The sequence below is a fragment of the Emys orbicularis genome, chromosome 5 (genome assembly GCF_028017835.1).
Source record: "Emys orbicularis isolate rEmyOrb1 chromosome 5, rEmyOrb1.hap1, whole genome shotgun sequence".
Taxonomy (NCBI): Eukaryota; Metazoa; Chordata; order Testudines; family Emydidae; genus Emys; species Emys orbicularis.
This window is the reverse complement of record NC_088687.1, coordinates 33725613-33797701: the sequence shown is the minus strand read 5'-3', so window position 1 is coordinate 33797701 and position 72089 is coordinate 33725613. Positions and strand designations below refer to the sequence as shown.

At 41.3% G+C, this 72089-nt stretch overlaps 1 protein-coding gene across 1 annotated transcript; it reads left to right on the top strand.

The window, feature by feature from the left end:
* Positions 1-27637: 27637 nt before the first annotated feature.
* Positions 27638-57801, top strand: TET2 (tet methylcytosine dioxygenase 2). The gene is made up of 9 exons (XM_065405386.1): positions 27638-31037; positions 32965-33055; positions 41918-42011; positions 43247-43455; positions 44781-44931; positions 47182-47271; positions 48682-48819; positions 50831-51191; positions 56399-57801. The coding sequence occupies exons 1-9, from the start codon at positions 27677-27679 to the stop codon at positions 57799-57801; spliced, it is 5898 nt and encodes a 1965-aa protein (XP_065261458.1). The 5' UTR covers positions 27638-27676.
* The last annotated feature ends 14288 nt before the right edge of the window (positions 57802-72089 follow it).

The window sequence follows — 72089 nt, the reverse complement described above, 5'->3', positions numbered from 1 at the left end:
GATTTGGGGAAGGGATCCAATAGGGGCAGGGAGAGGGCGGCGTTGGGGCGGGAATTTGGGGAAGGGGTTGGAATGGGGGCGGGAAAAGGGTGGAGTCAGGGCGGGGCGGCAATTATTTCAGGGCCTAGGGGTGGCAAAATCATTAATCCGCCACTGCACACAATCTGGGGGTTACTTTCTCCTAGGACAGAAATGCAGTCACTTCTGAGTTGGAACATGACCATGGTTTTGTGCAGAGTGGAAATGAATAGTAATTCATTATGTTGACCTGACCTTACTGTGGGCCCAGTACTGGCACCAAGGGAAGATAACCACACCTTGAACAAAATATTAGATCCACTTCCTGCAGCACCTGGCTTTTTTCCTCCTGAATTAGTCTGACCGTGCTCAGCCTGTGATAGGGTGACCAGGTGTCCCGATTTTATAGGGACAGTCCCGATTTTTGGGTCTTTCTCTTATATAGGTTCTATTACCCCCCCCCCCCCCCGTCCTGATTTTTCACGTTTGCTGTCGGTCACCCTAGCCTGCGAAAACTGATCTCATAGCTCAAAGTTTGATCTGAGTTTAGAGCTGGTTGTCATTTTTCATCCGAAATATTTTTTCACTGGAAAATGCAGATTTGGGCTGACTGAAACATTTTGTGAATTCATGTCTATTTAGGTTAATTGTTTCGGTTAAAGAAAAAATAATGAAACTGTTGAAATAATTTCATTGTGGCTGTCCTAAATGAGTGTTTGAAGGGAGAAAAAAAAAAATCTACCTGCAGTCCAGGGGCAAGTCATGGGAGTGTGGCACAGCCCTATTACAGCTACTATTCCAGATCATAGGCTGGAATAAAGGCGGCTGCCTCTACATACCCCACATGCAGGGGTTCTTGACTACAGGGTTGGCATAAGAGTGGGTCCAATGGTCCCTTTCTCAGCATATTCCTCTCTGGTGACCTGTTCAGACCACCTCTCTGGCATGTGGAAGTGCACAGGCCTTCCTCTGAAAAGTGCATCTGCCTGTGCTCCTCTCCAACCCTGCCGATTGAGGCTTCCACAATGAGCAAATTCATCTTCTGGGCACACCATGCTAGTTAGTGTGTACTTGTTAAAAGATTTCAATTTAATGGGATACAGAGCAGGCACAGGGCCTGATCTCACTTATAACAGTTCTACATCCCATGTGACTATGGCGTTACTCCTGATTTACACCAGAGTGAAATCATAATCAGTTCTGTAGCTCTTTATTGTACAGGACAAAAATACCCACTATTGTATGCATGTATATATCTGAAGAGCCTCTCTGTTGCCCCATGATCTCAGATTAATGAGGAAATCTTTGTTTTTCCTCATTAATCAGTGGCCATTTCAGTGTTGCTTTCTTCTGCATGTGATGGTTTTCCCCATTACACAATCTAGTTATTTTTCATGAATTAAAATTCCCATTCTTTACATGTTTCTGTGATTGCAGTATGATTCTCTACGATGTAATTAAGAAGTATGTCCATTTGGCACTATTCATGCTTCTCAGGGGAATCATAATATGCAGTATACTTTCCACTCCCCTTCTGCAATGCATTCTAATTTCTAAAAACAGTGATCTGAGGGCACAAACCCTTACTATGTTGAACAAGAGAGTTCTAGGTGGCGTTGGGGTAAATTCTCAGAATTCTCTTGACAACTCCCCTGTGACTTACTTCTAACACTGAAAAAGGAAGTTTTTATTATTCTAATTAACAGTTATTATCCTGGATTTCCTTTGTTTTTCTCACCTTCTGGGTAAGGCTTCTGTCTAGAACCCACCCAAATTCCCTTGTTGCCTGGCTTCCTGTCCCAGTTTTAAAGAACCAGAACAAATCTTCACAGCAATGTTAGCTAAAACGACTACAGTTGGGAAGTAATGTTTTATTTTTTCTTTAGATGCAACTGCCTCTTAAAGGGTCCCTTCTTCAACCCCGTTCTTTCCTTTTGTTCACAAAGTAAACAAAGGAAAAATCTCTGTGTTCACAGCGTTACCTTTCCTGAAGAGAGGAAGAGGGGTTGAAAGATATTTGCTTTTTACCCTGCTATATACTGTTTGTCCTTGCACAAATGCTCACGAAATGACCAGTCTCTGCTGGCAAGCAGCATTCTCAATTAACATTTCCCTGTGGGCAGACCTAGGTCAGCCAGGATCTCTGGCTTGCAAAGGGATTTTTTTTTTTCCTTGCTAGGGAGGGAGGGGAGGGGTTATGTGCTGTGGGTGTATCTAAGCGAGGCCAGTGACCAGCCTGTTCAGTAAACTCTGGCTTGGCTTCTTTAGGACTGGAGTGGGATATCACCGTAGCTGTATGGAACAGGAGCAGTGGCAGCCTGGGAACATTGGCTAGAAGGCGCTTCCTGCTCAGAGCTCATGTTGTTGAAACAGGATGAGTTATGGACAAATAGGAGGGAGGAAGGAAGGATTCAAGCCAAAACAGTGTGAATGTATCCCAGCACAATGAGCTGAAATACTTGGGTAGCTTTTGTCAGTGACTGATGCTTCTTTGCAAAAGCTAATGCACCCACCAAGCCTCGGAGGGTTTCTCTCTCTCTCTTTTTAAAGGTTTATTGAAAATGATGTTACTGCTTCTCACAACGGAGTCGATGCTTCCAGGCTTCAAAACACAGGTTACTTTACTGTTAACACGTTCCAGCTTTGTGTCTCACAATGAAATGATGTTTTGCGTCACTGAAACTCCCAGAAGACACCAGTGGCATTTTTTTCAGCATGTAAATTGTAAAATTAATGCAGAAGGTAGATTCTCTGTGTGGAGAGCTGTTAGTTTTTTAAACAAAAAAGGAAAAGAAGCGTGATGATGATTCAATCAGGGACACAGGGAAGTCTGCCTGGTGACCAACTTTCCAAAGAATCGAACTTTCTGAGATGATTATGCTGGAAGGGCTTTAACTAATATTAACAGGGCAGAGGAGGCACCTCAATGTGCAGTTTTCATTGTTTTTCAATTCTTTGAACACACCCTCCTCCTCTCAGTTATGGCTCAGGTTTGTACCAGCATCATTTCCTGCCTCAACTCCATCATCCAAAAAAAAAAAAATCATCCCCGAAATCATCTGTGTGATAGTGGGACATAATCATAGTCTACTTTGAAAACTTTTATAGAAATGCAAGTTATCTCAAAGTAACTAATAAACATGATTTTCCCAGCACCCCGATGACTTACTTTGTATCCCAATTTTACAGATGGTAAAACTGAGGACCAGACAGATTAATTTGTGATCTACGCTATGAGGGCTATCCGTTGCCGTGTGTCAGTAACTGGTGCCGCATACAGTTTAACTGCAAATTTTGAAAATGTGAACAGACAAATCATGTTCAGCACCATTTCCAACTCCCCCCATTGCTGACAGCTGTGGTCAACAATGGGTAATTTTCCTAGTATAGGCAAGTTTTATTGTGTGACCTGCACAAGTCACTTAGGTTAGTGGAAGAAGCAGGAATAGAGAGAACCCAGGAGGATCTCGTTCTAGCCTGACTTTGAGAGCCTTGTTCTAGCCAAAAGCCTATCTTTGTTTTCACTTCAGGAGCCAACAGACCTGCCACAATTTCAAAAGTCCAAGTTTTCTACCAACTCCACTGCACAGGATAGCCCTTGGTTGTGTGACTTCATTCGGTGCTACAGGTGGTCTGAAGGCAGCGGGTCTGGGCCTCCAGCTGGTCTTGGGACATGTGAGCTTTTGGATCTAATCCACTGCCAGTCCTACAGGGGTGGAAGCAAGCTTTTGCCTTCTCCAGTGGAACAGTCTGGAAAAATTCTGCCAGGGGACTATCAAAGGGTCCCTCTCTCCCCTCACTTGGCACAGGGGGAAAATGTTTCCATATACAGCTCTTCACATAGCAACACGGCCACCACTCTGATCACCTGCTCTCATTGCCGCCTTCTTCTTCCCCTCAATTTAATTGACCCTGAGGTAGGAGATAGGCTTGGCACAAAGCCATCTGCAAGAGGGAGTTTGAGAAAACAGTGCAGAACGGTGAAATAGATGGCAAGTTAAGGGTGTACACCTTGAGGAAGTACAGTGTGTTAGTGAAAAGAGAACAGCAGCCTGGGGACTACTCTACACCAAAGACTGAAACTGTCATTACTGTGCAGATCACAAAGCAAAAATAAATAAAACTTTGACTGTCCTGTCCACTTTCCTATTTATGCAACTTCCCGATGTTAATGACTAATGTACTGTTACAAGTACATAGGCTTGGAAGGATTAGATTTTTATCAGTAAATGTAAATTTTACTGTATAGGCGCCAACTGACAAAAAATATTTCCATCAATAATAAAAAATTTCCAGGCAATTTGGAAAAAAGTGGAAAAAATGCTGCTAGAGAACTTAGTGTTTGATTTAAGGATATTTACTCTGTATGTTTTGACATCTGATGTTAACAATTAGTATTTTAACAGTTATAAAGCTTTAACTTTTTGAATCTGTCTGTCATTAAATAATTAGTGTCTGACCCCCCCATCCATAATTTCCCACAACTATGAACATTTTAATAGATAAAAATCCAAAAATGCATATAAAAAGTAAAAATTAAATTCTGCAAACCCTACACATAATGTACATGTTATAGACCAAATTAATCCCTAATGTAACTATTGATGTCAAAGGAGTTAGTCAAGAGTTTAATTTGTGCCCGTCTTTCTATGGTAAACTGAACAGCAGAGGACCTAAACTGTCCACTTAAGTGGAAGTATCTTTAAGATAGTCATTTGATCTGAGAAATTAGGTATATTCTTGACTACAATGACAAAACTGACCTGATGGAGGAGAAGGAGGGTAAAAATATATATAGATAGATAGACCTATATCTCATAGAGCTGGAAGAGACCCCAAAAGGTCATTGAGTCCAGCCCCCTGCCTTCACTAGCAGGACCAAGTACTGATTTTTGCCCCAGATCCCTAAGTGGCCTCCCTCAAGGAATGAGCTCACAACCCTGGGTTTAACAGGCCAATGCTCAAACCACTGAGCTATCCCTCCCACCCATATTGATGGCGAAGGTGATGAAGTTTAAAAAAACATGTTAGGCAGAAAATTAATTGTATCATGTTATCATCCTGATACACCAATGGGGTTACACAGGGCATACCTCAAAGTAGATTTGAATGTTCATTACATTCCTTGATTTCAAAGCCATCCTGACACCAGTGACTTGCCGTACACATACCTGGCAAGGCATTCCTTGCCATTTTGCTTCATTTCTTATTAATAGTTGGAGCTATAATGCAGATTCAAAGCAAATGAGATGTTTCTATAGTAAACAACAGGAAATGCACAGCAACTGAGAAGGCTTCACCAAAAATGGAAATAACATAATACTTAACTTTTGTGGTCTATTTAAGAGAACAGATTTTAACTATTGGGTGAAGACCTGAATTAATCTATCATCAGAGCTCTTGGGAAATGCTGAAAAAGCCCTCAGGGTGACAGCAGGGTTGAGTGTGGTGCTGCCATTATAAAAGAAGCAAGATGACCTCAATTCAGAAATCCCCTGATTTTATTTTACATCTGAATAGGAGAAAACAAAAGCCAGTGAAACAGAAAACATCTTAAATGGTTGATAGCGCAATAGCAGTGCAGTCTAACCTGTCTTTTAGGGAGGCAATGCAATGACATGGTCCTCTTAGATTAGAGATTTGAAAGTGCAGACAGCTGCTCTTGCTCTGAACATCTCTCCTAAACTGACCTTGTGCAGAGAATCCCTCCCCTTTTATCCTCAGATAAACTCCCATCATCTGTAGTTTTGGAGAAACTGGACCATTTCACAGTCACATTGTAGGATCTGTCATGCATCAGTGTAAATCAGCTTTGTTTTTAGCAGGGAATTGCAAGTCATTCCTGCCTTTAACAGGTAGAGGCTTATAAGGATTACTTAGTTCCTGTAGCCAGCAAACAGGAAACTTTTCCTTCCATTTTACCTTCCGCTCCCTCCTCCAAAGAAACATTACATCAGATGATAAACCCACCTCCAGGAGGGGTGCAGCTACAACCACTGGGAGCGCGGCTTCCAGCGCTGGTATACTGTCTATACTGGCACGTTACAGCGCTGAAACTTGCAGTGCTCAGGGGGGAGGGGGGGTTTCACACCCCTGAGCGAGAAAGTTGCAGCGCTGTAAAGTGCCAGTGTAGACAAGCCCTAAGTTACTCCTGAGGGCATTCTGTGCCAAAATTTTAAAAATTCTGTGACAAAAAATTAAAAATTCTGTGCACAATATTTTAAAATTCAGCAAATTTTATTTGTCAAATAAATGTGAAGGCTCCAGCATTGCATTGGGAGCACAGGCCACTGTCTGCACAGAGGTGGGAGATCACTGTGCAGCTTCCCCCGGGACATGGACTCAGCAGTGAGGCTGCACCCAACACAGCGCAAGGACCGTGCCTGCCCCAGAAACACCCCAGGGCCCTGCCCTTCTGTGCCAGGTGCATCAGGTGTGGGCAGGCAGGCTCAGCAAGGCAGGATCCAAGTGTGGCGGGGCTTAGTGGGGGGATCCAGGTGTGGGTTGAGAGGGTTCTGTGTGGGTCAATCTGGGTGTGGGCAGCTCAGAGGGGGATCTGGATGCACAGGGGCTTGTTGGGGGGTTCTGAGTGCAATAGTAATGGGACTCTGCAACGGGGTCCAGGTGAAGGTATTTGGGGCTCAGCGTGGGGGTCTGGGTGTTGGGGGATGCAGGGGGAGTGGGGCTTAGTGGGATGGGGATCCAGGTGCCACTGGTTGGGGCTTGGTGGGGTGGGGATCCAGGTGCGGGTGGCTTGTCGGGGTGGTCCAGGTGCAGGAAGAGTGGGGCTCATCAGGGGTTCTGAGTACGGAGGGGTGAAGCTTGGTGGGAGCGTCTGGGGGGTTCTGGATGCATGGGGGTTGGACGGCTGGGGGAGCAGCTCCCTCTACAGGGATCCCTTGCCCTGCAACTGAGGAGCAATGGGTGCAGGAAGCCGGGGGTGGGAGGAGGGAGGAGAAGAGTTTGCAGAGTTTCCTGCAGCTGGGGGAGAAATCTGGGGATGGGTCTGACCCAGCCCCGGATGCTATGCAGGGGAAGAGGAAGTCCCATCCTCCCCATCTGGGACTAGCGGCTGAGCCCAGCACAAGGTAGGAGCCACCAGCCGGGTCTTCCACAGTCCCGCCTCCTGCCTCACAGTGAGTTACCTCTCTGCCAGCTGCCCTGGGCACCCGAACCATACTGCTAGGGAGGGTCGCATTACCGTTCTTGTGGCTTCCCTTTGCTTCCCCATCAGAAAGTCATTTTTCTGCAGGGAAGCAAAGAAATCTGTGCGGGACATAAATTCTGCACATGCGCAGTTGTGCAGAAACCCCAGGAGTATTAAATGCTTTGCTGGAGTAGGACCAGCTTTTTCAGTACCTTGCAGGATAGAGTCCCAACTCAACATTTCATGTAAAATTCCAACTGAAAATATCTTTTCACCCTTCCCTTTTGCCTTTTGTTATGAACGCTAATTGTGTTTAAACTGTAAAGCGTTTTGGGATTCTGTTGGAATAAAGATGTTATATGAAAATAAAGTTGTACATACACTAGAAATGGCTGGCCCGTGGATATTGCTCTTAAGTGGCATTACAGCTGTTCGCTTTATTATCTTTTCTTTGATTTCATTGGGCTTTGGATTAAGCTCTTGATCTTAAATTGAATATGCGCATGTGATGCAATAAGACAGTAATGAAGACTGATGGGATTTTGAGATTTATGTTCCGAAGTACCAGGTCAGGGAGCATGGGACTGTGACTGGAACACTGCACGTATACTAAGCCATCAAGGTTCTTCAAGAAGAAAATTACAGTCTTATATCAAATACATCTTATGATTTAATTTTTATTCTAAATTGTATCAAACCTGAAAGTTAATTATGAATGATAGACAGAATGTTGTATTAAATTTTCTAATATGTGATCTATTTGATAGCTTAAGTCTATCAAACTTATTTTCTAGATATCATGCAAAGGTCTTCACAAGGAAGGAGATCCATCTTTACTCTTAGTAAACGTCTGTCCTTTTTCAATTTGATGGTCATTTTTTCTTTATTCATGTCTGGTGGATCCAGTCTACATTTTACTTTCTACTCTGTCTAGATCAGAAAAGTACAGTATAACCCTAACATTATATTTTTTTTAAAAAGAAACCTCACAAATTTATATTCTTACTAGGAAGGGAAATTTTTGTGCAAAGAATGCAAATAAAAATGGCCAAACAATGAAAAGACTCAGTGTTGCTAAATTATAACCACATGACAGTTAGAGACACCACAGATATAAAACAATGATACTTTTGCCTGTTTGGGGGGGGGGGGGGAGTGTTAACCTGCTATTGTTACAGCTGACACCTCAGGTAACTATAATGATAAAGTCTCTGAGTGAAACCCTGGCTCTGTTGAAGTCAATGGGAGTTTTGCTAATGATTTCAACGGGGCCAGAATTTCACCCTCTATCTTTCCAGTTTGTTCAATTAGCATATTTGATAGCACTTTGTTTATAGTCAGTTTCACTGTGCAGGGTTTTCATACTACACCCAGACATTAAAACAAGACAGAAAAATGTAGTTGTGAACCACAAATGAGTAGGGAGTTTCAGGAAGAGATATAGCACCTGAAACTATTTTCAATCCACTTCTAAAAATTAAATAGTTTTCAAGTTAATAGCTTTCATTTAAGATTTTCCTACACATAGATAAGTTGCCATTCCGTTCACCAGGCCCATTATAATTGCTCTGTTGCATCTCTGAAATTCTGGACATAGATGACTGTGGTTAGAACCACTGTCTTTAGTTTTGCCCCTACCAAAATATGCATGTTTGTGTGAGCGGAACATGCCGTTTCACACACATGACAAATAGAGTATTTAGATGTACAGTTATCAATGTTTCATGCTAACACAATTCAATGTGCATGTTCAAATGCAGATATTGTGCATATAAATGATTGTACATGCAAAATGTGTGGGCGCTAGCCTACAAGCTGGCTGATTGCAAAATGCCACATCCTGCTTTAAGTTTTCTAACTGGACTGTAAACAGGGATGGTGATATGGTTTCCTAGCCTTATGCTGGTTAGACCGCTCCCAGACCTACGAGTCCTTGAAACAGACTCTTACTATTTAGCATCCAGTAGTCACAATCCCCGTTTCCTGGTGTGAAATGCAAACGTTTGTCAAAGGAATTGGCTAAATTTGGCATTATGCTTTGCAGATTATCAACAATATCCAATTTTTATATATATATAAATTCTAATCCTAAAGGGACAACAGTTCGTAATGAACACTTCCAAAACTAGTATTACCTGAACTTACACTATATTATCCTGTAAACTAAAAATATCAATTTGTATTAACTTCTGTAACCTATAAGAAAAATAATTCTCCAAAGTTGACTATTCGATGTCCTGTTTTAGTTGGAACGTGACATGCTGACCATGTGCCGGGGCATGCTGTTAATCCACAGAGCCATTCAGTAACCCCAGCATACTGCAGGATGGAGGAAGGTTTTCCAGATACAGTTAGACCCAGTGTTATGGCCTTATACACCCTGCAGTTGGTGATTCCGGAAAGTAGTAATTCAAGTTAGGCCATCTTCAAAAGTAATGAAGTAGATTAGATGGGAGGAAAGTATTCTGGTGCAAGTACGAAAGATAAGGGTTATCAATACTGAGATGTGTAATGCTACTCTGATATAGGCCTTGTCTACACAGGCAGCTGTGTGTAAGGTATGTGTAACTACACGCCGTGGTGAAAAGCAGACTGTATCCACACTGTGGCTACATGTGGCAGTGAAAGGCTCTGGCCCGGGGGAGGTAGTGGGGAAAAGGTTCCAGCTGGTCCCCCGCCTCTGGAGCCTTTCCCCAGTGCAAGGTGCTGAGGGAGCCTTTCCCCATTGTGTTTCCTTCCAGAGAGCACCTTTCCCTGCTGCTGGAGCAAGGCTCCGGCTGCAAGGAGGCAGTGGGACCCTACATTGCTAAAAACAGCAGTGTAGATTAGAGTAGGAATAATGTTCGTTGTTAGTGCAATGCTCTATGCCTGACTCTGTCATAGAGTATAGTATTTCCTCAGTAAGTGCAAATATTTCTTGTGCACTCAGTACTTCCTCCTCCCCAACCTTCTGCATTTCCCAGAGTTACACAAGTGGCTCTGAATGATACAGCAGCAGTGCTTCCCAGGCTATGGTAGAAGCATTGTGCAATAGTTAGAGAAGAATACTGAGATAGGGCTGTTGGGTTCTCATCTCAGCACTGTGTAACTCTGAGAAAGATACAATCTTTTTCTGTGCCTTAGTTTACCAAATTAATAAAAGGACATAATGGCCACCACACAAGAGGGTTGAGGTTAAGTTAATGTTTGTAAAGTGCTCTGAGGTCTTTGGCTAAGAGGTGCTGTATACATATAACATATTCTTTTCATAAATGAGTAAAACCACTCAAAATACAAACTAAACCATCACTGCAATCTTCATGAACTCAAGCATCTGTCTGTTTACAGCATCAGTATAACTACAAAAACACATTTGGACATAATTTATCATTGTCCTACAGCCCCTTTACTCTGACTGAAAGGGGCCATAATGCCAAACAATCTGGCCACTGAAGAGTTCTCTTACATACCTGCATGTGCTAGAACTGTCACAATGGCTACATGCCACTGACTTTTTTTCCCTCTATGAATCTCAGGATGCACAGATTATCCCTTTGAGTCTGGCTTGAAGTGGTTTCCATCATATACAGGGTTTACAGTTTGGTTCAATGGCTCTCAGCATCCCCACTATAAAAATTGTTCCAGCACCACTGCTTTGATTTCTCCATTAACTTATGTGAATGTCAAAATAACTAGCAATATGATCGCATTAACTGTGCATCAATGCAAAGGGATATCTACTGTTCATTTAAAAAATAAATAAATAAATAAAAAGGCAAGCATTGCTCCTTGTCTTCCCTTGCAGAGTACTAGATTAACTTGTGTGGATGCTGTAGGAGCATCTCTCTTGTGAAACTTTAAAGTCCAGGTCATTTGATGATCAGTATTTTCAGCTCTGAAGGTTTATTGTCAGGGTTTATAATCTTCTTATCTCAGTTTGATATCCCTTGTTGTTTCTTACTATTGTGCCCTGTCTTGCTTAGCTTCAACAAAATAGAACACTCTCCCCCCACCCCACTTCCTTCCCCTCACCCCCATTTTTGTCATTTTAAATGTCCTTTCCCACCCTGTCTCTCTTCTTCTTTCCTAGTGCTACCTACAGTACTCTAATACACTGATCTTCCTTCTCATTATGTTTGTAGCCCTCCATTGGCTTTGTATTGGAGGGGCTACTACTGATCAGATCGTCTCATCTTTTCTAACGGTTTCCTTTCTAACCCTGACGTAGCATTTCAGTATTCGTTCGGGTGCAAGCTCTTCCATGCAAGGACTGTGTTTGTAGAATGCCTAGTAAAATGAGACTCTATTCCTGATCTGGCCTTTTATTTGCACATGTGAAATCAAAATAACGCAGCATCATACCAGTATCAGGGCCTCGCCTGATTTCCTGCATACTAGAGCTTAATAAATGAACACAGAGGAGCATCTCTTTTTATCATGAGAATTTTTTTACGAAGCTGCATAACACTTTGCTCACAGTGGGGAATCCATCAATAAAGCAGTTCATCAGCACGTACTAATAGAGAAAATAGATTAATTTCTAGCATAGCATGGGTGATCGTGATCTTTACATTAACCCACTGATCGCGGTGATGCTGGAGCTAGAGCTGCTGTATTTGAATGTTGTTGGTTTCTAGTATCAGGGGGTAGCCGTGTTAGTCTGTATCTACAAAAACAACAAGGAGTCTGGTGGCACCTTAAAGACTAACAGATTTATTTGGGCATAAGCTTTCGTGGGTAAAAACCTCACTTCTTCAGATGCAACACAGATGCATCTGAAGAAGTGAGCTTTTTACCCACGAAAGCTTATGCCCAAATAAATCTGTTAGTCTTTAAGGTGCCACCAGACTCCTTGTTGGTTTCTGTCTACCCCCAAGTAAGGTCTATGCCATTTTATCTCAACTGCTGCACAATCATTCAGGCAATGGGAGCAGGGGTAAAATTTGATCAGAAGAAAGTCATTGGCTGGGCTCGCAAAGGCCTTACACTCAAATTGATGGCACTTTTGTGTTTGTCTGTACATAACACCATAACTTTTGAATGCCACATCCAAGCAATTCCAAAATTTCCAGGTGTGTTAGGTACTGATGGCCAAAATCCTTTTGTTGGGGGAAAGTCAGAAAACTGAAAGGAGGAAAATGGGGGACAGATGGTGCCCCTGTGTAGCACAACCACAGCTTCAGTCACCTCTGCAATTATCTGTATCCAGCAACTGGTTGATGACCCCCACTACCACCCTCTGGCATAACAATACTCTGATTTCTATCCATCCTCCCAACAGAGTTTAATATGTAGACACTGTGAATGTCTTTTCTTCCAGACAAATAATGATGATGGGGGGGATGTGGGCATGCCCCTAATAGCGGGAAGGGGGTACACACATAGCCCTGGATTTGGGGGAGGAGAATAGGGATATTGGTAAAGAGGGAGAGGAGAGGGCACACATAGTCCTAGCCACGGGGGAGCGGAGGGGGGGGGGTTGGAGGAAGAGGGAATGGGAGACTCTGGAATAGTGAGGGAGGAAATGTGGGGTACACAGAATCCGGAAGACTGGAGAATCCTGATATGTTGGGAGGAAGGGTACACAGATCCCCCCGCTATGGGGAGGCACAGAGTCCCTAGCATGGGGAGAAGGAGGATCACTCAGAACTGCTGGCATTGAGGGGGGAGGAAATATGGATCCTGGTATGGCAGGCGGGGAGTGAGAGAGACACAGAACCTCTGGAAGGGGTGATATTGGGGGGAGTTGCAGGGAGTCCATGAAATAGAGGGGGATGTGAGGGTCACACACAGGAGGCTTGTGGGTTGGAATTGAGGCATGCAAGAATCTACAATGTGAGCGACCTCTTATTGCTTAGTTACCCAAAGTTCATTAAACACTAGCTCAAAGACACTAATGTTTTTTTAATATAAAGCCAAGAAATCAAAGGCATAGAACACAAGGTCCCGTTTTGCCTGGTTATCTTGGTGTAATATAAGATGGAAAAGGAGATTGTTGAAAAAAGTGGATGTAGCTCTGTTTGAATTGGCTAGTAAATGTGTGTTAATTAAAAAAGAAAAGGCTAGAAACAAAATGTATCATATTGGATCAGACAGAAACCAAGGCCCTAAACCTGCATTCTGATCCACAGAGGCAGACCCTTCCACCTGTGCAAATCCCCATTGATATCAGTTGGGTTTTGTATGAGCACAGGGGCCTAGTTTAATGCTTCCTACAACTTTGGAAAAGTTTTCATGTGGAGGCAGGGAGGGACACACTTCTTAGTGGTTTTACTACTCTTTCTCCATTCCCTACTCCCTTTTTGGTTTGGCTTATTTATGATAGCACCTGGAGGCCTCCACTAGGATCAGAGCCCCCTTGTGCTAAGCACTGTATATACACATGGTGAGAGCTATTCATACAAGCCACAGGGGATGGTCCCAGTGCGCTGGCTCCAGCCTGAGCCCAAATGTCTACACTGCAATTTCACAGCCCTGCAGCCTGAACCCCATGAGCCCAGGCCAGCCCCAGGTGTTTAATTGCAGTGTAGACAGACCCTATGTGACTCTCAGGGTCACCCAGAAAGTCATTGAACTAATCTATCCCAGTCCAGTGCTTTCAGCCACAAGACTCTCTCTCCAATGAGAAATGAGAGGAAAAGACCATTCTTTTTTTCTTCCTATTCCATGTGTGTGTCTAACATGGCTACCGTTAAGCCAAGTCATAGCTGTAGACAAAGTTAACATTTTCAAGAATGTTTTATAGAGACCTATTCAAGGCAATCTTTTCCCATGCAGTTGATCAAAAACAAAAAACAAACAAAAAAGACTACAAATGGAACTTAAATTGTTCCCTTTGTGTGGGACTTCTCTGTGGTATTTTCTCTCTTTTACTCAAAAGTAAGGAAATTGAACAAAAAAACAAAACCAACCCCGTTTGAATCAGAAGCTTATTCAGCACAGTAAACTTTTGAATTCTCCAACCCAAGTAGTCATGGAACATTTCAGTGTTTATGTTTTTTTCAAATAGTTAGCTATTCCTGTTAGTCTGCCTTTGCAAATGTGGTGCTCTGCCATGAGAAACAGCAGCTAGGAGACAAGGCACTACACTGCACCAATTAAAATAAAAAATATCTTTCTCCTCAGAAAGAGCAACAGTCAGCAAATGAGGTTCCATGGGTCAGAGTAAGATGAGCAGTTTTGGGGAACGGGCTGTGGCAAGGGCTAAACATAGCAGAATTTAAAGACTAGGGCCCTGATTAGTAAAACATTTAAGCAAGTTTAACTTGAAGTAAATGAGATTTAAGACCATGTTTAAGTGCTTTGCTGAAGAGGGGCCCAAATCCAGGTATCCTTAATGATAATTTCACCTATATGAAGTCAGTTGGTATCCTATGTGAGTACTACAGTATTTGGCCTTAAATGTGACTGCTGAATAGCACACAACTCAGGAACCAGTCTAGTGAAGTTTGGTATTTTAATTAGTTACAGTACATTCAGCAGAGAAACAGGTATTCAGCACACATGTGATATGCAGCCCACATAGTATTTATCAGTGAAATTCATGTATTTTGCATATCTGTATTCTTGATAAGGGTAAGGAGAAAAATGAGGTCATTATTGTAAAAACCTGAATCATCTCAGTACTTTTTTTTTTTTAATGTTTCTTGAGATAGAATACACGTGCTAAAGGATATGAGACTCATGCCACTAACTGTTATATAGTCAAGACACACCTTTGGACTCTAACAAATTGCCATGAAAGAAAGTCGGACGACCACATTGGTTTAAAATCAACAGTGCAAGTTTTTTTCCCTGCTATCCTCAATCCTGCTATGCACAATCAGTATAGCTTCTTTTTTAAAATACAAGTGGACTTCATTATGTAAAATAACTTTTATGATAAGTTTATAAACAAACACAGTTAACCAAACCAATAAATGCAGGACCATCATGATTCATACACCACAAACCAAAGCAAGAACATGATCTTTTTGCAGGATAGATTTACACTTGTTTGGGCAGGAGTGGGACTGTGTCGTTGATCTCTCTGTGAAGTGCCATACACACCTGTAGGGATGCGTTAAATAGACATTCCCTTATAAATATACTAATGTGCTCAACAGTAATGGTTCCAAGCAGTGTAACTTACAGCTGCGCTGCTGCAGTGTTTCTGATCATTTCCTGTATTTTTGTATGGGTCAAGAAAACCTGACCCTGAATACTGCTTATACTTTAATGCAAATACATGATTATTTTGTACAACTGGTCTACAGAAATCTGCTGCACACATATCCATTTCTGTGAAAAAGTATTTCTCTTATTTTGAGCCTAGTAAACAACTATTGGGCTACCACTATGTAAATATTCATTAAGACCCCAAATCATTTGAGCATGTCCTTAAAAGTTAAAAAGAAGCTCTGGATGATGGACTAAGAAGTTCTGAAGAGAAATAATTGACAATGGCACATATATATTTGCTTTTCATTGTAACATGTCCCTTCTTTTTCATTGTCTTTTTGAATGGCATTGTCTTTTAGATATCCTCCATGAATGTATGTCCATCAATAGCTATTAACCAAGATGGTCAGGAACACAATGCAATACTCTGGGTGTCCATAAACCTTTGATTTCCAGAAGCTGGGACTGGACGACAGGATGGATCACTCTGAAGCATCCAGCTGTGGCCACTGTCAGAAGACAGGATACTGGGCTAGATGAACCAGTATGGTTCATTCTTATGTTCTTAAGCACCCTCCATTTAAGGCCAGAAAATAGAGATCTCAGAGTCAGATCTAATCTTAAACCCCTCCATTTAGAGCTTTAGCCCGCAGGTTGCTAAGCACTCCAAAAAGCAGCTCACCATTCTCACGCCTATTGACTTTAATAGGAGTTGAGGAGATTCCGCACTTTTTAGGGCCACTCTCTCCCATTAATGTAGTGCCTAGCTCAACAGGCCCCTGAGCTGGTCTAGGCCTCCAAGAACTACCACGAGTAATAACTTCTACGAAGCATTCAGCACTTTGCAGAATTGTGCCCTTTAAAGTGCACAGTGAACCAGATTATTTTTCCCATTAAAATTTTGATGCTGGTCTGATTTGCTTTGGTTCCCCATATACTACTTTATTGCAAGTTAATTGCATGTAGCCCAGGGCAGATCTCTCTCATTTTTAGTCTTCCACATTTAAGCATAGCCAGCTTTCCAGAACATTTTCTTAGTCATCCATACCTATCATGAATTTTTAAGATATTGGTTGAAATATGTTTTGGATTTATTACATATCAATTTAACACAAACATTTGTGAGCTAGATGAGGTTTTTATGATAGGTGGTCTGCTGGATTGTATAATGAGCAGATCAGCTCTTGTTGGCAATTTCCCCTCCCCCCACAGTGAAATTATTAGCTCATTTTGTCATAATCAACCTGGCTAGCCATCATATTTTTAGGAAACCCAAAATCTAATGTCCCTTTAGGCATTTGACAGCAGTATGCATTTCAATTTAAATGGCTACACTGAACATTTAGTATCCTGATGACTGTCTCTCCCCTCCCCTGTCTTTCCATTTTTTAAGAAAAAGCAGCTGTTCATTTTCCCAAAGGCTCTATAGAAGTTATATTACCAAATGCAGATTTTTTTTCTTTTGAGCTAAACCAGTTGTAAGTGTTGGAGCTTAAAGCCTTTCTACTCTCCTCCCTGTCCTTACCTGCCTTTAAAAAAAAACAAGAAAAAAAAAAAAAAAACCCCACAAACCTAAGATTGCTGCTGGCGTGATAAGGAACAGCTGTGGTATGAAACTGCATACAATTACAGTTCTTTCAGGACTGGAACACAACAGTGTTTAAGCACACACATGCACACACACACACTTCTCTCTGGAATTTCACTAATACACGCAAGACGTTCGTTAAACTTCTTACTTTAGCCGAAGACCGTATTTATCAGACTTCAAGCTGGAAGCCCAGTCCTGCAAACACTTATGATAGTGCTTACAACCATGAGGAGTTCCACTAGGCCTTGCTGGTGGTATTTGTATATTTAAATAAGAAAAAACAAAGTTCATCTGCTGCCCTTTCATGGAAGAGCAAAGAGGGATGGATGGATGAAGTAATTTAATTATTATTTAGTTGCTTTTTTCTTTTGACTTATAATTACTTGATAAACTCAAGATATTTCTCCAAGCTCAGACTTTTCAGCTAGAAGAATCATCAGAGTTTAATTCAAACCCAGCACAACACTCAAGTCTTTGCCAAAGATATATATATATAAATAAAATTTGACCTCAGTGTCCTGAAACAAGTAGCACTACTGCTTAAAAATGATGAACTTTGTAATTCACACTGCTTCTTTGTGCACCAGAAGTATGTCCACGTCCCAGACAGAGAATAATCAATTAGGGAAATAGCATTTTGTGACTCCTGGACAGAATATGAAGCAAACTTTGTAGAAAACTGACAAAAGTTTGTGTAGCTGTGTTTTGTTTTAATTTAAAATTTGATATATGCTTTTTTTAATATCCCAAAATGTCTTAAGTCCTTCACTAGTACTTCAGCCATTTAAAATTCTCTTAAATCCATGTGGGCTATTGGAGGCCTTGGAAGATTATGAGCTGAATTGAGTTGGCAGTGAATGGCAGCCTGCCAGAATGAAGAAAGGCTGACTGTTTTCAAAGCTTTGAAAACATTTTAAAAGGAGTGCCAGAGAGGAGTACTGAAGTTCCCTATAGAACTGTATAAATATCACCGTTACGAGGATCTACTGTTGGAGCCTAAAAGCCTTAATTACAGTTAAAACACAATCTGCTATTTTTCTCCTCTTTTAGTTAGTTCTCTATCTCTTCATGCTGCATCTTGCCATAAAGAGTACATTTTAACATGGGAAAGAATGTGCTTTGAATCATAGGCAATTGAAGGAAGGCCAAAATGTCAGCTCATTCTGGGATTCTAACCCATAACCTTTGTCAACACAGTAGTGCTGAATTTTTATGCTGTTCTAGAAATCGGTGGCTTGAGTGAAGCTTAACTTTAAGACAATACCTTTAAATAGACTTCCTGTCCATAAAGACTACTCTTTTTCCTGGTTCACCAGTAAGGCAGTTTCCATAAAAAGGCCAGCCACCTGTCTCCCTCCAACTTTTTTCCTAAAACCATTCCAACCAAATGTTTCAATTTGGCTTCTCAGTGTCAGTTTCTTACTAAACTGTTGCAGAGGTTTAAAAGGCAATGAAAATAAAACAAGTTGTGTGTACTGGAGTAAGCTGAGTATAAAGGAGAATTCAAAAAATTGTCAGAATGCTGTAGGAGCATTCTGGTGTCCGTGGCTTTAACTCCAAACTTGGATTAGTACAATGTCTTAGTTAATGGCCTTCCAGAAAAATAAAAATAAAATGGGGCTCCAGCTCCTGGGGGGAAAAAATACTATTGCCAGAATGTTAACCTCAGAAAACAAGGTTTCCATATTCCTACAGTCCTGAGGGAGTCACACTGTGGCTCCTTGTTAAATATTGATGTAACTTGAAAATTGCTTCTTTTGACTTATAATTAGTGCACAAGTTGGGATTTATGCTGGTTTTCTTTGAGATTGGTCGATGCCTGAGATCTTCTTAAACTAGTGTATTGGCTAGTCCAAAAATAAGATCAAGACTTCGGACCAAATTCTCTTTTCCAATCCATATTATAGTCTCCAGAAGCTGAAAATGTCATGTAATTGAATGGATAACAATATCCATACCAAATATTTGCTCCTAAGGTGTTTTGCTGTCCTCCAAAAAATGCTGTTCCTCAGTTCCACATGTCCTCTGCATTTCTGGTGGCAGAGCTCCACGAGAGGGTGTGTTTTCCTAAACTGTTCCTATTTTACTGTTTGAAAAGGGTGGATCTAGAAACAATTTAGCACGCATCAATTACACTGGTCTACAATTTTTGAGAAGTCATCTGCTTCAGAGATAAAATGTGCTATTTATTATGTATTTTGATGTGCTGAATTCAAATATGACAATTAAAACAACTGATTGGCTACTGTTTCTAAGATATTTAAGTTTTTACATTTTATGTCTATGTATATTGTGTAGATAGTAGAGTTTTAATCATAAATTGTAAACCTAGGTCTTTTCATGTGTTTATGGTTGCTTTACATGATAATATTTCACCTGTCCTGTTTATGTAACACTTTAAAAATCAGCAAAAGGGTTATATAAATAAAATTTATTATGAAACAAAAGGCAAAAAACTTATGTACATAGTTTAGTCCTATTCAGTGTCTACTCGGCGCTTCTTGGCTTGTCTCTTGTATTCATTAAATGGAGCATCTCTTGTCACTGTCCAGCAATAGTCTGCAAGCATTGATGGGCTCCATTTGCCCTGATAGCGTTTCTCCATTGTTGCAATGTCCTGGTGAAATCGCTCGCCGTGCTCGTCGCTCACTGCTCCGCAGTTCGGTGGAAAAAAATCTAGATGAGAGTGCAAAAAATGTATCTTTAGTGACATGTTGCAACCAAGGCTTTTGTATGCCTTGAGGAGGTTTTCCACCAACAACATATAGTTGTCTGCCTTGTTGTTTCAGAGAAAATGTATTGCCACTAACTGGAAGGCTTTCCATGCCGTCTTTTCCTTGCCACGCAGTGCATGGTCAAATGCATCATCTCGAAGAAGTTCACGAATCTGAGGACCAACAAAGACACCTTCCTTTATCTTAGCTTCACTTAACCTTGGAAATTTTCCACGGAGGTACTTGAAAGCTGCTTGTGTTTTGTCAATGGCCTTGACAAAGTTCTACATAAGACCCAGCTTGATGTGTAAGGGTGGTAACAAAATCTTCCTTGATTCAACAAGTGGTGGATGCTGAACACTTTTCCTCCCAGGCTCCAATGACTGTCGGAGTGGCCAATCTTTCTTGATGTAGTGGGACTCTCTTGCACGACTATCCCATTCGCAGAGAAAACAGCAGTACTTTGTGTATCCAGTCTGCAGACCAAGCAAGAGAGCAACAACCTTCAAATCGCCACAAAGCTACCACTGATGTTGGTCATAGTTTATGCACCTCAAAAGTTGTTTCATGTTGTCATAGGTTTCCTTCCTATGCACTGCATGACCAACTGGAATTGATGGCAAAACATTGCCATTATGCAGTAAAACAGCTTTAAGACTCGTCTTCGATGAATCAATGAACAGTCTCCACTCATCTGGATCGTGAACGATGTTGAGGGCTGCCATCACACCATCGATGTTGTTGCAGGCTACAAGATCACCTTCCATGAAGAAGAATGGGACAAGATCCTTTTTGACGGTCACGGAACATGGAGACCCTAACATCACCTGCCAGGAGATTCCACTGCTGTAGTCTGGAGCCCAACAGCTCTGCCTTACTCTTGGGTAGTTCCAAATCCCTGACAAGGTCATTCAGTTCACCTTATGTTATGAGGTGTGGTTCAGAGGAGGAGGATGGGAGAAAAATGTGGGTCCTGTGACACTGATGGTTCAGGACCAGAAGTTTCATCCTCTTCCTCTTCCTCGTCTGACTCAAGTGAGAATGATTCTGGTGCATCAGGAACCGGCGTATAGCTGATGCAATGTTTGGATAATGCACAGTCCACTTTTTCTTCTTTGACACACCTTTCCCAACTGGAGGCACCATGCAGAAGTAACAATTGCTGGTATGATCTGTTGGCTCTCTCCAAATCATTGGCACTGCAAAAGGCATAGATTTCCTTTTCCTGTTCAACCACTGGCGAAGATTTGTTGCACAAGTGTTGCAGCATATGTGTGGGGCCCACCTCTTGTCCTGATCTCCAATTTTGCAGCCAAAATAGGCTTTCTTAATCATAGTGGTTATACTGCGCTTTTGTGATGCAAAAGTCACTTCACCACAAACATAGCAGAAGTTATCTGCACTGTTCACACAAGTATGAGGCATCTCTGCTCACTTTGGCTAAACAGAAATGTGTCCCTTTGCAAAATCAAACACTGACAAATAAGAGAGCACGACACTATATGATTTCTAGAGCTGATATAGGGCAATTTGTTCAGCAGAGTGATGTAAGCTTTGTTATGATTGCATCATCCATGACTTCTAGGAATAACATGATGCAATTCATATCATGTATGACGCAATACCAGCTTCAGATTGCATCATTCATTGTTTTGCCTAAAAAGCAAGTACTGTCCAAACCCAGTCATAGATTTATTCATAGATCCAGTCAAAGATGTATTTTAGTCATTTCTGGTTTAAATTGAGATCCCTTCCCTTTATAACTCACTTATCCTCCGCCATTCCCAAGTCAAGGGTCGTATATACTGACCCAATAGCATATCTTGAAAACTAGAGCCAATCAACAATTTTAAGCATCATTTTCGTTCTCAGTGACCCAGAATTAGTAAAGTTTGACTACATTTATTTCAGAAGCATTTTGGCTGTAGAGCAGTGTTACAATTGACTTGGGACGGGATACATTATTCCTTAGTGCTTCCTCAGATGCATAGTTACTATAGAACTTTCTGCTGAATAAGTGGTTCAAATACAAAATCTAAAACAAGGCAATTAGATGAATTTTGATAGTCCATAAGGGATTTGGGGCCCAGAAATCCATGGATAGAATATGCTGAACCACGTGTTTGTGTATGTATATTCATTCTGTTGCATTGATGAGAGAGATAAATATTGATGTTTTTAATTATTTTGGGTTCCAAAGCCCATTGGAGTCAATGAAAACCTCAAGGGTTCTGCAGGCTTCTTTTCTATCACACAGTTTGTTCGTTGTGCACACGAGACCACTGAGGAGATAGCAAGATGATTTTCACTGCGATACCATCAATATATGGATGACATGAGGCTTATAACTAATCTAGATGATGTGATGTATCTGTTTTTCCAAGTGCTTGACTGAGATGGGAACTTGGATGAAAATGTTGCTCAATCGAGAGAAGTCAAGGGTGATGCTAGTAGGTTGGGGTATGTTAGTGGCATCTTGAGGGTGTGGAGGGTCTGGTGCCTGCCCACATTTCTTTTGAGGAAGTTGTCAAAGAGCTTCATTGCTTGGTGAGTTTGGATCTGACTGCTTTTGGATTCTCAGCGGGTGCTGGTGGTCAAAAGCACCACTTTTTCATCTGTGAAGGCAACTGTGGTCATTTCCTCAGATATACAATTTATCCATCCCATTGTTGCTTATAGATTACAATAATCCATTATGATGTACACAGGACTACTCAAGGACCACACAGAAGTTCAAACTGTGGCTGCTTGACTGCTTGGCAGCACTACCTTCAGGGATAATCTTGCATCAAGACTCTGAAAATTGCATTAGCTTATCTACCCAGATGAATTCAGGAAAAAACTCCCATTGGCTTCAAGAGCTTTTCGCCCAAGTAAAGACTTCAGGATTTAGCCCATGGTTTGTAATGGTTTATGATGTTACAGAGAAGGGCTGTTTTGAGCTTTTTTCCTTTCTTTGCTGAAATTCAGAAATTGTTACTTCTGTAGCTTCTTTCAACCAGAAGACTCTCAAAGTGCTTTACAAACTAGATAGAGGCATGAGGTTGCCCACCACTGAAATTCAGCCACTTCTGGGGGTAGGATAGGCTACTGTTTAATTGTGCACAGCAACACTAAACAAGTTAAGTCAGGAAGTGAGCCTACTATTGTATTCAGTTGATATTAGAAAGGGAATTAAAGTAGGCAGAATTTAACTACCCAGACTGGAATTTGGCCAGGGCACCTAGATAAACAGAAACTCTTGCAGAAACTGCCATGGGAATTTAATGACTGCAAATGATTTAGACCTCTGTTTCATCCAAAAGTGTCTAGCAGTACAGTGACCCAAGCATCATGCTGGGGCAGGGCAGTAGTTTAGTACTGACATAGAAGGGACTGTCACACCATTGCTATCATTTGTAGTTCCTTGACTTTTACTTTGTGTTCTCCCATCCAGCTACTGACCAAGTCCAACCCCATTTATGTTTGAGATCACAGCCCAAGGAGGTCTGGCTGCATAAATACACGGTGAATGGCTGGGCTATCAGCAAGTCACCTTGGAGAAGATGCAGTGTGTTCTCTGCTCTGTTTCTAGTTGATATGGACGGGCTATAGTACCACCCATCTTAATTCTGTCAGCCAGCAAGTGTTGATGGACATCCTAACAGAGAACAGTCACTGCTCTTCCTAATGGGATTCTGGCCAGCCCTTGTGGAAGTGCCAAAGGAGAGGGGAACTCACCCCAATTTTCTTCCTACTCCTGCTGCACTAGATGTATGTACAGGGGCTGGTTAGAATCTGATCATGGATGTTTACTCAGGCAAACTTCTTTGCATTCACAAAGTCCCTAGCTACCACATCAGCACAATACAAATAGTTAATAAAATAGGAACCTCAGGAATTGGCTCAAAATAGAGAAGTTATCAAAAGAGAGCAAATCAAGATAACTAAGGTTACTTTAGACCAATATATATATATATATATATGTTTTTCCTGTCATCAAATTGTACATGAGTGACTCTTATGTATTCTGTGCTCAAGAAGATTGCAGGAGCACTCCAAAGAGGCATGTACACATCTTTTAAAAAACAAAACAAAACCAACAATAATATACTTCTAACTCCTTATCTCTCATTTGTGCCCCGTATGTGGCAAGAAATACATGTATGTCCCTGGGTACTTCAAGAAGTCAAACAGTGGTGGGCAGAATTACAACTTGGTGGAATGTGAGATGCTGATCCATTTCCACAGTAATGTGCTATTTTTAAGTCATGCATCATGGCATCTTCAAAGAGGCCAGTCATAATTATGATGGATTAGACTGCAGAGTCAGTCCTAGATGCAGTAATTGTTTCACAGATGCTGCTGATGTGACTTGAATTTCTAATAAATTATAGCTGGGGAAAAATATGTAGAGCTGCTAAGTGTATTGGCTCTAACAACTATTACTGGAGGAGAAAAAATAAACTACTATCCATTAGTAAAGGTGAGTTTTCTTTAAAAGAAATGTAGTTCACCCTACCACAAATGTAAAAAGACCATAGAGTCCAGATTTTGCAGTCGTAAACAATTCTATTCAACAGTAGCATCTAAAGCACATGCATGGTGTACTAGCTGAAATAAATACCAGAGGTATGCCATTGCTTGATATTTCCTAACTTTAAATTGCATTACAAAAAATTACTGTGATTTGTCTGAGCACCTTTTATAGTTTGTAATAAGACGAGATTGAGGAGGATTGTGAATAACTGAGTTTAGACATGGGGAATCAAGAGTAAGGCAAAGTAACCCCAATCCTACAGTTATTCTGAAGAAAGGAAGTGTGAGGCTTTTTAAACCAATGAGTTCATACTAGGCTTTGAAGAGTCAAATGGTTTAATCCTGCTTTGGATTGCCTTCCACCACCTCCTTTTATGCTGGAGCCAATCAGAATCCAAGGGATTGGTTGATTTGTAGTGTGAGGCTTTTGAGAAGCCTGTGAAGAGTGCGTGTATTTTTTGTCATATAGTAAGGAAGGAAATACGTGGCTTTCAAGGATCATGAGTTTCCCTCCTGAGGAGCAGGCACACTTTGCACGGAGGTTTGCATGCTGAGTTTAGATACAGGCCACACACTCCTCAAGTAGGGAGGCTCTTTTATCCATCAACAAAACACAGAGCAAAAGGAGCTTTTGAAAACTTTTAACAAGAGTTAAACTTTACCCTCTGTGATAAAGTAGAGTTCAACCACCAGTGTTAAAATACTGATATGCTTTGAGGACAATGGAGAGGATTCCTCTGGCTCAGTCACACAGACTAATACCTTGTTTTGATAGAAATAAAAAATAATCTGATAGGGCAGTGTTAATTACTGTTCCTTTGTACTTTGCTCAGAATACTGTGTCATTTAGCAGCTTACACACTCATCTTTCACCTCTGGGAGTTGTTGTTCAGCTACAAGCTAAGGTATCAAAAGACAGCAGGTAGGGAATGAAAGGGAAGGAATTTCAGGTTAGGGTGAATGTTTCTTTCACCCCATTGGGAAGGAATGTAATTCTGCAGCATCCTTTACTTTGCATTTTTACTTCAAAGAACTATATGGAATGAGAGGAACTTAGAAAGTTTCCCTGATGTGCCAGTCTAACAGCGATGTCTATTGTGCTTTGGAATAGTCTCCCCAGGAAAGTTACAAATGCCTTATCGCCTGGGACTCTTAAAGCTAGCCAGGCCAAGATGCTGGAATATATATTGTACACAGGCCAAGATGCTGGAATATATATTGTACACAGAAGAATCCTGCTTTATTAGGGGGGCAGACTAGAACTGATCTTCTCCATCTCTAGTTTCTGTTTTTCAAATTACTTTATAAACTCACTTTGTTAGAGGTGGGGTTTTGGGAAGCAACGTGACCCTAGCATATTTTCCTTGTATAAAGAATAATCCGAGCACACCGAGAAAAGGGTTAAAAGCACATTTAAGAACTAATGAGGGGGTGTGGTTATCGTATGTCCAGCTGTCCAGTTTTGACTAGCATGCACCTGTGATGCTTCGATTGTCCCTATTTTGAAGTCAGCGCCCTGAACAGAAAGGGAATCCCAGTAATCTTATATAATGCTATCAATTCTGCTTATAGTAATTTTACATGGCCCCAAGAGCAATTCTTATTTAAAGAGCGTTTCTGAATTCTATTACTCACTTGAGCTTAGTAAGGCAATAATACCCTGGAATTCAGTGCACATTGTATAAATTAGGTGTAATTTGATATTGTAAAAAAATTAGAGAAGGATAAATAATCCTGTTCTGTGCTCTTGGAGGCAAATCTACTGTGATAGGAGAAATTTTCAAATGTAATAGTCCTCTCTGTGGAGTGGTAATATCAGCCACTTGTGAGGCTCAAGCTTGCTTAGCAGACCAAGCAAGTATGAATTAATAATAGAGAGCCCTTCATATTCCCTTTCTATGCAAACTAGAAATAATGTCTTCATTGCAAAAATTTGCGTGAGTCAAAATTTTTACCTTAGACTCATTTGTACCTTTAGTACATGATGTATTTATTATTTGCCTCATTTTCCTAACTTTCCCAATCCTTCCAACATCTGCAAGGTGCTCTGCCAGTCTGTCTTCTGTCATTTGGGCTGTTGGTGGAGAACGATAAAACCAACAAAGAACAAATTCTGGAGAGAGTTCAACAACAGCTTTCTCTACTTTTTCTGTCATTCTGAACCTTCAGTTGATCTGCCTAACCAGAATTGGACAGTTGTTGGGTGGAATTTGTTCACTACACCCTGGCAGCACTTTTATCCAATGTGAAACCCTTTTTATATGAAAGGTAAATATTTTATTGAATATTAAGATATTTATTGAAGAGAAGAATTTCCAGACAACCCAATTCAAATCCAAGACACTCAGATTTTAGGCTTTGCTGCGAAACAAAAACAAAAATACAATTCTAAAGGCATACTCACAGACTGCATTCATAATGTCAAGCAAGTACAGTCTGTTGCATATGAATACCATGATTTTAATTTTTTTCCTTAAATAAATGCATCATGGTAATGTTAGTACTGTAACAATAATGAATGAGTGTAGGGATTCCAGTGGAGAGAAGTCAGTTTTTGTTTTGTTTTCTCATGCCTGTATTTTGCTAAGGGTGAGATCTTTGGAAAACCAACTTTAAATGACCTTGTCAAACAGCTGACAAGTAAAGGGGCGGGGGTACCTCTCTAACCAGCAAGCTTGGTGGCAATAATCCTTCAAATCAGACAAAAGAGGCTTGGCATACTATAATCAAATAACAGGATTAGCTCTAAGTCTGGGAACTACAGTTTCTGCATGATTTTCCACCTTACTTGGAAGAAAAATCATTACAGAAAAGTACAGGCGAAGAGTATGCAAGCAGTAAATACTTATATTTTCATTAAAAAATGATTATTAGTCATGCAAGAGATTTAGCATTAAGATAAGTATATTTCTGTTTGAACAGCATTTTCTCATCCCCAGTTTATTTTTGCATGCCCTTTTCTATACTAATCTGAGTTTCTCACCTGTGCATCCATTGTTAGGAACTTACTTGGTGCTGAAAATGTTCTTATCAAGTTTGAAAACACACTTGAACTAATCGTGTGATGAACTTTAGAAAGCATGTCAAATAAAAATATGAACTAAGACAGTATTTTGCTATAAAGTATAATGGTTTCAAGTTAAGAAACCAAGCATTTTTCCTGCATTTTAAAAGCAGGTCCGTCTAGTTCAGTTTCACTCTGCTTGCATACCACCATCAGCTTCACATGTTCAGGCCCAATTTGATATTGTTTCAGTTCAAGTTTTATCCTTCATTTATTAAAAATAAATCATACTGCAGCATGAAAAAATGACACTTTATAATACCAAAGTCCAATGCTACTGAAAACACCCTCAGAAAACATTGGGAGACCACTGTAACGTGGCATGCTGTGCATAGATAAGTCAGGAGGGCAGATGCTCAAATATTGTGTCTGGTCAGTGATTTGATCTGTATCAAATAAAACTAAACTTACACCCTTTTCCCTCCCTTTTTCTCTTTCAGATACGTTAAAAGGGCAGCCTTGTGGATGGCCCCGGAGCAGGCCAGATGGAACAGGATAGAACCAACCATGTTGATGGCAATAGATTGAGCCCATTTTTAATACCACATCCTTCTCATGTTTGCCAGGTGGAGCCTTTGTCAGTGAAGCTGCAGAATGGAAGTCCACTAACAGAGCGAACCCATGCTGAAGTAAATGGTGACCATAAGTGGCTACTTTTTAAGAACAGCTATGGAATACCTCACGTGAAGGGAAACCCAAATAACCGTACCAGCCCTGACCTCCTACAGGAAAAGAGAGTGTATTCCAAGTATATGCAAAATGGTGGGATAAAACGCACTTTTAGTGAGCCTTCTCTATATGGCCTTCATCAGAACAAGAAAATTAAACAAGATGAAGAGGTAAATGGCGAAAAAGATGAGCCAGGGGAAAACAATGAAAAACCAACTGTCTCCAATTCATGCAATGAGAAGGAATCTGTGAGTTTTACTGGACAAGAAAATGCAGCTTCTGATTTTATACAGTCTTCAAGATACAACTGTGATGGTTCAGAAAATCCTGAAGATCTCCAGATTCAGAATGAGCAAGAGAGGGAAAACATTAATTGCCACAACAAGAACATTGTCTTACTACTTAAGAACAAGGCAGTGCCAATGCCTAATGGTGCTACAGTTTCTGCCTCTTCCATGGAAAACATGCATGGTGAACTCCTGGAAAAAACACTGTCTCAATATTATCCAGACCATGTTTCCATTGCAATGCAGAAAAACACATCTCACATAAATGCCATTAACAGTCAGGCTACTAATGAGTTGTCCTATGAGACAACACATTCATCCCATACCTCAGGGCAGATCATTTCCCCACAGACCTCAAACTCTGAGCTGCCTCAAGTGCCAGCTGTAGTGGCTACTGAGGTCTACAATATGGAAGACTCCAGTAAACCACCTGTATTACCAGGTAGCTATTCACTTCAGAAATCGGAACTACAGCTACAGCAACAAAACCCAGGCTATGATACACAACAGTTACCCATAGGAAACGGTAGTGTTCATGGAAATATGGGGCGGGCACCCAACCAAGGTCTCTCTCTAAGTTCCAGCAGTAATCTGCAAGCTCACAACAATAGCCTGGAGGGGGTTTCAGAGCAAGCAGAAAAAAATGGTGCTTTGTTTAAAAAAATGGTGCACAACTCAATGTCTAATAAGGATTCCTTCACTCCTCCTCTTGCTTCTGCTCCTCCCCCAGCTCCAGAAATGAACAGCACTCTGTCCATTGCGGTTACAGAAGGACATCACCCCTATGACAACAGAAATGTTGAAACTCTTTCTATAGAAGTGAAGAATGAAGGGCAGCAGGAGGAACTGATATCCAAGAGTCCTGACCTTACCCAGCAACAACCTAACTCTCAACAGAAGCTTCCACAGAAGCCTGAGGTGTCACAACAGGGTGGCAGTGAAAGTGATCTGCCAGCTGCCATGATGACCTCCATTCAGCAATGCACAGAAGAAATAAAGCCAACATCAGAACCTCACATCCAAGATCTGCAGGTAGTTGGGAACAATGGAGAGTTGCAGCAACACTATCAACAGCCCCTGGGACAAAAAGAACATGAGATCCCTCCTGAGAAAGGAAAAGACCAAGCGAAACAGCAGCCTCAACATTATCCAAAACCAGGTTGGATAGAATTGATTTCCACTCATTTTCACCATAGAGATTCCCCCCAGAAGCCCAGTGAGGCTTTATTGAGGTCAATTCTCCAGTTCCAGCCAAATCCAAAGGAACAGATGCATTCAAACCAGTATACTGGGAATCCTGAGGCATTAAAAGAGCTTTCAGGACAGTCCCATAGCCAGAAAATAATACAACAGGAACAAATGCCTCAACTGTACAAAAGCGAGGCAGCACCACTGCAAGCCCATCCTATAGCTGAGCAGCAGCTGCAGTTCCAAAAGCACTCTCCCCAGCCACAGCTCACAAAGGTGAATTCTCTGGTGAAGTCCTATGTGCAGCAACACCACACGCAGCAGCTTCATTTCCAAGCAAGACAAGAACAACAAACTGAGCCGCCTTTGGGGGCCCTGTTAAAACAGCAGTACTTGAATCCCCAGACAACAGAGAATGAACAGTTCTTACATTCAAACATTTTACAACAGATGTTGCAAAAACAGGCGCAGCAGACACAAGTGTCACGCAGTCCACAGTTAACCCCAAACCACCACCAGCAGCAAGCCCTGCAAAGGAAAAGCAAAGAACTGGCTCAGACCTTTTCCCATTCCCAAAGTGACAGTGAACAGCAAATAGATGGGGCATCCTACAGTCAGCTTAAACGAGAAGAATGTTTTCAAACTGAGAATAAGTATATAAAACCAACTGAGTTCCCTCATAACCCTCAGCTTGGACTAGAGCAGGAACAAAGTAGCAACAGTAAAACTTCCCTTTACAATCAGATTCTGAAAACAAATACTAATCTGCAGCATCCTGGCCGTATGCACTTGGTTTCTGAGAAGAAGGAAAACACCATAAATGCTGAACTCTTTGGAGTAAACAAAATGCAGGACTTGCAACATATGCAATATTATCCAAATAGTATGACCCCAAAGCAAGAGGTGCATCATTGCTTTCAAGAACAAGAGCAACAAACTCAACAGGCTTCAGTTATACAGCGACCACTCCAACAACCAGAGGGATGTGGTAGAAATTTGAAACAAGATATGTCCAGCCAGCAAGCTACACCGATTCAGCAAAGGTACTTACCACACAGCCAACAAACTCTCCAACAAGACCAGAGAGGGTGTCACCTTCAGGCTCAACCCCACAAGGATTTTCAAAACCATGCTGCTCTCAGGTGGCATCTCTTACAAAAGCAAGAGCAGCAAATACACCAACAGCCCAAACCTGAAATTTGTCCCAGTGTGATGCGCAAGCCTATAAAAGTTGAGGCTGGCTCAAAGTCTAATATCTGCATGCATCTATCAACTGGACAGCTGGAAAACAAAACATGGAAAAAAACAATTAAACAAGAGAATCAGCACTTCGGTTGTGAGAACATGCAACAAAAGAGTATCATTGAGACAATGGAACAGCAGCTGAAACAGATTCAGGTCAAATCACTGTTTGATCACAAAGCTCTTACTATCAAGTCACCTAAGCATGTGAAGGTTGAAACAGCAGGCCCTATCACTATCCTATCAAGAAATTCTATTGCTGCAGAATTTGACAGCCACACCACAGCCTTAGATCAACAAGCTATTCCTTCTGCTGAAAAAACCCCAACTAAAAGAACAGCTGGATCTGTTCTAAATAATTTTTTAGAGTCACCTTCCAAGTTATTGGATACTCCTGTAAAAAATTTATTGGACACACCTGTCAAAACCCAATATGATTTCCCATCATGCAGTTGTGTTGGTAAGTGACAAGAAATGTACTAAAAATACATTGTTAATTCACAATTAGGACGGTGACTTTCAAAGTTGTTGGGGTTTTGTTTGGTTTGGTTTTATTTTGGGTTGATTTTTGAGAATGCCAGCCATTAGCAAGGGAGAGTTTCAGTTTCTTTCCAGCAACACTAGTTTTTACACTAAAAATAGAGCACCACCATATGTTTGTTACAAAGCAGTTATCTGTCTGGTTTGTGTGCTAGTACATTAATGTATGGCATACAAATCTAATATAAAGTAGATTCTTCAATCTGTTTATCTCTTTGTATCCAGTCTCCTTCAGCGCAGGCATATATTATGCAAACACATCTGATAAAAAGATCAGCTTCACAATTTAATTTGATGCAGTATTATTTAAGTCAAGGTTGGAGATATTGATTGCATGAAAGATGTCTTGGGGCCAATACCTGAGATCCTCACTCCATTTTTACTCAGATACACAGTCAAATTACTGAGCGTTTGACTGAGTAAGGGCTGACTAAAACAGAGGGTTGGATTTTGCATGACCCTTTACATAGGTGCCTTCTTCCTTTCTTCCCTTCCATGCCCCTGGTAATGACCAGTGTAAGGGCCAAGCGGAACTTCAGTCACTGTGCTTTAGGAAGCACAGGGACTGCTCCATCTCTGCTCTCCTCCAAGAGGCTGCAAAGGGGCAAGACCATGGATCCCCTCCCACTCTGCACAGAGCAGGACTGGCACTGTAGGAAGAGCAGAAGTGTAGTAGCTGGCATGCTCCTTTTCATTCTGCCACGCACTGTTTTGTTTGGAGAAATGAGTCTCCACGCTGCCTCTTACTATGTGCACATTTTGGAGTCATTTTTCTGGAGAAATGATTCTCTGCTGAGTTGGATTGAGACAAAATGTACAGTCCTTCATTGTGAAGACAAATAGCTTTATTGTGACCTCTCTGATTTATATGTATATATACACACACACACACACACACACACAGAGAGAGAGAGAGCCTGCCCCAGGATATAAAGTTGAAATATAGTTCTCTACAAATGCAAAGTTGATCTTTTCCCCCTTCTAAAATGTTTTGAGTTGAATCTCAGGAAAACTAACACGGGGGGGGGGGCAGAGGGGAGAAAGTACTGTAGTGCATTACCATACTGCAAGGAGAAATATAAAACTGGAAGCTGGTTTCTTGTTTCTCCTTGCCACACTTTGAGAAATCTTGTAGAAATGGAATGGGGAAATCAAAACTCTGCATTTGTAGTTTTAACTTGTCACTGATACTTACAGAGTAGATCACCCTGCATTTTCACATAATGGATATATTAAGATAATTTCTCCAATGTATTCGGCACAAAGAGGCTTTTCTTCAACATCTAGCATTCATCTCAGCTTTGCCCCAGTCTACCCCACCCCTTTTTCAGCTAATACAGCAATTGTGAACTCAACAAGAAGAGTCCGCTCTCCACTCAAGCTGTGTTTAACTTTAGGGGCCACATTTTCAAGCCTTAGGTGTATAAGTTACACATACATGCAAAAAACAGATACTTGATAGCCCCCTGAAATGATGTTTGACAATGTGACCACAAAAGTCCTCCCTTCTAAATACTGGGGTGAGAAATCACTGTTCAGTAACTACTGGGAAATGCTAATTTTTAATTTCACTGTAACTGCAAATATAAAACAAGCATTTATGCTTGCAAAAGGTACAATGGCGTGCAATATCCACTGTCACCCATTATACATGTGTAAATTCATGTTTTGCAAATACACTTGGGCATAATTTGTGGGCCTACTTTAGACATGTATGTGTGAAAGTTTGGCCCCCAAAAATTCATAACAGGGTCTTACCTGGCCAGTTGTGGGTAAGCTTTGCAATGCAATTTCTTATATTAAATAATTATGCTTTAAAGCAATAACCTTTATTTTATTTTAAACAGAGCAAATAATTGAAAAAGACGAAGGTCCTTTCTATACCCATCTAGGAGCCGGTCCTAACGTGGCAGCTATTAGAGAAATCATGGAAGAAAGGTAATTAGTGCAAAGGCACAGGACAGATTAACATTTATCCTTTTGTGTATGTCAGAATTTTTCCAGTCTTTGCACATAAAGAAGTAAACAATTGCAAATGGAGTAATTATTTGTAGGCTTAGCTACTCCAGTGTTGCCAGCTTTACGTACTGTGCTATTCACCAGAGAGTCACAATATTTGACAGGGCTAATAGTCTGCTGGCTGGCACAGGCTGCCCACTTTGAGACAGATGCCAGCAAACCCAAGCGGGGACAAGTATTCATAAGCCTGCCAAGCAAGTGTTGGCTATGGCTGCAAAAGCAGGCATAGACCTGGTATTCCCAGTGGGGGATGCACATGCCAAGATAGGAAGAAGATGGAGGGATGAGAGCACCGAAAAGCAAACTTCAAGCAAAATGTTATATACAAAAAGACTTCAAATGGCTTAATCCTACTCACTTTCTTCCTGCAATGTGTTCAGTTATAATAATGGGAGCAAAGTAAGATTTGGTCCTGACACTCAATAAGCAATTCTTTAGCAAAACATCTTCCCTCCCATTATATGAAGAGAGCATTATTCAGATTGATAGAATAAATTATATATCACAGGATACTACGTTACTAGCATTCTCCAGATTACCAGCAAAACAAATGCTTAGGATACGTATATAATAGTTATATAGAGATGTGGGTCATTTATATATTACATAAATGTAAAACACTGCTAACATTAATAAAGTGTTAAAGCGGAGAACTCCAGCATACAACAGTAAGGTTCTGCAGCCACTGGAAAACTGCCATACTGCACAGCCCATATGTGCATAGACACTATGTGCCAAATCCTGAGGTCCTCACTCTGCTGTCTCTCTGTTTTTACTTACTCCATACCCAGGCTCTTTGAAGTTTGCTTGAGTAAGGACTGTAGGATTTGGACCTGATCTATTGGGGCCAGATTGAAGCTAGCAGGTGAACAGGGGAATGGCACAGTATAAGGAGCTTCTTTCCCCTGCGACTCCTGTGCAGGGCTGGCTCCAGCTGCAGACCTTGCACTAGCCCAAGTACTTCTGGCGAGCATGGTAAGCAGCATTAGCAACTCTAACAAGGGAGTGTGATGCTGGCTGGTTCATGCCAGGGTCCCAGGCCTCACTTGGAAACTGACAAATACATAGCTGACATCAGTCTGGCTCACTGGTGCGTTAGTATTGTTAAAATAGGTATTAGAATTATAAAAATTTGATTACTGTTTAGACTGTATTGAATGCTTGTAAGTTCCTGCATGCATTAATCATCATTAATTAGAACATCTGTGTCCCATATTGTAAGGTAATATTTGAACGTTGTATTATAAGCCTCTGTGACTGTGTATATCACCAGACAAGAGAGACGTTAACTAATGTAAAGTGCTGATCTCCAACAGAAGGTGTTACATCCTGGCCAACAAGGAAGGCCTCTCAACTCCAGACAAACTATTGTGGAACATTAAAGAGGACAAAAAACTTTGTGCCCTCCCCCCCAATGAAGATGAGACATCCAGGTGCCTCCCATCAGCTGAGTTTGCAGCTGAAAGGGCAAGGGGGAAGGGAATAAAAACCCCTAACAAGAAGGAACTATATCTTTATGCTGCTTGGACTCTGGAGGACAAGGATGACTGGGGCATAAGAAAAAAGATCCCCAGTGCTTAGTCTGGGTTAGCCCTAAAAGACATCTAGAGCTTGCTTATTATAGAAGCTTCTATTACTTTTTGAAAGTTAAGATTGGAACTCATTTGTGTCTATATATATTTACGTGCTTTAACCTTGTAAATAACTTTCTTGTTTCCTTTCCTATTTAATACGTCTTTAGACAGTTTACTATAGAATTGGCTACAAGCGTTGTCTTTGGTGTAAGATCTAAATTGCGATTGACCCGGGGTAAGTGACTGGTCATTTGGGACTTGGAGCAATCTCTGGTGTAAGGGACCATCTGCCATAAAGGCAACTCACCTGGGTGGCAAGACAGATCGGAGTACCCAAGGGGACTGTCTGTGACTCCATGTTAAGGCTGTTATAGTGCCTGAGGAGTTCACACTTGATAACTGGTTGGTGAAATCTGAGTAAGGAACTCACAACCAATTTGGGGTTTGTGCCTTGTTCCCTAACAGTCTGCCCTGTGATTATACTCACGTTCTTGAGCCACTGCAGGACAGCTTGACACTGGCATAGTCGTGACAGGATTCACATACCACAGGTCAATTAAGGTTATAGACCTTAACCCCAGCACTACTAAAAGTTTTAAATTGATACTGAGAGTTCTAAAAGATAAATAATAGACACAATGAGTGAACCACAGTCATATGATGGTCTTGTGAGAAAAGAACTTGAACAGTTACATTTGGAGAGTGGACCATCCTATAAAAAGAAGGCCCCACTTCAGGAGCTGAGAACTTTGCTCATAAGTTTTGACCAGACACCAGGGGAAGAAGAGGTGGTGGAGCCCTAGGACCCTCCTACCCTAGATGCCACAGAGGAGACCACCACAGGGAAACTGGCCCAATTGACCTGAGAGCCCAGGAAGAACGCAAGCACCAGTGACTGATAGCAGAACTGCCAATCAGGGAGGCCAAGGCAGCAGAAGAGAGAGCCCACTTGAATCTGATGGAAGTTCAAGCAATGCAGCTCAAAATACTGGAGCAACAAAAAGAGCTTCTCCATGCAGTGAGTACACCCCACCACCACCACCATGCAAGGGAGTGGGAGAAAGTCCACCCAACTTATAAAGAAACTGACTGTATAGAAGAGTTCCTGTCCACCTTTGAGAGACTATGTGGGATGCACTATATCCCAGCAGAGAAACAGATGTCTATCCTCTTAACCAGATTAACTGGGAAAGCCAGACAAGTTTTTAATGATATGGAGGAGGGTGATGCCATGGTGTATATAAAATTTAAAGAAAACATATTGAAAAGATTTAAGATTACCCCTGAGACTTATCAGTTTAAGTATAGAAACCTCAGAATGTTTGACAATGTCAGTCATCTTGAATATGTACATAAAATGTGTAATTATATGAGAAAATGGGAAATGGCGGTTGTAGCCCTTGGGAGGTGCCAGGATAATGGCCACTTGTGATGATGAGGAATGCTGAAGGTGAACATGGAAAACAGATCTGATGGCTCAGAAGCAATTGTTATGGGTAGTTACAGATGTGAGAAAGGCAGCCATCTGTGACAAATAGCCAACCACAGTTTTCGAGGCTGAAGAAATTGCTGATAAATATGTTGCATTAAGGGCCCATGGCGAGTACAAATCCCAGGGGAAGGGAAATCCTCAAGTCACCCAGGTTAAGAAGAAAGAGGAGATTGGAAATAAACGTAACCCCAACTTTGATTTTAAAAAAAAATAACAACAACAAAGGAACCCAGGGTTTAAAATCCCCTACCAAAAGGGAAATCAAGTAGTCTGCCATCACTGTGGGGCTCCCCGCCATATAAAATCATATTGCCTAAAACTTAAGGTGACCTCACAATCCACACCCCCATATGCCACAGTGAATGACACTACCCTTGCTTCAGAGGCAGCAATAGAGCAAGAGAAAATAATAGTGAACTATATTAGGACTGAACCTTAGGAAGGTAGTTCAGAATTTATGTAAAATGCTAAATGGAAATGGCATAGATTGTAAGGTCTGGAGCGACACAGAGCCCTCACTTTGGTCAAGGAAAGTTTGGTAAGGGAGGAAGACAGACTTCCTGATAAGAGTTGAAATATATTAAGCTTTGGCTGAATACTCCGTACCTTTGGCCAAAGTCTACCTTAAGTTTGAGGATTTTAAATGAGATATTATTGTGGGCATTGGGAATCTACTTCCCACTGATATTGTAATAGGTAGTGATACCTTAGCCATGTCTAAGCAGGTTAATGTCATAACTTGCAGCCAGAAAGAGTATAGCTGTACTTCACCTGGCTTATCTACAGCCAGCTGGGAGGGCTGCAAGGGGGAGGGAAATACCCTCAGTCCTTTATAAGCTGTGAGTAACAGTCTCTCCCCAGAGATTCCATGGCTTTTCCAGAGTCTGCTCTTAACGTAAGTGAAACACAAAAGGAATTTATTGAGGCTCAACAGGCTGATCCTTCCCTGCACCAGGAGAGGAGTGCAGCTCAGAATAATACCCTGACTGGGGAAGGAAAGGGTAGATTTTTTTCTAGAAGGAGGTTTGTTGTAGAGGGAGGCTTCCATAAGGAAAAAGAGGCACCGTGGTGAAGTTTGCAAGCAGGTGCTTGTGTTTGATAAGTACAGGACAGCGTGGCTGCAGGTAGTTCCTGATTGCCCCTTTGTTGGACACTTAGGGGTGAAGGGAACCTGTGATAGGCTCCAACAGAATTTTTATTAGCCTCACATGTGTGAGACAGGAAAAAAATACTGTAAGAGTTGTGTCATATGTCAGAAGCATAAAAGGTTAAATGGACTCTGCAAGGCACCTTGGCAGCCATTGCCCATCATTAAGGAAGTGTTTGCCAAAGTGTTTGTAGACATTGTGGGACCCCTACCCAGACCTTCCAGGAATGGAAAGAAATGTATACTGGCTGTGGTGGATTCTGCCACCAGGTACCTGAAATGAGAGTTCTATCTAATGTACAAGTGGAACCTGTGGCTACTGCCCTAATGACCAGTTATAGCAGGGTAGGTTTTCCCAGGGAAATCTTGTCAAATTGTGTTGCAAATTTCATGCTTGTCGTTTTCAGAAAGTTACAGGAGTTGTGTGGAGTGAGGCATATAAAGGCCACCACAATCATCCAGAAACTAATGTGCTGGTAGAAAGATTCAGTAGGCTATTGAAGTCTATGATGAGGATGTGTGAGAGGATGACTGAGATGTTTGCTCCCTTGTTTGTGTACCCCAAGAGTCTACGTGGTTTTCCCTCTTTGATCTCCTTTACGAGAGACAGTTGAGGGGACCTCTTGATTTAATTCAAGACTCTGGGAGGGTAGTACAGAGGAGTTAGGAAAGCCTGGGGGGGGAGAATGCCACTCATTCTAAAGACAATTTAATGGCTATGATGGACTTAGTGCATCAGAACCTTGAAAGGAGTCAGATGTCTCAGAAAGCTTGGTATGACAGGCATGCTAGAGAAAGCCTTCTATATAGGTGACTTGGTATTGATTCCTGTGAGGGAAAACAGGATACAAGATTGCTGGGAGGGACCTTTCGAAGTAAAAGAGAGAGGGAATGAGGTCACTTATGATGTAATGAAACCCCATGGCAGGGGAGCTGTGCAAACAGTACATGTCAATAGATTGAAGGCTCACCATGACAGAGAGATGGCGATGAATATGATTTGTTATACTTCTGAGGGAACATTTTCTTCGCCTTTAATGGATTTGGTCAAGGAAAGTAACGAAGAGGCTACTCCGGAGAGCATTGAGATTTGAGAGGGTTTGAACCTAGCCAAAAGCGGGAGATATTGGTTCTCTTGAAATACCACAGGCAGGGGCATTCATTTTCCAACCTCCCGGGTTTAATTTAACAAATAATGCATTCCATTGAAACTACAGCACCCTGCCCTGCTCCTAGCAGAGCCTATGCTAATAGTGAATTGCAAAGACAAATTCAGGAGGAATTGTAGAGCATGGTAGACGTGGGAGTGATCACTAAATCAGAAAGTCCCTGGGTGTCTCCTGTTGTGATGGTACCTAAAAGGGATAAACCACGAGATTTTGTTTGGATTTTAGAAATGTACACACCATCACCCAACCTAATTCCTACCCCAAACCCTGGATAGAGGACCAGTAGAGACATCCAAGTTTATTCTTCCCATCAGCTGAGTTTTCAACTCAAAGCACAAGTGAAGGGAATAAAACCCCCTAACAAGAAGGAACTGTAGCTTTATGCTGCTTTGACTCTGGGGGGCAAGGATGACTGGGCATAAGAAAAAAGATCTCCAGTGCTTAGCCTGGGTTAGCCCTAAAGGATGTCTAGAGCTTGTTTATTATAGAAACTTCTATTACTTTTTGAAACTTAAGATTGGAACTCATTTGTGTGTATATATGTTTACCTGCTTTAACCTTGTAAACAACTTTCTTGTTTCCTTTTCCTTGTTAATAAATCTTCAGATAGTTTATTATATGATTGGCTACAAGCATTTTCTTTGGTGTGAGATATAAAGTGCAACTGATCTGGGATAAGTGACCAGTCTTTTAGGACTGGGGGTAGCCTGAATATTGCTGTGATCTTTGGTGTATGAGTTCATCTATCACAAAGGCAGGCTCACCTGGGTAGCAAGACAGATCGGAGTACCCAACGGGACTGTCTCTGACTCCATGTGAAGGCTATTGTAGTGCCTGAGGAGTTCACACTTGATAATTGGTTGGTGAAATCTGAGTAAGGAACTCACAACCAATTTGGGGTTTGACAGTCTGCCCCGTGGTTAGTACTCATGCTCCTGAGCCACTGCAGGGCAGCTTGATAGGGTGGGTAGACCATATCCCACACTCCTCACTGCGCAGGGGAGCACGCATCTTTAGAAGGTGGCACAGGCCGCACCTGGGATGCAGTATGTTTGTGACTCCACAGCATTCCCAGCTCAGGGCTTTAGTTCTACCATTTAGGCCTTAATATTTACATTTAATCAATAAAACAGAAAATCCTACATATGAGACTTTGGCAGCGTTATAGAAGAAACCTTAATTTTTCAAACTTTTTGACTTTTGAGGGCTTGATTTCACAGCTTATTGTATTCACTTTTTTGCATTTAATTTCTGCTGTTTTGGCATAAGGAGAAGATCTAGAGGTATTTTGGTTGACAACCCTCATACCCTCAGCTGGCTTCACCAGAAAAGCTCAAAAATGACTTGAACAGAAGCAGGCTGGGAGTCTTTTATATTGTAGGAGCTGTGTGGTTCAAGATGGCTGAGGAACTACAAAGCTATTTGGCTCTTACAGCTAATACTGCATCCCTAAGTTAACCTTCCTTTAAAACACACTGAAATAACTATACAAATATTCTAAAACACATGTATGCAATTGCTGAGTTTAAACATACATAACATTGACATTACTGAACTGGCTTTCAACACACTTGGCTTTATTTTTAAGTCTTCAGATCTACAAAGCAAGCTAGGTCTGGAATTTCTAGTTATGTGAGAACAAATGTCTCGCATGAATCCATGGAAACGTGTGTTTATCTTTTCCCTCATCCACCCTCTACACTGCTCACATAACTCAAAACTATCAGCTCCTATTTTGCAACTTAAGGAAAGAGGTCAGAAGAGATAAAAAGTATATCTTATCTTCACTGTATAATTTACTGTTGTGAGACTAATATTATAGAAACATATTGCAGTGCAACCTGATTAGCTAATTGGTAGGAAAAAATGGTTTTATAAAGAATTAAAACTGTTTTGCACATGGTTAATTTTTTTTAAAAACAGCTGTACATTAACATCTCAGCCTTTAACTAGGAAAAAGGCGATATACTAATTGCCTTTACCACATGTGTAGTCCAACATGATTGGGATTTTAGCTATATAATTACCTGGGGTAGTATGGAATTGCAACTCCATAGCACCACATCTAGGAATTAGTCCTTTTTCCCCTTCTTTTACTCATGAAGAAAATTTAAAACAAACATTTGTATTTAATTTGAACACATAAATAAGAAAAGCAAAACTGAACGTTCCAATAGCAGAGTTAACTTTGCCACACGACACACATGTAATGCTTTCTATTACTAGTTAGAATACTACATATATAGTAGACGGTGATCTGGGCCAAATGCTACCCTCATTTATGTCCATACAACACCACTGATGTCAACGGAGTTGCACAAGTCCACCTAAAAACAGGAATTGGCCCAGTTATGAAATGTGGCTAAGTTAATGTTTCTGTTGGAACCATGATGTTGCATTTACTGAGAGCTGTTCAAATTTGCAACTAAGTGGGCTGTTTCAACTTTGGTACGCTATTGTGTTGTGCAGAAGGGTACCACAACATCAGCAATGGCCTTAGGCAAATGCCTCTGGGGGACACGGAAGGAGGAGTGTGTTTAGAAATGACAACGAATCATGCAGTGATTGTTCTGCACAGCACAGGCTTCAAACTGCCAGCTGGTTCATTGCGGGGCGGGGGGGGGGCATGGAGGGCTGACTATCTCCCCTTTGGGCTGTATGCTACTGCCTGTGGTTCTTACACACTCACAACTTTGGACCAGATTCCACTCCAAACGTGTAATTATTCCTGATTTACACCAAGATCAAACCAGATCTCCAAATCTGCAAAGGTTTACAGACACATTATCAAAGGCATTATTTTAGTGTATCCTTTAGCCCTGCTTAGGTATAGAAGGCAGGCATAATCCTTATCCATACTAAATAACTAAATGCAACAAGTGACTAGGAATGGATGATAATCTACGAGCATGTTTTAAAATAAATGCTGATTTATGCTGTGTCTAAAGCAGAAGTCAGTATAGAAAGTGAGTTGAATGTAACTATTGCATCCCAACTATTCCATGACAACGATAAACTGAAAAAATGACTACCTACAGTTTAAAAAAAAAGGGGGTGGGTTAAAATACCTATCAAATGAGTGTTTCCAAATGATCAAATACAGCAAATTCACTATAGAAAGGAGCTATCTGGTTTGAAAAATTTAGCACAGATGGACAATTTTAATCCTTTATGACCAACTAAATACATTTTGCAAAATGGCCTCTTTCACCATAGCAACATATTATTGTACTGATATGAATAAGACTGAAACATTATGATTCATCCCTTCTTGCTTAGAGCTAAGAGTTTATTTCTTAAGATAAGACGAAGAAATGTGCTCAAATTTTAAGTATTTGTGCAGACCACATTCAAATTCAGCTGCTTATTTTATTTTTTTTATTTGCTTGTTTGTTTAAGATTTGGACAGAAGGGTAAAGCTATAAGGATTGAGAGGGTCATCTATACTGGAAAAGAAGGCAAAAGTTCTCAGGGATGTCCTATTGCTAAATGGGTAAGAGTGATATCTACATGTCCTTAATAATCTAGTTCAGTTTGATCATTCATTCATGTATTTATTTTAGTTGAAGTAGAATTAAAACAGCTAAGTACCAACAATATCTCAGGCTGCCCACTTGCCCACTCTGAGCCAGTCTCTGCCCTGACACCTTTGCAGTTCCTTCAGCTGAGTTGCATGCATGTGAGTGAAAGCAAAATTTGGCCTAGAGTTATGAAAAGGAAGATACATTCTTTTAGATATAAGATCCAGAATGTTAGACACGCTTCTTACTGTTACATTTAGTGTAGAAATAATTTAGAGGTGCAACAGCACTACTACAATGTTTTGAAAATACACTTTCTGATCAACAGAGGCCAGCACGCTCTTTTAGTAAACATTGTCTGCTCTGGCATGATCATTACTGAGTACTTCGGGTCGGTTGATAGGAAACAAGATGAGGACAAATTGATGCCTTTTTAATGATAGTCTTTTTGTATGCCAGACTGTACCCTCTTGTAGAAATACCCACAGTAATATGGGCACTGAGAGGCAGGAACTGTCTTCCTACTTCGTTTGAACTTCACATACCTACCACCGTATGCGTGCTGCCATAATGTTTACACATGATAATTAATAATAAGGGCACATGAGGTCACAAAACACAGAGGCTGACCTCAAGTTTGTAATTTATCATCTGGGCACAGCAGGAATCAGGGGAGAGAAATGAGGTCAGGCTCATCTGTGAAGCTTTTCTAATCTCTTCCCCCAATCTGTGTGGCTCTTGTAGAAGAGAGGCCTAAATTATTCACTGTTGCTTTAGGGAGGATTTATTTGGGTACAAATATCTACTGCCGTCTCTGCAGAGGGAAATACCATGGGGAGTATCTAGCTTTTCCTGCCCCCCTACTACAGCAGTGCTCTGTTCTGCCATAGTACCCTCCTGGACACATTTCTGTTGGCTCAGAGATATTCTGCAAAGGTGGCATTGCACCTTCCCCAACTCTTCTGTGCTCTTCGGACAGGATCTATCTCATCTAGACTCCCTCAGTTTCAGGAAACAGAAGGGAACGATCCTGGCCCTTATCACTATACTACTCAATGGAGGCAAGAATCTGTGTGTCAGAAGCATCAAGGGGGAAAACATATATTGGCAAATGTAACTTTTTACCATTACTGTTGAGGTTTCATGTTCTCTTGCTTCTCATTAAGAAATGCCTTTTTTGGGGGGGATGGTGTTGCCGTACATGCAGGTAGTTCGTAGAAGTAGTGACGAAGAAAAGCTGCTTTGCTTGGTGCGGGAACGAGCTGGCCATACCTGTGAAACCGCAGTGATAGTGATCCTTATCCTGGTATGGGAGGGGATTTCCCTGAGTCTGGCAGACAAGCTGTATTCTGAACTCACCGACACTCTAAGGAAGTATGGCACACTCACAAACCGACGGTGTGCCCTGAATGAAGAGTAAGTGAAACAAATCATATTCTCCTTCCCCTTGAGTATGCAATCAAGCTACAGCCAAAAGGGCGGCTCTCAAACAAACACAAGTTCCACTTAAGTCTTGGATCTGATTTTCCTCTCACTGGTTTTATACTGGTGTGTCACGATTAACCTCACTGGAGTCACTCTTGATTTAGGCTGGTGTAAATGAGAACACAACAGGGCCCATTACTTCGGTGGTAATTGTACTTGCCCTTGTCTGATCGAGAGCAGAATTTGACTCACACAAGTTTATCTAGATCCAGTAGGACAAATTCTGTGTTGGATTTCACCCCATGTAACACCGGTGAAGTCATGGCAGGGGGGGGAGGATTTTAGTTCAAAAGCTGCAAGATGTGTACATACACCGCTTTTAAAATTAGCCAATTCAAATTACATATTCAGGGCTTGAAGAAACTTCTCTCGAGAGCAAGCTACTTTTGAGATTTTGAAACCCTACTGTCCTTGGGTGGGAGACAGATTAAGCTTCATTAAAGTCAATGAAGACCTCTTTCTGCACTCACAATTACAAAATATCTCAATATAAAACAGACATTCAATATATGTGCTTTCCCATCTAGGCTCACGGGAGTGCATAAAGAGAATTAGCTGTATAATTTCTATATACCATTAAGTTGTGTGGCTACAGTGTTTAATGACAGTTCATTTTAAATCTCCCCTCACCCACAAAAAAATTAGAGAAGTGAGCACAAATTCTCTCAAGGCTTCATCTAAACAGAGAAGCACTTTAAAAAGCTTAGTGGCTAACAAAACCTTCATAGTCTGTCAAAATATTTAATGATTTGTAACATCTTTGTTTGAGTCAACTATTTTACAGCTAGGAAATTGTAGTTTGCTCTCCTTTATCTCTTTCTCCCTTTGATGGCTATACACAGAAAGAAACGCCATTCAGAACAAGGCTTACTTTATTACAAATATTCTGTTCTCTCTTTTTGGTAGCATGGGCATGGCTTTGTTTCAGGAACTTAGTCCTATCCCAGTTGGCAAACAGCAGTGAGTTAACTAGTTTTTCCTAGGAAGTCAAGAGACCACTTATTCGACAAAGTTTTATCTTATGGGGCCAAAACCTGCCCAGGCTATTCAAGCACAGAAAGCCAAAAAGAAGCAGATATCCTGCACTGATGGTGGGCAAATAAGGAGAAATGCCACACAAAAGAACTCTACCCCCATATACATGAACATGTACATTATTGACATGTATTGCATGAATTTTCAAGCATGCAGACTTTTACCCATGTACGGCTCTACATGCTGTTGATAGCCACATAAATGTTTCTCTTATTCCTTAGACGGACTTGTGCATGTCAAGGGCTGGACCCTGAGACTTGTGGTGCTTCTTTTTCCTTTGGTTGCTCCTGGAGCATGTACTACAATGGGTGCAAGTTTGCCAGAAGCAAGGTCCCAAGGAAGTTTAAGCTGCTGGGGGATGATCCAAAAGAGGTTGGTGTTAATTTTAAAGTGAAGTTTGCCTCATTGTATAAAATGTTTCTGTTGTTCCTGTGGAGTTGAGGTACAGTAGACACAGGGCCAGAATCTCATTTGAAATCCACCCACATAGGGAAATTAAGTAGTCAAAATGGATTTACCCTTGCCACTGAGCCAGCTTAACTGACTGCCAAAATGCTGACAGTAGGTCAAAACCATGAGACATGAAACGATATATGCAGGTTTTGTGAAAGAGCAAGAAAGGGCACACCCAGAACAGTTGTGGCTATATCAGGCCCACAGACAACCTTTGCACATGCAGTTTCCACAATGGCAGAATACAGGATGTACTAGGTTGAGGCATATAACTTTTTGCAGCTCCGAGCTGGACTAAATTGCATGGAGACAGTATGAGGGAGCCGTGAGATACAGTGGGAGTGAAAGAATGAAAGGACTGGGAGGACTCATTCAGTGGATGCTGCTGCCTCGCCAACAGTGTAGGAAAGGTTTCCAGAGTGGCCTCTAAGATGCTGTAAGTACTGGACCCAGAACTGCATGCTGATCATATCAAAGCATGTCATAGAGCTCAGCAACCGTGCCTGTAGCTGGGGAACAAGTTGATTTTGAAGTTCTGTCTCCAGTGGGTTCTTGATACCCTCAGCTAACAGGGCTGCTAATTGTTAATGGGCTGCCTTTCTGTGGAGGGTTCTACTGATTGCCTGGCTTACTTTTTTGGCACATACAAGTGCAAATGTGTCCCCTACGATGGGGCTTGTCTGCTGATGGATGGGCCACATAACATACTAAAAGCTGGGGGCATTTTATGCAAAACCCATAATATTTAGCATTTCAGACATATAGTCAGTGACTTATCATGTAATTAGAGAGCTGGTCACATTTTTTGGATTCTCAAAATTTTTATGAAAAAGGCAAGAATTTTGATAACATTTATCATGGAATTTTTTTACTTTTTTTTTAAACCATCTGTTCATGTGACATTTTTATGCCTTTGTACTCTATCTAGCAGGCATCATATGGTCTGTGGGTTATATTAGCACACTTGATATTCTATTAAAAATGTTAGCATCACTGAGACAGTTGTAACTTTTGACCCTCTTTTTCCCCTCTATTATAAAATACCTATGCTCGATGAGACTGCAACAAAGAAAGCGTGATACGTATCACACGTGGGATCTACACAAAGACTCAAAGAAGAAGTGACATTTTATGAGTTGTAACTTGTAGGCTGGAAAGGAAAGCAACATAATGGTTCCAGGTTTTGATAGCAACCCAAAAAAAGGGACACAGTGAAAGGTTTTTGATAATGTCATACTGTGATTTTGGGTTCCTGTGAACCCAGAACTCAGATTGAAACTAGCAGGTCAAACTTTTTTAACCAAATTAGTGCATACCAAAACTGATAGATTTTTCACAGCTTTTCACATGCTTTCATGAACATACAAATTCCCAAAATGATTACATTTCTCTGTGTAAATCTGCTGCTTTTTAAAAACTTGGAATGAGGCCTGTATTTTTAATTTAAGAAACAGATCTGAAATTAGGATTCTGGGCATGAGAAAATAGTGGAGCAACTTAAATTTATTAGAGCACTTCATGTTTTTAAGAGCCTTTCATTTTGAAAGATTGTATCTCTCTTAAAAACAAAAAGTAAGTGGTCATTTGTATCCCAAATTGTTCTACACTAGCCACACCCACAACTCTTGATTGCTCAAAAACTGTCATTTTTTCAAAGTCTGAACTATTCCAATAATTTTAAATTGCTACATAGAGAGATAATTTCATTGTATTGAAGTGTTATGATTTCAGAATGTAAAACTCTCAAATTAGATGGATTAAATTGATGCTGATTGGGCATTCTTTTATTTTTTCTTTTATTTTTTTCTCTCAAGGTTTTTAAAGGGGAGATTTTTTTTTTTTTTTTAAACTGTAATAATTAGTCATATCATGCTTGGGTTTAACCTTTACATAGTAGGGTACATCTTTTCTTATAAATCAGATGAGCGTTATATGATGCCTCCTCATAAGGATCATAGAAGCTCATCTCTGGACATATGTTGTGCTTTTAAAAACAGTAAAAGGGATCACTATAAGAATTACAAGGCATTTACAATGCATATTAGGCATTTATACCAGTCATCTCTGTAGTATCATAGTGTCCAGTAGCTTCTAAAGATGGTAGATTGCATATATAGTAATATGGGTGGTTAGATGATAATATGTTAACATTATTTCATCTGATAACAGGAAGAAAAGCTAGAGTCCAATTTGCAAAACCTATCAACTCTAATGGCACCTACCTACAAGAAACTTGCACCAGACGCATATAACAACCAGGTAGGTCAAAAAGAGTTGGCAAAGTCACTAAAATAATCTGATCTTTGCTTTACTTTGCCAATGCATGTTCTTTGCTTTAAGTTATTGTTTACAGATTGTGCCAATATTGCTCTTATGTTAGACTAAATCTTGCTCACTCAATACATTATATAGCATTTAACACACTAGCAAACACTTTGCTCCTGTGATTGATAAGGTCCTTAAGGTTTCCAGATTCAGCATTATTCACTGGCTAAATTGACAGATGTTCGATTTCCCTGATTTACTCCAATCCAAACCTGTCTCTGCATGTTTGGTTCCAGGGCAAATCCATTATTGCATATGGATATGCAATATTAGAGCACTTCATGTTTTTAAGAGCCTTTCATTTTGAAAGATTGTATCTCTCTTAAAAACAAAAAGTAAGTGGTCATTTGTATCCCAAATCTATTCTACAAGAACATCTCATGCATCCATGGAATCTGAACATGATCCCTGTCTTTGTACTGGCCTTGAACCAGAACCTTAACCTCACTCTAATCCAGATTTGAATCCAAACTCTGTCTCTTGTTTCAGATTGCACAGGTTCACATCTCTCAAACTTTGCTTTGATTTTCAGATTTGATTGAAATAAATATCTCAAATTAAAAATAAAAATAATCACCAAACTAGCCAGGTTCTTCCTGGTGTGGAAGCCAAACCTCAAATTTCACATTTTAATGCCAACCCATAAATTTACTCAAAATAGGGCCCATGTTCACCTGAAAGGTTCATGAATCTTCATGAAGTTTTTGACAACTTCTAACTTTCTAATAAAATGTGAAACCAAGAATTGTGTGCGACTTGTGATTTCAGTGTGAACATTTCACAAAATTAGTAATGAAAACACAATAGAAAATATTGTGCTGATTATCAATAATCTATTTTTGAGCACCATCATGCTTGTTGTTATATCAAATATAGTGAAAGACTGTCAATGTGCCAAGAAATTACAATCTAATGGTCATATTCTGCACTGACTTCTCCATACAGCCCATTGGAAGTCAGTTTTCCAAGGAAATGCACTCTTCCTAAGTAGTTCAATATTTCTGAGCCTGTGTTTATAACTTATCATCTGAAGAAACGGGCCAATGCCAGGAAAATGAAAAGTAATCTTGAAGGAGAAGTATTGTCAGCTAAATACACAAATATAATAATGACAGAAGCATGGAGTTTGAACAATGGAAGGCAACATGGAACTGAGTAGCAAGAAAAGAAAGAGGAGCTTGTATTCTCATTTTTATTACCGTAAAGTAATTTCTTGGAATTGTTCACCTCTAAGAACTATACTCTGCCATTGCCAAGATATTAGGAGGCTAAGGTATTCAGTAGTAATTCCATGTACTGGGCTGTCCAGATAAGTTTCAGTGATTACTTGACTTCTGTTTCCAGATTGAGTATGAACACAGAGCGCCAGAGTGCCGTCTTGGTTTAAAAGAAGGTCGTCCATTCTCAGGGGTCACTGCCTGCCTGGATTTTTGTGCTCATGCTCACAGAGACTTGCACAATATGCAGAATGGGAGTACATTGGTAAGTCAGTGCTGCATAAAGCTGCCTTGTTTCAGCACTGATTTCTCATATTTAATTCATTATCTATATTTCTATTAAGCTTGCACATAAAGCTAACTGCTAAAAGGAGAGATATTCATCAGTAGCTGGAGCTAAAATGTGCAATCCGTACAGGATTTTTCATTTAAATGAGACTTTAGAGAAAGATCTAAAATAGATTTGGCTGAAAAACTTCAGTGGCACAGTTTTCCACTGGAAAATATAGTTTGAAATTGAAACAGTTAGTGAAATCAGTTTGATTTTGCCAAAATTCCATTTTGGAGAAAAAAAAGGGGGGGGAATTTACGATGATGCTAAAACTTGATATTTTGACATTTTTGGAGTGAAATATTGTGATTTTTCCTCTCAAAATGACTTTTCACTTTGAATTTTTTAAATTTTGTATTACATTTGAAATTTCAACTTTATTTCATATTATATTATAACCAAAAGATTTTGAGGTGGAAAGATTTTATTCCCTCAAATTTATTTTGCAGAAAATTCAAAATTTTCAGGTTTAATTTCAAATCAGAATAAAAACAAATGTCAAAATCCTCTCAAATATCATTTCTATTCTTTGGCCAGTACTAAATAAAACCCTTGCTCTTGTCCCACAAAACTCTGCTACTCTCCAGAACTCGACACTGAAAAATATAGCAGAGCAAGGCTAGCTGGCTTCATTGAATAGGAGAGTTTATGGCTTACTTCTATCTACTGCATGCTGTCAGTGAAAATATGCAAAAAAAAATGTGACTAGCTTGCTGTAATTTGAAGTAACTGCATCAGTGCGTGTAAGCAGGTGCTATTCTCACCATGGTCTGAGCAGAACATCCAAATCTTTTACAAAGTCTAAACTTACTCCCTTCCTGGGGCTTGACTTTCTTCAAAACACTATTAACAAAATATACACTTCCGTCTGAGTTTTCTCCCCAAGACTGGCTGGTTTTCCTGCAGATCTTTCTGTCTTGCAGCTTCTCATTCCCTTTGAGAGATACCCCCATCACATCTTATATCCTGGATGGAGTTCACAAGATGTGCCTACTGCTATGTCTCTGCAGCAGTTCCTTGAATCTGTATCTGGCATTCAAATATCTAATGTGAGGTTGACTCAATGAAGGAGCCTGCATTCCAGTACAAGGCCCTAGAGTCTGCCAGACCATCACGCTGCCCTTGGAATTTTAGGGTGGTCTTTAAAAGTACACCTCTACCCCGATATAACACGACCCGATATAACACGAATTCGGATATAACGCGGTAAAGCAGCGCTCTGGGGGGGGCAGGGCTGCGCACTCTGGCAGATCAAAGCAAGTTCGATATAACGCGGTTTCACCTATAACGCGGTAAGATTTTTTGGCTCCCGAGGACAGTGTTATATCGGGGTAGAAGTGTATATGTAATGTCATGGGATTTTTTTTTTTATACTAAACAGCATTGCTAATATGTAGCTAGCTATCGTGCCACAACTTAAAAAAAATCTTGCTGGCTGTAGAGTTCCAGGGAGCCTAGCATTTCAGTTCCTGACCATGGAATCATTAGCCCAAGAATTCACTTAACTTTTGGGAACACATGGCTATCCTGCCTACTTCCAGGTGGAATATGGAATGTGAGGAAAATGCACATTTTATATAAAGTGTCCCTTAATATTGCCAAACATGAGAAAGGTGGCGGGGGTGGGGGGGGTGGGACGGAAGTTGCACGCTTGGATGCTGAATCTAGAAGCAAAAAAAGAAGTTAAAGCTTAAACAATTTTCCAAAAAAAAAAAAGGAGGGGGGGGCAGGGGTTAGCATTCATTTGATACCTACATTGGGTGCTCTATTCAGCATTACATCGGTTATGTCATGAGCCTTGCAATCTGATGTTAGTGGTCAACTACCTGCCATTATAGAGTTATCTGAGCTGACAGTGTAATGCAAAATAGGCCAAAACTCCACAGAGTTTTCTGTTCTTCTCACGCTGATTTTTGATCGTTTTTCTACCATACCTTTTGGACAGGTGTGCACACTAACCAGAGAAGACAATCGTGAAATTGGCCAAATGCCAGAAGATGAGCAGCTGCATGTACTCCCATTATACAGAGTCTCTGATGTGGATGAGTTTGGAAGTACTGAAGGCCAGGAACAGAAAAAGAAGAATGGCAGCATCCAAGTCCTCAGCTCCTTTAGGCGCAAAGTCAGGATGCTGGCAGAGCCTGTTAAGACATGCAGGCAAAAGAAGTTAGAAGCCAAGAAAGCGGCAGCAGAAAAGCTTTCCTCCTTGGAGAATAGCTCTAGCAAAACTGAAAAAGATAAGTCTGCAGCAGCACGCCACAAACAAGCCAGCTCGGAGGCTGCAGGTCATGCAAAACAGTTAGCAGGTAAATGCAAGAATATTTTATTAGTCAGTACACTTGTTAACAACAGTAACAGTAATTAACCATAGAAATGAAGGCAGTTTATAAAGAGCCTTGAGAAAACCATGAGGCAGACTAATTGAAAGTCTCTGGTAAAGATAAAAAGTGGGGGGGAGAGAAGCAGGGGTGATATCATTGTAGGGGTCTATTATAGATAGGCTTGGCAAAATTTGATTTTTATTTTTTTCAAATTTTGACTATTAATTTTTGTTTAAGATTTTTTTGTTTTAACAGTTTTTACTGTTGGAAATTAAGGGGAGAATAGGATTGGGGCTGGGGTTTGGGCAGTACTGACAGCGGGGCTGCAGGGGGATCTCTACATGACCCAGGGGCCCAATACACTGGGGAGCAAGGCATGGAGGTGGCTGCAGTCCTGGCCTGACAGAGCAGAGACCCCCAGCCAGGACTGCAATGAGGGGACAAGCCCGCAGCCACGGCGTACTGACGAAAATTTCCTGCCCGAGGATGGCTCGAACACTCCTGGATGGTGGGTGAGTGAGTGAGTGAGTGAGCGAGGCCATGACAGCGCAGCTGCAGATGGCTCACCGCATTGCTACAGGGCTGGTGACACCCAATCCCTGAAGGCACAAGCAGGGGAGACTGCATTCCCACCAATGCGGATCAATATTTTTTTTCCATCCATTTCAATGTGTCAAGTGAAATCAATGTTTACCATCATATATTGATTTATATTAAATCCTGCCAAGCCTAACTATGGGCCACCAAGTCAAGAGGAGGAGGTGGATGAGGCAGTCCTGGAACACATAAAGGAACTCTCCAAAACACAAGGCCTGGTAGTAATGGGGGACTTTAACAACAGAAGTCTTAGAAAATGAAATGTATTGGGATAACTTTTGGTTTCAGAAGTTGGAGGAACTAACCAAGGGCACAGCCATTTTAGACTTCGTTCTGACTAACAGTGAGGAATTGGTTGTGAATCTGAAGGTTGAAGGCAATTTGGGTGAAAATGAAATGATAGCTTTTATCATTATGATTCTAAGGAAACTAAGAGCAGCAAAATAAGGACAATGGACATCAAAAAAGCTGAATTTAACAAACTCAGAGAACTGGAAAAGAAGAGCCTATAGAAAGAAAATCTAAAGGAAAAAGGAGTTCAGAAGGACCTGGCAGTTTCTCTGAGAGACAATATTAGAAGTGCAACAGCAAACTATCCTGATGCAAAGGAGAGATAGGAAGAATAGTAAAAGGCCAACAGACCAAAAGGTCTATTAGGAGCTTTTTAGTTATCTGAAAATAAAAAAGGAATCCTACAAAAAATGGAAACATAGATGAATTACTAACAAGGAGTACCAAAGAATAGCACAAGCATGTACATTCAAAATCAGAAAGGCTAAGGCACAAAATGAATAACATCTAGCCAGGGACATGAAAAGCAATAGGAAGAGGATCTATAAATATATTAGCAGTATGAGCAAGACAAAGGAAAGTGTAGGTCTTCTAATTAGGGGAAGGAGAGCTAATAACGGAAGACATCAAGAAGGCTGAGATGTTTAATGCCTATTTTGTTTCCATCTTCACTAAAAAAGTAAATTGTGACCAGAGACTTAACACAATTAATATTAATAAGGGGAAAGAAATGCAAGCCAGAATAGGGAAAGAACAGGTTAAAGAATATTTAGGTAAGTTAGATGTATCCAAGTCAGCCTGGCCTGATGAAATTCATCCTACGGTACTTAAGGAACTAGCTGAAGCAGTTTCTGAACCATTAACAGTTATCGTTGAGAACCTATGGAGGATGGATGAGGTCCAAGAGGACTGGAGAAGGGCAAACATAGCATCTATCTTTAAAAGGGATAACAGAGAGGGATTATTGACCAGTCAGTGTAACTGATATCAGGAAAGATACTAGAACAAATTATCAAACAATCTGTTTGTAAGCACCTAGAGGATAATAAGGTGATAAGTAATAGGCAACATGGATTTGTCAAGAACAAATCATATCATACCAACCTAATTTCCTTCTTTGACCAGGCAACTGGCCTAGTGGATGGAGGAAAGCAGTAGACATGATTGTGACGTTGCACTCCTTATGATTTTATGAAAATATGCTAATGAGTGTGAATATAATGTAACTGGAATATGCTTCATCCAAAAAGTCTCTTGTAAGGTATCATTACAAAGCTTATAATCTACTGAATGTGATCATCCAATTTGTATAAATGTATCATTCTTGTATCTGAAACTAGAAATATGTAATTTTGCAAAGTGTGGGCCATTAATGGTGGTTTAGAATCTTGATGGCTCCCATCAACTAGGACAATTGACTGTAGATGGCTCTGTTTACTTGCAAGCCTTCCTGTCAGTCAGGCCGGGAAGAATGAAGGCTTGGGATCTCACAGGACATGTGACCATGCCACCTGGTACTGGAATTGATCTTAAACCTGGTGATTTTCCATTTAGAAGGTGGGGTGGGGACCCAGAGAGACAAATGATTCCCGCCTTGTGCCAAAGGTATATAAGGGGGTGGAACAGAACAAAGTGGGCTGCAGTCATGAGAAATCCCCTAACTACCACCTGAGCTGAAACATGGACTGTACCGGGGAAAGGATTGAGCCCAGACTAGAAAGGAGTCTAGTCTGTGAAAGAAGCTTATTGGAACATCTCTGAGGGTGAGGTTTCATCTGTAATCAGGTTCTTATTGTATTAGGCTTAGACTTGCGTGTTTTTGTTTTATTTTGCTTGGTAATTTACTTTGTTCTGTCTGTTATTACTTGGAACCACTTAAATCCTACTTTTTATATTTAATAAAATCACTTTTTACTTATTAATAAACCCAGAGCAAGTAATTAATACCTGGGGGAGCAAACAGCTGTGCATATCTCTCTATCAGTGTTATAGAGGGCAAACAATTTATGAGTTTACCCTGTATATGCTTTATACAGAGTAAAACGGGTTTATTTGGGGTTTGGTCCCCATTAAGATCTGGGTGCTGGAGACAGGAGCACTTCTTAAGCTGTTTTCAGTTAAGCCTGCAGCTTGTGGGGGACATGGTTCAGACCTGGGTCTGTGTTTGCATCACGCTAGTGCAGGGATCGGCAACCTTTGGCATGTGGCCCTCCAGGGCAAGCACCCTGGCGGGCCGGGCCAGTTTGTTTACCTGTCGCGTCTGCAGGTTTGGCAGATCGCGGCTCCCACTGGCCGTGGTTTGCCGCTCCAGGCCAATGGGGGTGGCGGGAATCGGCGGCCAGCACATCCTTCAGCCTGCACCGCTTCCCGCCGTCCCCATTGGCCTGGAGCGGTGAACCATGGCCAGTGGGAGCCGCGATCTGCCGAACCTACGGACACGGCAGGTAAACAAACCAGCCTGGCCTGCCAGGATGCTTATCCTGGCGGGCCGTGGGCCAAAGGTTGCCGATCCCTAGGCTAGTGTGTCTGGCTCAACAAGACAGGCTACTGAAGTTCCAAGCTGCCAGGGAAAACGGACTCATAGGTAGTCTCAGCACATCAGGTGGCAGTCCCAACGGGGTCTCTGTCACCATGATACCTTGATTTTAGTAAGGCTTTTGACACAGGCCCACATTATATTCTCATAAGCAAACTAAGGAAATGTAATCTAGGTTAAATTACTATACAGTGGGTGCAAAACTGGTTGAAAGACCATAATCAGAGTAATTATCAGTAGTCTGCTGTCAAACTGGAGGGGGACATACATAGTGGGGTCTGTCCTGGGTCCAGTACTAGTCAATATTTTAATTAATGACTTGGATAATGGAGTGGAGAATATGCTTATACAATTTATGGATGACATCAAGCAGGGAGAGGTTGGTAGCACTTGGAGGACAGGATTAGATTTCAAAACAGCCTTTACAAATGGGATAAATGGTGTGAAATCAACAGGATGAAATTCAGTTAAGACAAGGGCAACGTACTTCACTTAGGAAAGAAAAATCAAATGCACAACTACAAAATGGGGAATAACTGGCCAGGCAGTAGTATTGCTGAAAAGGATCTGGAGGTTATACTGGATCACAAATTGAGTATGAGTCAACAGTGTGATGCAGTTGTAAAACAAGCTAATATTCTGGGCTATATTAACAGGAGTGTCCTTTGTAAGACATACAAAGTAATTATCCTGCTCTACTCAGCACTGGTGAGGCCTCAGCTGGAGTACTGCATCCAACTCTGGGTGCCACACTTTCGGAAAGATGTAGACAAATTGGAGAGAGTCCAGAGAAGAACAAAAAACCTGTGAGGAAAGGGTAAAAAGACTGAGCATATTCAGCATTGAGAGAAGATGACGGAGGGTGGATCTGATAACAATCTTCAAATATGTTAAGGGTTTTAAAAAGAGGACTAAAGTATCAGGGGGTAGCCGTGTTAGTCTGAATCTACAAAAACAGCAAGGAGTCTGGTGGCACCTTAAAGACTAACAGATTTATTTGGGCATAAGCTTTTACCCACAAAAGCTTATGCCCCAAAAAAGAGGACTGTGATCAATTGTTCTCCATATCTACTGAATGTAGGACAAGAAGTTATCTGTTTAATCTGCAGCAAGTGAGTTTTATGTTAGATATTAGGAAAATCTTTCTAACTATAAGGGTAATTAAGTTCTGGAATAAGTTACCAAAAGAGGTTATGGAATCCTCATCATTGGAGGTTTTCAAGAACAGGTTGGACAAACACATGTCAGGGATGGTCTAGATATACCTAGTCCTGTCTCAGCCCAGGGGGCTGGGTTACATGACCTCTTGAGGTCCCTTCCAGCCCTATATTTCGCTGATTCTCTGGCCTATAGAATTTATAGGTATTTAGGTGTCTAGAGATGCAGATAGGTACCTAACACCCTCTATGTTAACTCTCCATCAGTGGGAGTTAGGCACTTATCTGCAACACTTAACACCTTAAATACCTTTAAAAATCTGGCAGGTTCCTTTTAGAGGCTGCTTTTGAAAATTTAGCCCTTATATTTTATGCATTTGACTCTTCTCTAGGACAGGTCACACTATGACTTTTGTTCCAAGTTTTCACATATCATCTTGCCAGAAACTTGGAAAAGTAGAAGTGTTTAGTCAACTGTAAGAGGAATTGTATTTGTTTTTCTAGAAAGGGATCCTTCTTTTAATCTATGTAGGAAATGTAATGGAAATTGCTTTGGTGTTTTCATCTAGAGTCAATGTAAACATTTTTTGTTTTTGTTTTCCCGTCTGCAGATCTTTTACGTCTTTCAGGACCAGCCGTGCTACAACAGCAGCAACATCAACAGCGTACTCTCGCTAACAGCCCTCAGTCAAACCCTGTCAACTCTTACTCTGGTTCAGGTCCTGCCAATCTTTACATGAGGCTGCCTAATCCAGCCAATGCTCATCCAAGCTCTTCATACACTTCAGATCTCTATGGAGGGTCCAACCCCATAAACCTTTATAGAACCTCATCACAACCTTCAGGGTCTTATTTGAATTCTTCCAATCCTATGAACCCTTATTCAGGATCACTAAGTCAAAATAACCAATATCCACCTTACCAATGCAATGGAAACATGCCTATGGACAACTGCCCCTCTTACTTGGGTTCCTACCCTTCACAACCTCAACACTTGGACTTATATAGGTATCAGAGCCAAGACCCTTTATCTAAACTAAGTCTGCCACCCATTCATACACTATACCAGCATAGACTTGGGAATAACCAGAGTTTTGGTTCCAAGTACTTGAATTATGGAAACCAAAATATGCAGGTAGACCCTTTTAATAATTGCACCAATAGACCAAATGTACACCACGCAGGGTCTTTTTCCCCTTACTCCACCCTTGAGACTGACAGCCACTTTATGGATGTTGCCTCAAGATTAAAATCTAATTTTAGTAATCCAAGTGTGGACTATACTTCCATGAATAAAAATGGTGAACATCCCCTACATCCACCTTCACATCTAGCACATGATTACCACTCAGCTTCAAGTATATTCAGTGGTCCTCCTCATTCACTACATCTCCAAAATAAGGATAGTGAAATGACTTCACATACAGCTAATGGGTTGTCTAATATGCTTCCAGGTCTTAACCACGATAGGACTACTTCCCAACATAGTTTAAATAAAACTGATAGTCTGAATCCAGAAAAAGCAGAGGATCCCGATGATGTCTGGTCAGATAGCGAGCACAGCTTTCTGGATGCAGATATTGGAGGAGTGGCAGTTGCCCCATCTCATGGGTCAATTCTCATTGAATGTGCAAAACGTGAGCTCCATGCAACGACCCCCTTGAAAAATCCCAACAGGAACCATCCCACCAGGATATCACTTGTCTTCTATCAACATAAGAGTATGAATGAGCCAAAACATGGTCTGGCTCTGTGGGAGGCAAAGATGGCTGAGAAGGCAAGAGAAAAAGAAGAGGAGTGTGAAAAATATGGTCCCGATTACGTGCCTCAAAAATCTTATGGCAAAAAATCAAAGCGGGAGCCTACTGAATCACATGAACCCTCAGAACCAACATATGTGCGCTTTGTCAAGTCTCTTGCACAAAGGACTATGTCAGTCACCACAAACTCCACAGTAACTACATCTCCATATGCCTTTACACGGGTTACAGGGCCTTACAACAGATATATATAACTTCACACCTTTGTTGTTTACCTCATTTTAAAAAACAAATTGTCAATCGAATAGTTCTCAGTTAGGTTGCAGGGAGGGGTGGGCAGGGAAAGAAACAGTATTTTCATTAAACTTGTCAATGGAAAAACCTCAGCACACCAGCAAAAAGAGGTAATCTTACCACCGCACTTATTTTCCACTGACTTGTAAGTGGTCACAGATGGCATGTGGAAACAAGACCAAAGCATCCTATGCAAAAAACAAAAAAAAAGTGTTTCACAATTTACATTTTAAAAACACTGGCTCCATTATTGGAAGAGAGAATCTGCAAATGTAACTTTTTTCCTTACAGTTTTGCACATCTGTGACCACTTTTAATAATATCGACTTTGCATAGTTATGGAACAGGAGCAAAAAATTAAAATACTGTAGTATTACAACAGCAGGAATCTTAAAATACCATCTGGTGCTGAATCTATGATGTACTGAAATACTGGAATTATGGCTTTTTAACATGCAGTTTTTACTGTAATCTTAATAGTCTCTTGATTTTATTTAACAAAATAGATACATATAGAACATAATGAATAGACAGCAAAACACTGAATTTGTTTGGATATTCTAAAACATGGTGCTATCTAAGAAAATGGTGTCTTTATTATAACCGTTGAACAGTTAATGCCTTTATAATAGATTAAAATGTTAATGGTGTATTCAAATATCCTTGAACAACAGGGGGGACCTTTTCATTCATGTTTGTATCAAATTTGCCTGTTACTAAAACACGCTTACTTTTTAACATATGGGAATTAAAGACCTCTGGATTTTGCTCATCCAGTCAAGTCCTGGTTAAGGGACAATAATATATATAGAGATTTTTTTTTTTTAAAATAGTGTTTCAGAAGCACTTTGTCTACCTAAGCTTGGCAACTTGAACAGTGCTAAGGTACTAAGACATTAAAAGAAAGAAAGAACGTTTACTTTGATTTTAAAATGCAAAGAATTTTTTTTAAAGCTTTTAAATACTTTTGGCTTTAGCCATACATCTGCTGGTGGGCTACATATCCATTTTTAATAAGTCAGTTACAGTAGAAATGGGGTTTACTGGATACAAGGGAATGCTTTAGTACACAACACACATTTTACTGGTGCTCATCTCACAGCTATACTGTAACAGTTTTTTACAATTATTATGACAAGTTTATTGCTCAAATGAGTACAGTTTTAAGGAGAGAATTTTATATTAACCACAGGTAATAATTAGCAGCATGTGACAGATTCTACAACTAGTTAGCTTAGGTTTCTGCTATTTCTAAAAGATCTGTATGCTCTTCAGATAATTGAATGGCAGATTGTTTTTGTGTTAATAATTATATAAATTGTGGTGTATGTCATTTCTCAGTGTAAGTGTCCTCTTTTCCAGGAAGATTGAGCAGACTGATGCCTACATAAAATTAATGAAGAAGGGTTAGTTCTGTGTGATTCCATTGATTAAATGGAGGGGGAAAGGCAGCTGGCTTGCTGTGGTGGTTTTAAATCATTAATTTCTATTAAAAAAAAAGCAAAAGTTGTATAGTAAATTAAATTGTAAACAAAACCTTCTTTTTTAATGCAATGCTTTAGTATTTTAGTACTGTAAAAATTATATATACATATATATATATACACACACACACATATATTTGGGTTTGAAGCTGAATTCACATCATGGTGCTACTCAGCCTGCTACAAATATATCATAATGTGAGCTAAAAATACATTAAAAGATTTGAGTGATGTTCCTACTTGTCATATACCTCAACACTAGTTTGGCAATAGGATATTGAACTGAGAGTGAAAGTTTATAATATTGTATACCACCTCCCTCGCCCCCCATAGCCTTTGAAAAAAATACCTTTTGTCTCAGTACTTGATATTTTAGCAAGTATAACTTGAACTTCAACCTTTTTTTTTTTTCCTAAAAATTCAGGGATATTTCAGCTCATGTTCTCCTTATGCCAACATGTCACCTGTGTGTATGTAAAGCTGTTGTAGGTTAATAAATATATTATTCTTGTGGGTTTTATTTTATTTTTTTCAGGGATTTAACTCTTCTCTTTTGAATCCCTCTTCTACTTTTACTTGTATATATATTGATGTAACAAACTAATTTTGTAAATTTGTTAGCTCTTTTTATTGTAATGAAAGTGTTTAAAAGTTTTAGACTTGTTTTGCCTATTTCAAACAAAGAAAGAAAGTAGAATGCACTGAGCTAATTAAAGGGAAAATTGTAAGGCAGAGGTTTGGCAAGTGACCGTTTGCTAGAGTGTTTCAAATCACTCTCTAAACAAGGCTTCTAGGATACTGTAATGAATAAAATATTTTTTTTTAAAGGTACAGTCTGTATGAGGGCTTCCCTAAACAAACAAACCTCCATCATTTAGCTATTTGTTGTGCAATATACTGTAAGATTGATCTAAAGACGTTGTCTAGCGGAATTACAACCTAATTCTATTCAATAAAAGGAGGCCTTTTGGTTTTATTGGTCAAATATTTATATTCTGGCAATTTTTGAAATTCTTAGTATGTGGCTTTACCACTATAAATACAAAAAAAAAATTTAAAGATGTTTGTTTTCATTGAAACAGGAGTTTCAAGTTTTTTAAACCTTAACTATAATTTCCTTATGTATTAGGTTAATTAAATCATTTTAAAAGTTAATCTCTCGATTTTTTTTATTTGAATCATATCCATCATGCCATCCATAGTTGATGTTTGGTTAATATACCATTCACTGTCATTTGCCAAACTGCTGGCAAACAATAGCAGGAAGCTTAGTTGGGGATTCAATTATGTATTGTAAATACCTGAACTGTAATTTAGGTGTACAGAACCCTGCCTCAGAATGAATGAAAAAGCAGACATAAAATTGTGTGTATAGGATTATCAGGTTGACTATAGCCATACTTGAAGATGCTTCTGAGTGGTGTCAACTTTACTTGAATGAATTTTTCATCTTGATTGACGCACAGTGGTGTAAAGTTCACTTCTAAAGCTAGTGGTTAACTTGTGTAGGAAACTTTAGCAGTTTGACACTAAAGTAATGAACTTCTGTGTGTGTTTTCCATGCTTATGTTCTACCTTTTTTTTTTATTATTTTAACTTTAGTTTCACTCATTTTCATGAAATGTTTGGTAAGTCTATAAAAATCTGAGGATGGTTATAAATACTGTAAGTATTGTAATGTAATGAATGCAGGTTATTTGAAAGCTGTTTATTATTATATCATTCCTGATAACGCTGAGATGTGGGTGTTTTTAATAAAATTTATATTTATTTAATGCACTCAAAGTCTGTCTTACAGAAACTTGTCTTTCATGATGAGTAATTTTTCCCAAGCACATACAGCCAACAAGAGAATGTATACAGTTCTGGTTTGCTCAGGTCAAGGAAAAGGTCAGTAAACTGAAAAGGATTGGAAGAAGCCAAAGAAAAATGATTAAAGGTCTGCAGAAATTTGGAGAAACTAGAGTTAAAGAGGTATTGCTTTGCTAAACACAGCTAAGGGGAAAACATAACTATCAACAAATACTTAAAGTTTGAAGCCACAAAAGAAAGAAGATTATTTAGGGTGGATTAAGAAGGATGGTCTAACTAATTACTCCTGATACAGTTGAGTACAAGAAAGTTTAGGCTGAACATGGGGAAAAATCTAATGGTCTAGCTGTTTAAAATCTAAAATATTACACTCTGAAACTGTCTGAATGTTCTGCAAGCTGCACAACCACATGTGGACTTCAGTCATTTAGCGGCTTGACAAACACAGTGGTCCAGAACAGCAACTAGTGCAAATCAGCATCGTTCCATTGGCTTCAATTATACTGGCTTCACTAACACTCTTTAGGAGCTGGCTAAGAACATTTAAATGAGGGAATAATCCCACTGACTTTATTGGTATAAGAACATAATTATGGCCATACTGAGTCCGACCAATGGTCTCTCTAGTCGAGTGGCCGGCACCAGATCTGTTCATTCCTTCTGAAGTGACAGTTTATTGAGTGATCCATCCCATTATCCAGTCCCACCTTCTGGCAGTCAGAGGTTTAAGATACACCCAGGACATGGGGGTTGCATCCCCGACAATATTGACTAATAAGTTCATTGAGGCTAGGTCCATCAATGGCTATCTAATTCTTTTTAGAAGCCAGTTATACTTCTGGCATCCTCTGGCAATGAGTTCCACAGATTGTGCATTGTGTGAAGAAGTACTTCCTTATGTTTGTTCTAAATCTGCTGCCTATTAATTTCACTGGGAGGCCCCTGGTTCTTGTATTACATGAAGGGGGAAATAATACTTATGCATTTTCTCCACACCATTCATGATTTTACAGAGCTCTATAATATACCCCGTGACAGGATCCCTGGGGTGCAGCCTGGGACTGTGGGACTGCTGTGCCCCCTTAACACTCCAGTCTGGGCTGTGTCTCACAGTGCTTTTGCTAGTGACAAGCAGCAAACCCCTCTGGGTGCTGTTATCACTCAGCACAACCGCATGTGGAGCCCTACACCCATCTAGATTGCATGAATGCTCTCAAAACCACGCATGAATCACATAGAGAAAGGCACCAGCCAAATCCCCCCCAGTTCCCAGCCTTGTACCTCAGGAATATACCATCTTGCACTGCTCAAGACCCTTTCTTGAGCAATGCAAGTTTATTAATTGGTTCACCACTTCATCAATGGAAAGTGGATATACACCAGACTTTGTAAACCTGCGCAGCTTTACCACACACTTTGGGCAAACTCATTGGTAAAGATAAACAGTAAAAAAAAGTTTATTAATTACAAAAGATAGATTTTAAGTGATTACAAGTGCTAGACAAAAACACAGAGTGGTTACCAAAAACATACACATATATAAGCACACAATCTAAACCTTAACCCTTATCACACTAGACCAACGATTCTCAAACTGTGGGTTGTGACCCCATTTTAATGGGGTCGCTAGGACTGGTATTAGACTTGCTGGGCTCCGGGGCCGAAGCCAAAGCCCAAACCCCACCGCCCAGGGCTGAAGCCGAAGCCCGAGGGCTTCAGCCCTGGGTGGTAAGGCTCAAGTTACAGACCTTCCAACTAGGGCTGAAGCCCTTCCTTGGGCTTCAGCTTTGCCCCCTTCCACCTACACCCAGGGCAGTGGGGCTCAGGCTTTGGTCCCCTCTCCTGGGGTCATGTAGTAATTTTTATTGCCAGAAGGGGGGTCGCGGTACATTGAAATTTGAGAACTCCTGCACTAGACAGTATTTAGATCAAGCAATGTTCTCACCCCACTGGAACTTACAGTCCTTAATATACAGGTTTCTCCCTTAAACCTGAGCCAGTCTCCTCTGTTGATATCATCAGTCTTCTGAGCATACTTGTTGCTTACAGCATAGGTCAGGGAAGGACAAAGTCCAAGCCTGGGGCCCCTGTGTTCTGTTTTATACCTTTAGTCCACGTGCTTGGAGAACACAAGTCCAGGCACGTCTGGTGGGTATTGCTGAGTCACCAGGCAAGGTTGAGCAATTCCCCTGGTGAGGCCTTGTGCAAGTGAGTCATTGCATTGTAGCTCCCTTGCTGGACAATGGCTGTTAACAGTTGCTCGACACCCACCCGGTTATTGTTTTGGGGGTGCTAGTATCTGGACGCTTCCCAAACCCACAGCAGTTTCATTGCTGTTGTTACCCATGCATGCTGGATTCAAGCTAGTTTGAAAAGGCACCTATCTCCTTACACAAGGCCCTGAATCAGCAAAACACTTAAACACAAGCTTTGTCCCATTGAATTCTACTTGAAGAGGCTTTTTGTGTGTGTAAAATAAGGAAGGTGGTGCGGTATTTCAGGCCTTTACTGCAAGTAGAATTGCTTTTTCCTCAAATTCACGTAGATCAACATTGTTGAAATGATTTAGGGTGCCACACTTTATACTAATCCAAAGCTAAAGCACTTATTTGCATGTTCTGAACTGCTCTAGATTTAGATCAAGCAGAAAACATAAATATTAGGGTGCCTGGATGAACTTCAAATGCTCATGAAGCTACTAAGCCAATTTCCTATAAAACTGGCTAATCCTTTAGATCTTTGTAATGTCTACAACACAAGACAACTTAGAACAAGATTTCTTCTGACATATTTGAGTTACACATATGCAAAACTGAGGAGTGGATCATGGGGTGGGTTTTTTTTAATGTATACAAGTACAATTCAAAAGCAATTACATTGATTTTGCTCAAACGTCTGAGATTAAATCCAGTTTGGAAATATCAGTCACAAAGAAAGTTATGACCTATTAAAGGTGGAAGCCTTCATCTCAGTATGGATTACCCACTATTAATTTAAGACACACATTAGGAAATATTTAAAAAACAAAACCTTTTATCTACATGCACCACAAAGTGGGGAAATTAAACTCTGGATTCAAATGTGTCGTCTGTGTCTTGGGCCTATCTATATATAATAAAGATACACACACCACCTTTTATTCACGTCTTGAACTCAGTGGGATCATTCAGATGAGGAGAAGTATTTAAGTGTTTGCAGAACTTGGGGGCCTTAGTTTCTTCTGTGCTTATGCTATGCATATCATGCTTGTCTTGCTGAAGTTTACTTTAATTCAAACAGTGCAGAGGTTAAAAATGATAAATTTCAGTTTTCGAGTGAATTAATACGCTGTTATTTAACTGACATGGCTAAGAACTTTGCCTAAAAATATGCATCTGAAATTTCTTTTACACCCAATTACTTTTCCTTATGCAGCAACTAATCATTTTGTTCTTTGAGACATACAGTAGTTGACAACTTTGTCTCAGAAAGAGTGGCCTGACAATTTTATTTTTCCAAGAGCCAATTGACAGTTTTCTCCATCACTCACCACCAGATATTTTGTTTTTCAACTGAACTCATGTATTTAAGCAAGTCTTCACTTTTGGTCTGTGATTTTTTTCCTCTAACTTTGTTTTGTTAAGATAAATATTGCGAAACGAATTAACTGCTTGTGATGGTTCAACAGAATTAATTAAATTTTATGTTCTGCCTAATAGTGACCTGCATAGGGAAAATAAAGTTGAGATTGTATAAAAGAGGCCTGAGAAGGTTTGCTGTTGGTGAGTTTTTCAATTTTTTCCCCTCCTTTCAAAAAGAACCCAACCCCCAAACAAAGAAAACTCCTCAGTTGTTATGAAACATGGACAAAGAGATGTCTTTATTAAAGATCCACCACCATCATCTTATGCTACCCTTCAGTTAAGGAGAGAGAATTCAGTTCACATATATTGAGCTCTCCAAAGAGTATTACAGAAAAACCAGCTGTGACATTTCTGATATTAAAGATAATAAGCAATAATAATATAACTATAAATAAAACAATAATATATTTATAAATAAAATAAACATATCAGCCCTTGTTTACACATCATGATAAGAACATAATGATCCAGAAGAAGTCATAAATCCCTTCATAAAGCTCTCTTCTAAAAATGTGACACTTTTCAATTTAATTAGCATTGGATTAAAAAAGATTATAGATTCATAGACTTTAAGACCAGAAGGTACCTCCATGATCATCCAGTCTGACCTCCTGAACATCGCAGGCCACAGAACCTCTCTTTGAGTTCAACTTTTTGCACCTTCTACTGTATTTTAATTTAAAATATCCTGTCTCTCTCTTTTAAAGAACCAATTTCTAATAGACTCATAGTCAAAGTCAATCCTATAGCCCCACTTGGGCTTGACTAGCTATAGTGAGGTAAAAACTACTTGTGTCTTGTCTCCACTAGGATTTTGCGGTGAATTAGCTATTTCAATGTGAAACACACACTTCTTTTTTGTAGTCAAGACATAGCCTCAGGCTCCTAAATCACTTAACAGCTTTTTGGAAATATTACCCAATGTCTGACAGGCAGGGCCGGCTCCAGGCACCAGCCTTCCAAGCAGGTGCTTGGGGCAGCAATCTGCAAGGGGCGGCAGTCCGTGTGTTTTTGCAGCCCCAAGCAGCGCACGGCTACCATCGTTCACACAGGAGAGTGCATTTTAGTAGACCTTTAGGATTATAATTTGTGGCAATTGGAAGGTGCCGCCGAATTGCCGCCGCCGCGGCAATTTGGCGCGCTGCTTGGGGCAGTAAAAACAGTAGAGTCAGCCATGCTGACAGGCAGTTGCTGGTTGGTTGGTTGGTTTTTTGGAGGAGGGGTTCTTTTAGTTCCCACTTTTTTCAATTATTGGAACTCTATTGCATTTAAGTGTTGAATAATCTGCCTCCTTCATTTTTGTACTCCAGTTCCGATTATTTGTAAAAAACGACAGCACCATTATCTTTCTATATGTAAGCTTTAGTGCAGAACATTTCAATAAAGAGATTTAGCTGGAGGGAATGGCTTAAGGCCTTAAAGCATGGTTCTGCTCTGAAAAAATGACTGTAAAAGTGGTATCGTGGGGTTCTCAGTTTGTCTCTGAATGATTTCTGCATCCCACTTGCTTAGTTTACAAGTAGAAATATTTTTCTTCCTAACCTGCGTCTGGTTTGGTGTTTTCCTTCTAATTCACCTGCACCGGACTCCATAGGGAAAATTAGCTCCTCAAGACACCTGTGCAACCCTAGGTGCCTTCAGTGGCTTTGCATAGGTGTAACTGAATAAAACTTTAAAACTCTGTTGCTGTACCAAAAGGAATAGAATCCAAACCTCTCTGCTGTGTTGTCTCTTCAGTTTCACTAGCGGGAATAAAAAATATTTTTGTCACTCCAGTCAACAGATGTGACTGCGACCACATAAAGGAAGTAGATCTGTTGGATAAGAAGATCTCATTTTTTCCATATTCATTTTGTGAGGTAGAACCTCAGCCTCAAGTTTCAAATACCCAGATTCCTTGCAAACAAAAGTTCAAATCCCAGTAGGGTTGACTCAGTCCTTCATCCAAGTTAAGAAGCCATGGTTCTTTTAATCCCACTGGCCTTGACCAAATATCTCTCCCTGCTCTCTCCCCCACCACCACCACCACCTTGCTTGGCTACCATCGTTCACACAGGAGAGTGCATTTTAGTAGACCTTTAGGATTATAATTTGTGGCAATTGGAAGGTGCTAAGCATTCACTCACCAATGTACTTACTTCAGGTAAAGAAGAAATTACACTGAGATATAGGGAGCAGTCAGATTTAGGCACAGGCTGGGAATCAGAAAATTCTGAATTCTAGTCCTTACTTTCACACTGACCCCACCAGTGGCTTTGGGCAAGGCACTTATCTGTCTCAGATTCCCTGGCTCTTGTGAAGATTAACTGGATAACAACTATAAAGTGCCCTGGCCATGAAAAGAGTGCTACACATTAGGTCCTTCTGAAGCCTTAAGCACAAACACCAACTGATGGAACCAAGGATCTAATGTTAGGACCGTAGATAGTTGTAATGATCAACCTCCACGGCTGTGGTGCCTGTCTAATGGTGACAATAGAGGGGACAAAAAAATTAAAATTGGATTTTAAAAGGTTTTCTATAGTGTACTGCAGTATAGACATTCTCAACAGTACGAACTCTAGACATCAAAGAAAAAGAGACAAAGTTGTGTTTCTGCCAGATGACTGCTTAAAGGACACTGAACTGCTTGTAATCTATATTTTCAGCTGATGGAGCTTTTGTTGAGTTGGTAGCATCATCACATACTTTTCAGTGTTCACAGACAGGGCCGGCTCTAGGATTTTTGCCGCCCAAACCAAAAACAATTTTGGCCGCCCCCCCCCCCCCCCGTTTTTTAATTACCCCACCCCCGGCCCCGCCTCAACTCCGCCCCTTCCCCAAATCCCCAGCCCTGCCTCCTCCCCCCAGGCTCTCAAGCCTAGGAGGGAGGGAGGGGGAGCAGCGGCGCCCGCGCTGCGGCCACTCGGAATCTCCCCCTCCCTCCCAGGCTCTTAAGCCTGGGAGGGAGGGAGGGGGAGCAGCGGCGCGCAAAACGGCTGTTTCGCGCGCTGCGGCCGCTCGGGATCTCCCCCTCCCTCCCAGGTTTGAGAGCCTGGGAGGGAGGGGGAGACTCCGAGTGGCCGTGGCGCGGGCGCCGCTGCTCCCCCTCCCTCCCAGGCTCTCAAACCTGGGAGGGAGGGGGAGCAGCGGCGCGCGAAACAACTGTTTCGCACGCCGCGGCCGCTCGGGATCTCCCCCTCCCTCCCAGGTTTGAGAGCCTGGGAGGGAGGGGGAGACCCCGAGTGGCCCCGGCGCGCGAAACAGCTGTTTCGAGCGCCAGCAGCAGCGGAGGTGAGCTAGGGCGGCCCAGGGCACATTTTTAGGGGTGGCATTCTGGCGCCGGCCATGCCGCCCCTAAAAATGTGCCGCCCCAAGCACCAGCTTGTTTTGCTGGTGCCTAGAGCCGGCCCGGTTCACAGATAGTGTCACAGTTGCTGTGATATCGTGTTACATTCAGAACAAAGCCTGAAGATTTAAAATGCATTTTTGATAACAAAGAACGTGCCTTAAAAATAGCCAACTTATTTCTCGCTCTCTTTCTCTATTGTCTGCAACTTCTTACAGTGCATGAAAACAGCATTGCCTCCACTGCTGTGCTTATTATTGCTATTTAGCAAATATTGCTTTGTCACCACCACCACCTGTTCCTAATTGAATTTGAAATTAAGTAGGTAAATTAATCAATAAAATTAAAAGTTTCGCTAATTTCTTCATCTATCCATCAGTCACATTGATTTCTCCCACATACAACTGTGGGAAAATAACTTGCTAATAAACTTGTCCTCCCTCTGATGGTTGGCTTTACAGTAGCAATGCAGAAAATGTGTTAGGTCCTGTATAAAACGAGTCTTTACAAATCTCAGCAACAGTACGGAACATTTTAAAATAAAATGTTTAAGAATCAGGACATTTGCTATTTATGGAAATTTTATCTTAATTTTAACTATTAACTTTTTCTTTGTTAATATTAATGAATGTTTGGGGGAGGTCCTCAGAGTCCATCTTATGATCATTTTCTATGCAAAGATGATACAGTCCATTAGTTCTGATAGGACAATATGTCTGGTAACAAATTAGGATATTATAACCTGATTGCATGAAGAAGTCTGATGAAACAGAGTAGATGGAAGGAAACATTTTGTACTTAAACAAAGAGCTCCTAAGCACGAGCTTTGGGGGGAAGCTTTAAATTACCTACCAAAAAGAACTGAAATAGGAAAATTATGTGATCTCCTTAGAGGAGGGGCTTTTGTAAGTATGGCCCTGATGCAGGAAGCATTTACACATATGTTTAAGGGGCTGTCCATAAATTACATAACACATTAGGGTGTGGGTCCTTCATTTTGTATGTTTTTTTCAGTGTTGCAAAGTGTTACAAGGGGTGGGTGGACACCCCCTAACTTCATACAGGAATAGTTCAATTGATTTTACTGGGACTACTCATGTGCATAAAGTTAAGCATGTGTAAGTGCTTGCAGAAGAGGACTAATATATGTCTTTTTAGATAAGAGTATCAGCTGCTAGTTTTTTCCCTGAGAAAGACCCCAGTTAATTCTTCTAGTTACAGCTGGGATATATGATAAATGTGTTTTCTGAGTGGGACTAATTGCTTCTTTATATAAATCTCACAACGCAGTTTATTGGCTTTGTCTCTAGAGAGAACATTGAACTCATTTATATAAATACACATGACTGGAAATATCACAAAACCCAGATTCCCTACAGATATGATTGTTGTCTATTTGGTCATATCTGATTGCCCAATTCCAGTACATATGACTCAACAAAGTCAGAGACATGATGTCTGATGCAAGGGCTGCATTGATATTAGCTTCTAGTGAATAGTAAATTAACTGAGTTCTTATTCTATCAGCTAAAGTGGATACATTTATACACTATAAAAGAAACCTATCATAAAGTTAACATATGTTAACCCTTCTTCCTGTAATGGGAAGAAGTGAAACCTGGCCCAAGCAGAAGTTCTAGAGATCCTGGGTGTGAAACCTGACCTTCTCAAAGGCCCCTCCTCTCCCTTCTGTTTTTGGTACAAACCATTTCTATAGTTCTTACCCTGAGCACATTTTCAAGGGATGGGGAAACTGACTTGAGATTAACCTCTTGTTCACTGGGGCAGTGCCCCTACGTTGTATGGCAAGGCTGGGCACCCAGTCTCATAGGATTGGGTTGAACATCAACTGAGAGAAAGATTGATCCATGCATGCTAGCCTGAGACTGGAGATCTAGGTCAGGGGCCTCAAACTCAAATGACCACGAAGGCCACATGAGGACTAGTACATTGGCCCAAGGACCGCATTACTGACACCTCCCCCACGCTGCCCTTGGCCCCGCCCCCACTCCACCCCTTCCATGAGGCCCCGCCCCTGCCCCACCTCTTCCCACCCCTTCCCTGCCCCCATTCATAGACTCATAGACTTTAAGGTCAGAAGGGACCAATATGGTCATCTAGTCTGACCTCCCGCATGATGCAGGCCACAAAAGCTGACCCACCCACAACAGAATCTTCCAGCCTGCGACTCCTGCCCTATGCTGCGGAGGAAGGCGAAAAACCTCCAGGGCCTCTGCCAATCTACCCTGGAGGAAAATTCCTTCCCGACCCCAAATATGGCGATCAGCAGTACCCCATCCCATTCCAACCCCATCCCCAAAATCCTCACCCCAACTCCACCCCTCCCTGCCGCCAGGGGGTACAGGAAGGATGAGGGGTGCGGCAGGGGGTCAGGGCAGGGGATCGGGGTGCAGGAGGGGTGCAGCAGGGGGCTCAGGGCAGTGGGTTGGGGTGCAGGAGGGGTGCGGGGTGCGGCAGGGGGTTATGGGCAGGGGGTCGGGTGCAGGGTGCGGCAGGCAGCTCAGGGAAGAGGGTTGGGGTGCAGGAGGGGTGCGGGGTGCAGCAGGGGGGTCAGGGCAGTGGGTTGGGGTGCAGGAAGGGTGTGGCAGGGGGTCGGGGTGCAGGGTGCGGCAAGGGGCTCAGGGCAGGGGGTTCGATTGCAGGAAGGGTTCGGGGGGCGGGCTCTGGCCCAGCGCGCACCGGGGGCAGGGCAGTCTCCCTGCCTGCCTGCCCTGCCCCCGCGCTGCTCCGGGAAGCCGATGGAACCTGGGGAAGGAGGGGCGCAGGGGTGTGAGTTGCTGTTGCTTCAGGCACCGCCCCCAGCATCCCCCGGGAACGGGGAACCACGGCCAATGGGAGTTGCTGGGGGCGGTGCCTGATGCAACATCAACACACACCCCTGCACCTCTCCTCCCCTAGATTCTTTCTGGCGCGGCGCAGGGGCAGGGCAGGCAGGCAGGGAGCCTGCCCTGCCCCCGGTGCGTGCCAGGCCAGAGCCGTTCTAGGTAAACGCTGGGGGAGGGGGGGGGGGCTGTGAGGAGCTCGCGGGCCGCAGAAAATAACCTTGCGGGCTGCGTGTTTGAGACCCCTGATCTAGGTTCAATTCTCTGTTCTTAAAGACTTCCTGTGTGACATTGGGCAAGTCACTGAGGCCTGGATCCATCAAGGAACTTAAGCCTTGTGATGCCTAATTTTTAGGTGCCTATAAAACCCTAGGAACAACACTGCAATCCACAAAACTTGAGTTAGGTGTCTAGGATTCCTATACAATGCATGGGGGAGCTAGGTACCTAAGAATGTGATTCACATTCTTAGGTGGTGAGCTGCCTATGCTAGCCAAACGGAGATGTTGACAAGAGAGGTATGTTCTCAGCTCTACCCCTCTCACAGAGATAGGTACCTAAGTCTTGGCCAAAGAGGGGTGCCTGCCTCTGCTAGTGGCCCACAACTGGGAACACCTCTCCTGGAGTCAGGCGGCTTAGACACCAAAGTCACGTCTTGTAAAAATGTGTTAGGAGCATGGGCGGCAGATATAATAGGCCAGGAGAGGCTCAGCCTCCCCTGGTGCTGCCACGGCCACCAGACCCCCAGTTGTGGGGAAGTTTCTGATTTATTATGCCCCATGCAGGTTCTGGGGTGGCTGCGGAGGTGGTATGTGCTATTCAGCTTCCTGGGTTCATCAGTAATCTCCCTGGACTCCTCAGCAGCCCTGTAACATGCATGGGGCAAAATAAAAAGCTTCTTCCATACCTGAGAGACACTTTTCCCCGGGCGGGTTGGGATCTGAGGAGGGAAGGAGCAGCACAGCTGCAGCTGGCCCAGGACTCCTCCGGGCAGGTGGAGGGGAGGGGCGCGGGACTTCAGACGGCCTGGGGCTCCTCCGTCTGAGGGGGGGCACTTGGGGCTCCACCCACAGGGGAGGGGCAGGGTATCTCGGGACTCCAGCCATGGGGGGGGGGAGTGGACAGAAGGGGTGGAGCCGGGGCTAACCGCCACCAAAG

Excerpts from the sequence above, each read along its gene's own strand:
- TET2 (XM_065405386.1), top strand. The coding sequence starts at position 27,677 with ATGGAACAGGATAGAACCAACCATGTTGATGGCAATAGATTGAGCCCA. Across the intron at positions 33,056-41,917 it reads AGAGAAATCATGGAAGAAAG|ATTTGGACAGAAGGGTAAAG; the intron begins GTAATTAGTGCA and ends TGTTTGTTTAAG. Across the intron at positions 51,192-56,398 it reads TCATGCAAAACAGTTAGCAG|ATCTTTTACGTCTTTCAGGA; the intron begins GTAAATGCAAGA and ends TCCCGTCTGCAG.